Source organism: Zootoca vivipara, chromosome 7 (assembly GCF_963506605.1).
Source record: "Zootoca vivipara chromosome 7, rZooViv1.1, whole genome shotgun sequence".
Classification (NCBI taxonomy): Eukaryota; Metazoa; Chordata; class Lepidosauria; order Squamata; family Lacertidae; genus Zootoca; species Zootoca vivipara.
This window is the reverse complement of record NC_083282.1, coordinates 53,915,360-53,987,448: the sequence shown is the minus strand read 5'-3', so window position 1 is coordinate 53,987,448 and position 72,089 is coordinate 53,915,360. Positions and strand designations below refer to the sequence as shown.

The following is a 72,089-nucleotide window of genomic DNA, read 5'->3' as shown; positions in this document are numbered from 1 at the left end:
TTGGCCTTTGGAATGCAATGTCCACTGGACCAAAACCACTTCCAAGTGGTGCTCCTTCTGCCACTATGGGTTTTGCAGATGCAAAGTAACCTAGAAGATTTTTGCAAAGTCACCTAGAAGATGCACCTGTCTCTCCCTCCCTCCTCCTCCCCCTCCCCCTCCCCCTCCCCCTCCTCTCTGTGTGTCTGTTTGCAGCTGCTTCCCTCACTATGGGAAATTATGGATGTATTAGATTGCATGCTGCATCCCTCTTGACTGCATCCTTGGGGACACATCATGCTAAGGGTTGCATGAGCTATGCATGATTTGTCCATTCACCTGTGTTAGACACATGCACTGGTAAAACAAGTCTCATTCTTCTGCACAGAGTTTTACAATAGCTGAACACCCTCAAGGTTCAAACTATCACAGATAAAGGAGGTTCAAGATGGTTGCTCTAATTCTGAAGAATTTTGAGTAGCGATGGAAGGTTCTGTCAATTTCAGCTCTCTTAGTTTCTCATTTTCCCACTCTTAAGTTCGTTTCTCCACATTTCTGCAGCATTTTGTGGATTTTCTTTTTTTAAATCCTCATGAAAATTCTTCAGAGTTTTAGCATTAATTTCTTCTAATAATGCACACATTTCTGCATGCATTTTTGCCAAATATAATGCATTTTTGTGTTGTTATTTTCATGGATATATTCCTTTTTATGCATGATTTTATATAACATGCATTGGTTGGATAATTGCAAAATCTGGAAAAGTGCAAATGTTGAGGGATGGCTGCATTTTGTATTAGAATGCAAATTTGATAAATTCAACTTTAAATGTAAACCGAGCATTTTTCATAAGTGAGGCTTAAATCACTTCTGAGCCCCTTCTTGCATTATTCATTTAAAAATCATTGTAGAAGGTGAAGTGATGAGAGACATTTCTAATGCAAATGAACCTTCTGGCCAATTCTGTTCTTTACATTTGCACTAGAAAGCGACTGAATCAAGAATCAGTTTAAGCCTCGTGCATTAAATGCCCTGAATATGAACACACATAATTAGATTAAAGCATCACTTTCTTCAGAGGTAAACCAAAACCTTGTTCAGTTTACATATGCAGGTACTTACATTACTTTGCACGTGAGGCTGCACAATCGACATCAGTAATAACACTCCACACATTGGCACATAAATATGGCCATAAGCCACCAGCCAGTCAAGGCTGTAAATAAAGTTGTTAATAGTGCTTTATTCAACACACCATCAAGCAGGAAGATGGGCAGCCCTGGATTTTCTCAGCCATGGTGTTTGATTTAAAAGCACCTCATAGTCTGCAGAGCTTTACTCCTGATTTTCATTTGGTCAATATTTCTAGCTGGTTTCACCCATGCTCAGATTGGGAGAGAAAGGAGTGGATGGGGCTGATTATTGACTGCTGTGCTTTCAGATGTCTCCTTTTGGCAGAGAGCAGGTAGATGTCACCCCCCAGCCTTATCTCCATGCTCTGTTTTCTCCAGGTGTGGGGTTTTAAAAAGACGCAAGCTGGTAGAATGAGTGAATTGTCTTTATGCTACAGCATCCCATTGTTGACTCGTGCTCTGCTACCCATTAAAGCAGCCTTCTCCAGCCTGGTACCTATCAAGCCTTGGCAATTGGCCATGATGTCTGGGGCTGATAGGAGTTGTTGGGATCTAAAACACCCTGGAGGGCACTGAGTTAGAAATAGAAATCTTGAGGTCTGCCAAAGCTTTGGAAATCTGCCAGCCATCTGCATACAGTATGGGACACCCATCCACTGTCATAGGAAGCTGCCTTCTACTGAGTCATATCATTAGTCCACCTTGCTCAGGATTCTGACTGGCAGCAGCTTTCCAAATTTTCAGAGATGGATCCTTTCCCAGCATTACTTGGAGATGCCAGGGATCGAAACTGGGACCTTCTGCCTGCAAAGCAGAGGTTTTACTACTGAGCCCACAGCCCTTGGGGAAGGATGTATTAAAACAATCCAATCTCCTTTCTGTTGAAGACTGAATATGGCCTACTGTCAAATATTCCAGCCTAAAAGGATTTTGCTAACCCCCATTACTCATCAACTCTAACATAATTCCAAAACACCCAGTGGGCAAACCAAAATGTTACAAAGTGGTGTTCAAACTTTCAAGCTTTCCAGAATTCTTCTTCAGGCTATAGAGTAAGCAAAATAAATGGGTGGTGGGGTGCAGGAGAGAAAAGTCGACTGTTTGGGGAGCCAAAATAAATTAATGGTGCTCCTCCCTGGCTCCCCCAATGTTGTGGCCTTTCTGATATTTAAAGGGGGGGGAGAAAGCAGTGTGGCAGGCGGTGTGGGGCACATGAATGGAGAATGTCATTATCTCTCTGTGAGAGCAGCAGGCTGCCAAAGCTGGCGTGACCCTGGAAGCTCACTGCGATGGTGGCTGTGCGAGCCAAGCAATCAATACATGAAAATCCAGCCCAGGCACAGAAGGTGACCTTGAGAGAAAGCGAGGGAGAGGAGAGTTGCATGGAATGTGAGAGGAGGGATGGTTTATGGGCGCACAGAGAGCACCTGGGATGGAAAGAATGAGCGAGGCGGAACCTGTGTCCTCTACGCATCTGCCTCTGTGCTCGCTGCATACGCAGCAGTACAAGGGGGTGGGGGTGGGGAGGAAACTCACAGGCAGGAGGAAGGCGGCACAGGGCTGTTCAAGCAGAAAGAAGAGCAACGTCACTGGACAGAGCAAAGAAGACTCTGTGGATCTACCCAGGAGCCAGAGGTTGTGTTTGGTATTCGCAGAGGAGCTGTGTTTGTGCAGACATTTGTCAGGGAAAGCTGCTGGGATATATTGGGGTGCAGTTTTTCTTGGAATGGATGCTTTCAGCTTAGCACCAACATCACCAGCTTTCAGCATCACCAACATCACCCTCTGGCACCTGGTCAGGGGTGCCATTTGAAATGCTGGGCAAGGTGTGTTCACTGCAGAGATTCATATCAGGCCTTGATACATTCAATATCAATAAAACAGCAAGAAAGGGTATTTTAAGAACATTGATTTCTCTTTATGCCCCGTGATAATCAAAGATAAATCTGGGAATGATCAGACATGGCTGAAACACAGCAAAGATGCCTCTCACCTCCTTAAATCCACACTCTCACCTCCCGCAATACTCACAAGGCCATTATAAGTGATGCGCGTAGAATGGGTTTCTCCCCTGCTATACCATACCTGTCCCTTCCCTGCCACCCAGATAATATTTCCGAATCTCTGCTTTGGAAGTCAGCCTTTAAACCAGGAGAAAGAGCCAGACCCATGTAGAAATCCCTCTTTGTATATATAGATCTGCGCATGGGCGTTGTTTGCTTCGTCTGCATTCTGTGTCCGTTGCTTTTGAGTGCGGGAATAGATGCAGATATGTGTGCGCATGTGTGCGCGCGCATGCATATACACGGAGAGACGTGGGTGTCCTTCCTTGCAAGTCCTTCCTTCCCTCATGCAAATACACAGTGTGCCCATACATCCCTTGCTGATGCTGCATTGCTCCCCTGAGTCTTCTTCTCAGAGCTCTGTCCAGTTCAATTTGCATTTTCTCACATGAGTCAGCCTCTCTCCCTTCCCATGGGAGAGGCCATTTGATAGACTAATTGCTCTCATGGCAAGTCAGCAAATGGCTACCGTTCCCTTGCATTTGCTCAAGGCCAATTCCTTTCCTTCTCATCACCTGCTTCTTGTTTGCTCCTGGATTCTTTCTCATATCCAAGCACATATCTGCACCAGCTCAGCCAGGCCACACCCTCACCAGAAACTAGGCCAAGCTCTAGAGTTTCAGTTCTCCTATTGTTGCTCCATAAACAGAGCCCTTTAGGCACCAGACTGTAAAGTTAGGGACGGGGGAAGCTGTAAAGCTCTGGATAGCGTAGGACTCCAACTTCCACCAGCCCCAGGCACCATGGCAAGTGAATGATGGGAGTTGTAGTCCAGCAGCCAAAGTTTCTCCATCCCTGCAACAACTGCAGGAATGGAGTTGTGTGGTTGTCTGCAGAGAAAATCCAGCACAAAAGTACTTCCTTGTATGTACAGGCTCTGCACAGGTGTCCAGCATATTTGCACCATGCCAACCTCCTGCTGCCTTGCTGCTCCCCCTCTAGAAAGGGCAAACTTTGAAGGCCATTGGATCGCTATTAGGAATAGGGGACAAATTGTGGGGTGTATCATCTGGTTCATCATTTGTTCATCCTGCACTGTTCAATGTATTTCCCTGTCACTTTCCCAACCCTAAAAAGTCCATTTTTTAAAAAAGTGATATATTACACTAGGATGACAGAAACTATCAATTCACTTTAATTGGTGAATCCCTCCCACAAGAGAGTGACAGTCTGGAGGCCTCCTCGGTCATAATACCCAGTTGCCCCAACACCCAACAGAAATGGTTTTCCCAATAAGAGAGAAACCCCACGGTTTCAGAAATGCTTCTTCCTGCCAATTTTGCTTTAGGTTTCTTTGGAGGGGGCCCCTGTCTGCCCTCTTTATTTTTCCTTTAGCACAAGTTCCATTCAAACTGTGTGTTTCCCAGCAACCAGCCAGTAGGATATAGACGATGCTGTTAACTGAAGGGCAGGAGCGCACAATTCCCATTGATTTTGATAATCAGTTTAAATATTAAAACAGCAGCAGAAGGGAGATAAAAAACCCTTAACAGCAGAGATTAAGAAAGCAGTTTACAGAGGTGGGTATTTTGACAACATTCTGTTGCCCCACCTAGTGGCTCAAGGAAGAAAAGTGCATATTGATTCAGTTCTGCCTTGCATTGCACGAGCAGTACTTTCCATCCCTTTGCAGGCCCAAAATATTGCAGGGTGTGGGGGAACCCCATAAAGCTTTTTTTAACAATAATAACAGTGGTGGCTGTTGCTGTCCAAAGAATGGTGCTGAAATGTGTGTTTAAAATTATTTCACTGGAGATTAAACAAAAAATCTTGGGGAATTTGCTGCTTTCTATTGCTTTTTTTTCTAGGGGAGAGTAGAAAGAAATTTAAAGTGAGGAGTTGAGGATTTAAGGCAAGATCTCATACCCCTTGCCCTGTAAATCCATGCCAGTAACAGAATCCATGCCAGTTCTTCTAAATCCCCCCCTTAATGTTTCTATCTCTCTCCCCTCCTACAACATCCTTAACCTCCCTCTCCTCCCCAGCCCAAACGATGGGACTGTTAAATGAAGATTTCACTAATGAGGTTTGGCTGCTTCACATAAAATGGATCGTTTAGACAATCGCTGCTGACCTATGACACAGCCATGTGGACTTCTTACTTATCACTCTGCTGTGGACACTAAACAGTGTTTTGTGCGTGAGAATTGCACAGAAACCCAACAGATCTTGTGGGCTTTTGGGGCAGAGAAGTGTGTGATTTTGGTTGTGCAGAATCACTGCAGGAGAAGAAGAAAAAACAGGGTGAAATGTCCTCCCCTCCCCTTCCTTCTTTTGCTTCCTAGGGACTGTGCGCTTAAGCAAAGGGACTATGGTATATTCTCCTCCACATCATTTACATCTAATTGAATTTAGCAGAAGGTTGGTGCTGAATCAAATGTTTCTTGATGTTTCTTCAGGCTTCTGTCTATCTGAAACAGACTTTCCATGTATTTATTCAACTTTAAGAAGAAGATCTTAAGGAGGAATTTACAAAAAAACACACAAACATATGGGCAAATGTGATCTTTGAATTTATTCTTCTATTACATACAGTAATTGTAAAGAAATAGATGACTTCTCCACAGATCTATCAGGCTGGATTTTAATGTAGCTTCTGGGGCAGGATGCTATATCTCAGATCCTCTGACCTAAACCATTCAAATTGTCTTGGAGCTTCCACTTTTATTCTGTTTCATAGCAATGCAAACTTTGCAATGCAGGCTTGAAATTGAGGGATTGGACTACCTTTTTATTTTAAAGAGAGGACTTAGCCTACCTACTTATTATCTTGGGATCTCACCTCAACTGTCCCATCAGCACAAGGATTGCCTCCACCTGTGTGTGCCCTACTGCCCCAAATTTGTTCCTAGGAACCGCAAAAACAAATTTACAGGGGGAAGGGGGGGAGTTCTATTGGCCAAGCAGAAATCCTTGCACTGATGGGACCATTTACTTAGTGCTAAAACCAACCCCATGCAGAACTTGTCTGAGAACTTGTTAGAATAAAATTATAAACTCAAACAAAAAATCAGCCAGTCTCTGGTGCCCCCCCCCAGCTTAGCCTTCTGAGGTCCGGGGCAAGTGTACACAATGCCCCCCCCCGCTTTGCATGGACATGGCTACCACCCCCCTGGATATTTAACCTTTAACTTTCATTAGGTTAACAGAAATCAATCAGAAGTATTTAGAAAATTAATTTTCACTTTAGTTCGTATTTTATTTTTAATCAAACGATTGCACACGTATACCATTAATTAGAAGACTCCAGAACATATTAAAACCTCCCATAGCAACGTTGATAACATAATTAAAAACAAGCGAAGAAGCTTTCAGTCTACAAGACAGAACAAAAATGGGTAAAAGGAGGCAGAAAAGAAGCAGACTCAGGCACCCATTCTTGAAGTCCTGCAATAATCCAGCTGGAATAGAAACAGTTCAGGGAGAAGAGGAGCCAATGGACCTGGTCACTTTGCCTGACCACAATAGGACCAGATCTTAACTCTCCCTCCACTGTAGCCTGCCACAGCCACACAGTGCATCTGAGCACATGCCAAGTGTTTTCTTCTCATCACGAAGCAATTACGACCTGCTCCATTATCACACATTTAGGGCCGAATTGCATGTTATTGTTTGTTTTTTAAAGCTGGAGATGGCTTAGAGGCAGCTTTAACCTTTTAGGCTCATTGTGGTCCTGATCCAGATTGAGTATGTGTTCATGCATGCAACAGTGGTTCAAAAGCTACTAATATTTTCCTCCCACATTAAAATCTATGGCAGCAACTACTGGAGAAATAAGATGGTGTTTGTACAAATTGAATTTTGAAGCATGAATTTTGCCAGGATTACAGTGTTTGAGGGGACCCAGGTGGCGCTGTGGGTTAGACCACAGAGCCCTAGGGCTTGCTGATCAGAAGGTCAGCGGTTCGAATCCCTGTGATGGGGTGAGCTCCCGTTGCTCGGTCCCAGCTCCTGCCAACCTAGCAATTCGAAAGCACGTCAAAATGCAAGTAGATAAATAGGGACCACTACAGCGGGAAGGTAAACGGCGTTTCCGTGTGCTACTCTGGTTCGCCAGAAGTGGCTTTGTCATGCTGCCCACATGACCTGGAAGCTATACGCCGGCTCCCTCGGCCAATAATGCGAGATGAGCGCACAACCCCAGAGTCGGTCACGACTGGACCTAATGGTCAGGGGTCCCTTTACCTTTACCTTTACAGTGTTTGAAGAGGGAGCCACCTAATGGATCCCATGTGCAATAAGTATTTCTTTAGTTTTGGAATATAATAGTGATAAGGAGGCACCAATGTTTTGGGGGCCCAGGGCACTTTTGGAAACTTGAGAAACTGTTGCGAGCACCACACAAACTCACCCACATCACACAAGCACACACACTTTGCAACTGACTAATCAATGACCCACCACTGCAACCATGCAATCTTCTGATAAGACACAATTCCACACAACCCGCAATCACATCTCTTGCAATCATCCTCCCGCAGCAATCACACACACAGCCCTCAGCCACACAGCCCTGCAACCATGCAACGCAACACAACCATACAATACATGCTCTACTACCACATACCTCATGTAACCACAAAGCTCCTCCTGCTCCCACAGCCACACACACCCTTTTCAGCCATACAACAAGAACTAACAATTACATTAAAAAAAATCATTGCTGCAAAAAAGCTACTTTCGTGTTTAACAGACCCTAATATTTTAATACATTTGCTTTTCAAAAACCAGGAAAATTAAAGGATTAAAAAAATATGACTCAAACTCAACAAAACCAGGAAATTAGAAGTCAAGGTCGACACCTTAACAGCTGGCCCCCTCCATCAACCACGATGTGGTGCAATGTTACAAACTGTGCTTCTTACAATTTACCCTTCATGCATCCCCCCTTTTCCTTGGTCCTTCAGGCCCAAATCCAGAAGGGAAGGATGGCGTGCCTGGGACCAGCAAAGATATCACACATTGTCCTGATTCTATAATATCTGAGCCTTAGATGAATTGTCCTGTGCGTTGGTCCAAGCCTGCATGTGGGCATGGAAGCACACCAGCTGCATCATCCACGAGAGGCCCTGATTTGCACAGAAGGCTATGTTATTGTGCAGCACAATTAATATGCACCGGATACTCTGCCAGAATAAAGAGGGTCAAAAGGTCAGGACCCAGAGGGGGCATCTGCAAACGTGCAAAAAGTCCCCAAACTACAATAGCAGCAGGTGGTGGTGTCAGGCTGGGGGAGTTTGCTGGGGGTGGTGGGGAATCAAAAATGGAAGTTCAGCTACAGAGCAACCAGGACTGGACCAGTTGCGAATCTTGAAGAAGATGCTTTAGAATAGGATGCCAAGTCAAAAAGCTGCACAGAGCCATTGCTTCATGGAAGGAAATTGCAAGGTGGAGTCTCAGAAAAGGAACCTCAATTGATCTGTCAATCTTTTCTAGCAAGTATCTTGACAGTTGCACATTAGGATTAAAGGAGAAGGAGAAGAAGATGTACTGAGTGAATGCTTAATTTTTTTAAAATAGCACTAGAGTCATTGATTCTTCTTCCCAGCACTGGCAGATCAAGGATTAATGGTGCTTATGTAGCCCAGCACCAGATATACTCAAGTAAATGAGAAGGACTAAGGTTGAAAAAGGGAGAAAGAGGAGACAGTCCTAGGGAGCAGTCCAGCAGTATCTCTATCTGCCTGGCAGTGAAATTAATACCAGGGTCACTTTCTCTTGAAATTTGTTCCCCTTAGGCTTACGGTGCCAGCGGAGGTGAATGGTTGCTGCTCCATTCAGTAGAAGCGGCCTGTGGGCAGGCGAGGCAGGCAGAAATAAGCACTGGCGAAGAGGCTCAGGTTGATGGGGTTGCCGTCCAAGCGGATGTCCTCCAGAGCCCTGCGGATGTGGCTGTAGTCCCTGCTGTCGCAGAACGTGTCTACCTGCATAGTCTGGATGTTGTTGTTCTACGGAAGGAAATTGAGAAGGGAAGATGATCACCAGGTGGGGCTGCTGGAGGAGAGTAGGGGGGTGGGGAATCACCAAGACTCATAGTTCAAGAAGAGGCTCAAAGTTATTAGAGTTTTCCCTTGTTCTGAATTCTGAGACTCCATGGGCAAAGCAGACCAATCATGATAGCTTGGGGGGGGGGCATGATAGCGAACTGGAAAGGGCCTTCACCAGTATAGGCCAGGGTGGACTACAACCTGGACTTCAAAACACTTAGGGCCTGATTGAATGCGTCCAGGTCTCTTGTAGAGCATGGCGTTGGTCATGGAGATTGGAAAGAGACCCCGTTAGGGTTCAATCGCAATTGCAAGACAGGGAAAGAATATCAGTAGGTACAGATCACATGCAATTAGAGAAATAATGGCAAAGATAATGCATGAGCCCACATTATAACTGCTCCTTGCTTTTTAAAAGTAATCTGAAAGGAAATGAATGGCAAATGACGGAGTCTCTCAGAGGCTTGTGGTTTGGCTGTTGGTGTCCTCTCTCCCTCTCTCTCTCTCTCTCTCTCTCTCTCTCTCTCTCTCTCATTAAAAATGTTCAGTGACACTCCCTCACCTGTAGATGCAAAGACCTCAGTCTCTCAGGCAGTGGCATGGGGATGTAGTCCAGATTGTTATCAGACAGATGAAGGAACTCCAGCTTCTTCAGATCCTGAAAGAAGAAGGGACCGTCAGCCCTTTGCCTCCTTGCATGTTCAAGTGAGGTGTCCCAGGATTTACAATGGAAATGTGAGTTTTCAAAAGAAGTCAGCTTGGCTAGGCCCTAGCAGATTGAAATTCAGGACAAAGCAGCTAAGGGTTTGTGCAGGGGTAAAAATCTAACCCAACCAGAAGCTGGGCCTCCCCAGATGATAGGCGGGACCCAACATATTACATCAAATTGTGGTTCCTCATAAGGATGTCAGAGAATTCCATCCTAAGCAGCCATTGGAGTAGATATTGCTACAGTTTGCATATCTACCTGTTCAGGAGCTGTGCTCAACTGATGGTGTGTGTGTTCCAATCCTGCTTTCTCTGGCAAACCTCTAAGCACCCAGCCAATCTAATAGGATTTAACCACTGCCCCACCTCTGCCTCAATCAGCAAGTGCAGGTGTGAAATCAATAATAGTGACAATAATTATAACAGAACTTATGAAAAAAACATAGCAGACAGACATCGAAATGCTGGGAATGAAATGCAGCAGAAAAGAAACAATGCTGATTTTTATGAATAAACTTTTATGAATAAAATTATGAATAAAATTTTATGAATCCATACAGGTTGGAATCGAAATGACGGCCTGGGTGCTTAAAGGTAAGAAGGCAAAGAGACAAGCTCAACAAACAGATGGCAAAAAGTCTTGGGTGCTCTGGAGCCTGCTAAACGTGGGTTACATAGGATGTAGTACAAATGAACATTGATTTTCTACAGCTTTATATTGTGGTTTTTGGTTTGTTTCCATAAAACATAGACAAAAGGTTAAATGCAGAGACCTCAAGATAATAATAAGGGAGCCCCTATCCCCAGACCTTCCTGAATTCCACTGCTGAGTTCATCACCAATGGTGAATGTCTAAAGCAGGAGCAGCCAAAGTGATGCCCTCCAGATATTGATAGACATCACCCCCAATAATCAGCAATGCTGACTGGGGCTGATGGGAGTTGGGACGACATCTGGACGACCCCATGTTGCTTACTCCTGTTCTAAAGCAAATCAAGAAACCACAAGGAGAGGGCTCAAACCTGGTGACGATTCGCCCAAATCCCAGGTAGGGCTGTAGTGACTCAGTGACATGGCAAGCAGCTGCAATCAATGAGGTTGATCAGCCTCTGTAGCTCAGGTCCGTTAAGACAATCACTTTGTACTCTAGATCATGTGAATGCTTCACTCATGTTGTCTGTCCCCACTCCCCACCCCAAAACACTTGTGAAATGATGCAAAACATCCACCTGGAACAACCTTCTCTTACCAATACGGAATGAGAACAAGCCAAAAAGGAACAGCAAATAGTGGAAGGGGTCTTAATCTAGGCCTTGCAGCATTTGAGAGATGCTCACCTTGAAGGCTTCTGGTTGAATGCCTGCACTCTGGATTGCATTAAAGCGGGCGTCCAGCTGCACAATGGAACTGGGCAACTCTGGCAGGGAAGTCAATTTGTTTTCAGGGAGGACAAGCTCTTGCAAGGAAGGCAGCATCCTGAAAGCGTCTTCATCCACCCAGGAAATAAAGTTGCTCGTGAGGTCAATTCGTTTCAATTTTGCTGTGAAAAAAAAGAGAGTTTTGAGAGCCAAATCACAGGTGATCACTTGGAAATCAGTTAATGTGCATCATTACCATAGTGTTTCCTTTTTTAAATGAGACCACACATCCCTTCCAAGAGAGTGAGAGTAGACTGGGATGCCCTTCCGCATTGGTGATTGATGATAGCCCCTGTGCAAGCCCATTTCTGCATCACCTGCCTGTTCAACCCACCTGTTCAGCCCACCTCCCTCCCCTCACAAACTCACTTGTTGCACTGATCTCTGGTGAACTGACAAGGTTAGGGGGAAACTGTCAATTTCACAGATGCCACCAGCGGTTTGGTACTGTTAATTACAATATTATTGTGAACACCAGCACTGGAGTACATATACAGTATGCCATTTGAAGAAAAGAAAAACAGCTAAAGAAACATGCCACTGAAAGACTGCTTCAATGCATGCACAAAATGTAAGATAAAAGCAAATGTGCAGGATACACTCCTCTCTCAACATTTGGGAGCTGCAACTAGAATCTGGGATCTCTTTGGTGCAGAAGTGTAACACAGATTCAGCCCAAAATAGGATCATTTCCTCTTTTTCACATGTTTGGTTGTATTTGTCTTTCTGTAGGTCTTTGATGGGGGTGGACTGAAATATTGAGCCCTCTGGTATTGTAACAGGATTGTATCCAGTGCTGTGCCAACAAGTTTCCACTGGTGCAATGAGGTCTTCTTTTCTTCTCCTCCCCACAAACCTGCTCTATTTCTCCTAAGCTGATTTGGGGGGATAGACAAGGGGCTGGAAAAGGCAGGAGGAGAAGAGGAAGTTCTATTGTACCAGAATTGAATAAGACCTCTTCTTCTTCTTCTTTTAAAGAATCAAAATGAACATAGCTGTTCTGACACTGATGTCTCACAAAACAACTTGCTTTCAACGCACAGCCCAGGAACTGCACAAAGCTGACAGGCTTTGTGAAGTGAACAAGTTCTCTTCCACCAGTTCCCCCTGGTATTAAGCAGTGTGAGATGCTAGCAAAATGCCAGCCTTTTCTGTTGGTATTGGCTCAAAACCTTCAAAGGTGAAAACCACATTCCTCTTTAGGCTTTCCACTGGCTGAAAATAGTGCATTACAAGGTCTCAAATGTATGTGCCTGGCAGAAATTGGTCAGTCTTTTCCATCTCCAGATCCTGGCATATTTATTTGTTAAGGAAAATATATATATATTGGGCCACAGTTATTTGGGGCTAATGCTGTGCAACCACAAACACGAGGAAGCCTTTGTGCCTTACATATGCTGACCCCTGGCTGCAGAACAAGCAAAAGTCCTGAGGTTTTCTTTTGCATATACACATAATTTGTGCACTAAAGATCATATATGACAGGAGTCAAATTAACATCAGGCTGTGCAAGAGAGAATAGTTTGGTGCTCCAGATCTTTATTTGTTTTACGCATGGTCGGAACGCAAAATAGTTGCACAGTTGTTAATGGACTTGGGGATCAAAGGGTGAGTTTACCCAAATTCCACCAGGATGGGATGAATGTAACCAGGTTATGTCCAAATGAACAGTGAAACTGGCTTTGTGTGATTGCTTCATCACACACCCAGACTCAACTCACGGTTATCACTGCATTGTGATAGCACATAATAAAGGTGGATATCGTTCCAAGTAGTGCAGCAATTATGTCATGCTCATTGCAACCCAGATTTTGCCCAGATTCATCCCATTCACATTTTCCAGCACACTTTCAGCCTGTTCACACATCCATTTAGCATTTGATAGCCACAGGGAAAGCCTGTAGGAATCTAGCTTATGCTGTGCCAGCTCTATGGGTCTTTCACCACATTGCAGAATTTGTGGTGACGTGCCCCAAACCAAATTCCTTTCCCACTGCTGCTTCCATGCACCCTGTGGTCATGAAAACAGGGCCTGATTGGGTCGGATTCTTGGCTTGCAATCTGGCAAGGACCCAATCTTCTTTCAGTCTGCATTATGAAATAAGAGCCAGTGTGAAAACAGACTCTGGTATTCAGATATCCACTTCCGAGACAAACGTATGGCAAACACATTTCCCATTTCACCCTCAGGAGAGTAGAGAGGAAGAGCAGAGAGTTGCACAGGTGACCTTGCTTGTAACAGACAAGGCTGCCTAGATGGGGTGAAGCAGCTTGCAAGTGTGAGAACTGTAACCAGAAGCCCCAAGGAGCATAGCATACCAAGTCCGGTAAAGTCACTGGCCTGAATCTTGCTGATGTGGTTGAAGCGGGCATAGAAATATGTGGTCTCCAAGGGTAGAGGTGGGATGTGTTCTAGATCAGAGTCATCACAGTACACAGAGGTGCTGATGCACACACAGACCAAACAGGTGGGAAGACCTAGAGACAGGGTAGAGAGTGCTAGTTAATGTGGGCCTGATGCAGTGAAAGAGTTTAGGAATGGGCCTACACAGAGATGGAGAAATTGTTGCTGAACCCAGTAATGATATATGTGGTTGGACAAAGCCACAGAGCTGCTCTCCTAAGACCAGCAATGCTACAGCGTAACCTGGATTACACTGGGATGGGCCAGCGTGGTGGTGTGATCGTGGCTGCACAAACACACCAGCAGAGGAAATTGGGTGCTCCAGCTGGGGTATCCACATCCTGGCCACCCTGCCTCACCCCAGCACTGCCCAGGTAAGCTGAACAACACCGTTGCCAAGAGGCTGGCTCTGGAGCTCTGCCTTCCCATTTGGGCTGCTAGTGTTGAGCTACAGTTTCCACCATTCCTAACCATTGGCCATAATGGCAAGGGCTCAGAGGGAGATGGAGTTCAACAACATCTGGAAGGTCACAACTTCCCTATCGCTGCTTTAAGGAATAAGACAAACATTTAATTTTTAGAGGATTAGAGCTAATGGACACATCCATTCTTTAAGTGCTCACATCTTGGTATTACTTTTTAAAAATGCATTTTCCATGTTTCTATTTATACACCATACTTTCCCATTATGCATTGTTTCTGGTATTACTTTTTTAATTGAAATGATGTTGCATTTTACTGTGTTCCTTCATGGGATAGAAGGAATTGCCATTCTCATTTTGCTATCAGATGAGAGGACGACCAAACAGCAGGCTGAGTTTTTGTGATGTCCTGATATGGAAAATGTGGGGTGTCAGTGCTAAATTCTTTTAAAAGGCAAAAAAGAGGAACAAATGAGTCAATTCCAATTAAAGAGACAAATCACAAACCGCTAGTCCAAATAGCTGCTTAGCAATGAATCAGCCTAGGCCAAGTCCAATACAAAGGGTGCACACATTGCCTTATTAACCTTATGGTGTTACCCCAGGAATTTTGTTTGGCCTTTCATATTCAGAGAAACCCAACTGAAAGGAAATGGGAGTTATTTTTGCACTGAGAAATCATTGCTGCTGCTACGTCTGGAGCCAACAGCCCATTGCAGAGTCAAAGTGACAAGATTCCAGGCACCAATTAAAACTGCTTGAGTATTTAAAATAAAAAAAGCCTTCTATTCAGAGGACTAAACAGACTCCAGATCTATTAGTGGAGGAGTTCAAAGCAGAAAGCCAACAATTTTGTTCAGCCTACTACTTAATTTGTCCCAGTTCAGAGTGGCAGAAAATGAATAAAGATATTTATCCCTCGCTACAGGATTTTAATTGTCACTAATCTAATTGCTACTCTGTCCGATTGTTGCTGCGTCACTGCTCATTAAAGTGTTGGTGCTTTGCTGGCGTTTTTGTTTGTTTCTGAGCTGCTCCTTTATCAAGCTTCTCTCCTGTCTCAAACAAGGAGCCCAAGCTTACTTGCTTTTTGAATGTACAAGCAGAGCAAATTTTGCTTTCTTTCCATCTGTTAGATGGATGAGCATAGGGCAGAGAGGGGATGAGGTGAAAAAAAATCAGGTGCCTCTTTTAAATGTTCAACAGTGTGTGTTTGTTTATCAAAAGGAACGGGAGCTGCTTTTCCCATCAATTAAAATACTCAAAACTGGCATGCAGTTTGAAAAAAACAACATAAGGACAACAAAGGAATACAAAAATAAACCAGGCAAGATATAAAAGCTGGCAGCTGAGATAAATACAACACTAGCAGCACCATTCCCTTAAAAAAAAAAAAAACAACAGCAGGCTTTACTTGAAGAGAATTTTTTTGTTTTATGGTGGAAGAAGGATGCTTATAGAATATTAATCAGCCAAAGATTTGGTTATAGAGAAAAGTTTTCTCCTAGTACCCACAGTTATGTAATGAAGGCACCAGGTGAGCCTCATTGGGGAGACCATTTCACAAACGGGGAGCCACCACAGAAAAGATCCATTCTTATGTCCATTTGTGTGCCTCCTCCAGACCTCTCATGCCCTGTCATTTGATAGGGTGCCCACTTGCCCTCCTTCTTGACATGGAATGCTCTCTATTGGAGTCTCCAGGTCCAATACAAAGAGCATAAGAAGGGAGAGCAGGGACCTTGAAGTTCCCAACAGCTGTTAGGCAAGCAAGCAAGCAAGCACATAGGTCACCTTTGTCACAGTCAGGACGTCTATGTCCTGGCCAGGCCTGCCCCCAATCTTGTTTTTGTACAATCTTGTTTGTCCTCAGTAACCAAAATTATATTATCAACATATACAAGCAGAAAAGTTGTTTTCCTTCATTTGCAAGGAATCGTACAAAACAAAGTGGCACTAATAAAGAAAAGTTCCAGGCAACAGAAAGCAAACTAAAAATGCTTTTGCAGTTCATCAGAACTATCCAGCTATATCAAGTTATAATAGAACTGGTGCTATTAACAGTAATCCTTCTAGCTGGTTAATTGGTTCGGCAACTTCCATGCACATGACGTGTGATGCTAATTATTTCCCCCAAGAGTTAAATGATAACTAATCAGAGGCAGCTACAGTTGCAAATGGCAACAAAATATATGTGAAAGGAAGAGGAGCACATTTGCTCAAGTGTGTTGCAGGTAGAAATACTGTGTGTAATGAAGTGAGAGCAATAGTTTACTTGCTCAAATTAACAAATAAGAAAGTTTTGAGAATTTAAATTCTAGATTATAATTGATTACTTAATTGAGAAGGGGATTGCAACAAAAACACTGGGGCCTAATTTGAATAGTAGAGTGCCTGGTATCTGGTGGGCAGACCAAAGCACTCGTCAGGAGAGCTATGAGATTCAGGTGAGGGTCAGATGCCTTGTCAATCCCAGCAGGTAAATAACAGGAAGACCTGGCCTGCCCAGGCCTCAAAAGGTTTACAAAGTTCAGTTATTGCAAAAGTTTTTCAGTGTTAATTTTATGCATTTTTAAAAAAATCACCATGGTATTTAACAATAATAATAAAGGAGAAATTGTGAATTGCAGAATTTTAAATACCCGTCATCATCCTTGGCTTCACCCAGTTTTGTTTATACTGTAACACTCTTCCATTTTCTTCTAGTTGTGAGGGGCCTCACAAATGGCCTATCTTCATCTAAATCTGACCCTGTGAGGAACCCATCCTGTATGGATATGAAGAAACACACAGCTGCTTCACATTCCTCAAGAGACCCCAGCAGTACAACTGGGGCAATATTTCACCAGCTGCTTCACACTGAAATTTCCTGCGCAGCATATGCCACCCTTATCCTTAGTTTTTGTTTCATGCAGAAAGACTAATGGTTTTGAGTCCCGGTGTTTTACTTACCCTGATCTGTTATGGACCCAAACAGGCCTGGTCCCTGAGGCCTGGCAGCTGTGGATGTTGGTGGGCTCTTTTGTAGAATTTCAGTTGCCCCAGTTGTTGTGCTCAGAGGCCCCGCCAAGCTCTTGGTAGGAGGAGGCAGGGTGCCAACCTCAATCTGAAAGTAAAGCAAGGGCCTTGTGATTGCATTAGTTATGATGCTCAGAGTCCATTTTACAGAGGGGGAAACCAAGTCATATGTAGGGCAGACATTTCCAGGTTGGTCTTCATACATACTGTTGTTTTTCTTCTGCACACAAACACTTCAGGTGTCCCTTGCTGGGGTAATGTTACATAAACTAATGTTCCCAGCAACTGAAAGGAAATGTATCCCTTCTTGTGGATATTGCAGTTCACCATATTAGAGGCCAGTTGATTGTCGCAATACATTTCTTTATGTATGGATGCAGGGGTCTTGATCTGGATCAGGACCCTGGTAGCATTGGGTAGGCAGAGAGGGAGGCTTTAATGATTTGCCACCTGCTGCAGTTCTGACCAAGATTTGTGTCTGCTACTTGCATTGGGAAGAAAAGCTCTCGTTTGTATGACTGGACATTTTTCTTCCAATGCAAATAGCAGTTGTTGTTGTTTTTTTGGGGGGGGGATCCAGACTAAGGTTGCACTGGTGGACAAAGGGTTAAAACCTCCTACCTGCATATACGGGGGCCTCAATCTGGATTGAGTACCTTTTTATATGAAAAAATTGAATCATTCAATTAATTGCAGAAACAGCATCTCATTTAGTTTGGTTTTGAGGGCTAAATCATAAGTTACATTAAAATGTTGCTCTAACTAGTAAATGTAGGTGGTTATGAGAGGGGGAGAGGGGGACAGATCCAGAACAGAACAGAACAGTGGCATGTGGAGAATTTGAGATCTTAACCCTCCTCTCCTGCAGTCTCCGAATCCCCCTCTTGTCTGCAATTGGAGGGAATCTCCCTTTGGTGTCATTTTTGTTGGAGCCATGGCAGGGGAGGAGAAGGTCCCCCTCCCAGCACACTATGGTCCTGATCTGGATCTCCCCACTCCTATTGCAGTGGCATGAAGTTGCTCTTTAATACTTCAGTCTCCTTTAGCATATTTATGGCTGCCTATGAGCTGCCCCGACAATAGCGTTGGTGAAGGGTTTATAGAGAGTATAATGTATTGCACCTTACAATGTAAGTGTGGGAGAAGGAAACCATTTCTGACTGGGTAGACAGTGGAAGAGATGTGCACAGCTAATTGAAATTGCTGCCAACAGTTGAGCTCCTGGGGTAAGGTGGTAAAACCTGAGAAGCTGATGCCTCTGCACAGGGTGACGATGTCTACATATAAGTGTGGACACACTGCACACCCAGAATTGTGATTTGGCCCAAGGGTAATCCAAATTTTGCAAGTGGAATAGACCAGTTTGCATGCATACACTATATGCACAACCATCTGGCAAGAGTTAGTGGGTTGTTAGAAAGGCAGAGTATGAATATTGGGGACAGCTAAATTATTGGGAGGCACTTAAAGCTGCGATTCTGAGCAGGACAAACAATCTGCTGAATAACAGATCTCACATTTCAGTGGCAATTCTATAGTACCTTTGATGCCAGGTCCCCGTAATCGTAGTTCTCTTCATAGTTACTAAGATCGATGACCTCTCCATAGTTGTCCAGGTTGAGGTCATAGTTGCCTAAATCCAGGCTGTCGTAAGTGGCAGATCTGTGCTTCTCCCTCTTCTTTCCATCTTCCTTCAGTGGAACAGCCAGAGCCAGAGCCAGGGCGGATATTATGCCCACCAAGGCTACAGTCTGCATTCTGTGCCTAAGTGTCAGGTGGGGAGCAACAAAAGCAGGAGCACCGTAAGAAAGCCAGCACGAAGCGAGTACCATTCCTTGTTCCGACACAGACTCTTTGCCATGCCCTTTGGCATGTTGGTCTACCTGGGCATTAATTTTGCATCCATAAAATGAAAATGATCTTGCCTCACTGAGTATGTTGTAAGAGACTCCAGTAGGATGGTGATGGGCAGAACCTTTCAAAACCTGACATCAGAGCATGGTCTAGAACCTGCTCTCAGTACCGTGTAGAGGAAAGAAAGGAGCTGGCTTTTGAACGTAAACTGGGTGCTTTCCTTCCACCACTGAGAAAACACCACCAAGACCCTGGTTCCCCATGAATCCAGAATTCAGGTTTGCAGTGAAACCCTCACACTGGATTCCCCTTACAGACTCCCTTTTTGGGAATGGAGGGTGTCAGGGGATTGTTGTGGCTACTCTCGGGTAAAGACGCTCCAGTCTGCTCTGTCTTTAAGAGCTTTACTGTGCATACTATTCACAGTGCAGAGACATCAGAAAACATGCCTAGTCTGATTCAGAACCCAGCAATGGCGCTTGTCTGCTTTTGCGCCAGCATAATAGTCTGGGAACCCCAAAACGCCGCCCCCTTGCCCTACGTCTGGGTGCATGACCCAACGTGGGTGCCGGAAGGGGCTGCATTCCTTCTCCTGTCCTTTGGCTGGAGTGTTGCTGAGGCTCCAACATCTCGCTGCGCTGTCCTTCCTCCTCTGATATGTCTTGGAGCCCCCTCTCCATTCCGCTCCATTCCTCATTCCCTCCTCCTGACCCGCTGCTTGCGTTGTCACTGGGCGAAGTGCTGGTCAGGATGACTGGGGGAGGGTCCCTGTAGGGAGTCCCCCTGACAGAGGGCAAAGTTGACTGGGTGACCTTGGGCTAGTTGCTGCCTCTCAGCCTAACCTCCCTCACAGGGCTGTTGTGGGGATAAAATGGAGAGTGAGGGAGCCACGTACACCGCACTGAGCTCCTTGGAGAAAAATATGGAGATACGTAATAAAATAAAATAAGATAAAGAAATAAAACCATGGGTCATTCACCTGATCTAGTAGTAGGCTCTTCTTACATTGGCTGAGGGCAGACTGAGGTTGGTTTGCCCTTCTGGAGCAGCCTCCACTGTCTGCAGCAGAGCCAGATCCTAAGGAGCCTTGACATTGTTTTCTGCTCACAAGGCCTTTCTTCCTAGCACCACACTTCCAACTCTGCCTTCTCAGTAATCTGGCTGCTGCTTTTTCCTGCTCCAACTCCTCATCAAAGCCTCCACTTTAGCTCCTTATTACTATACCTTCCAGTGCTTTCAGAGACCGCCTGACCTTGCCCTGCGGCACTTTCAAAAGGAGCTCCACTACAAGTTTCATAAAGAGCTTGCAGGCGGTGGGGAGTGGGGGGGGGACAAGCAGTGGAGGTTCACAGCGCCAGGGAACAAATGGCTGAAGCTTCCAGCCCTGAAGGGATTATTAATCTCCTTTCCCTTTCAGTCATTTTCATGCCTGACTGCTTTGCCGTGCAGGAGAGGCCCAGAGCAACTTCACCTCTTACTCACAAGCCAGATTTGACTGCAACAGAAAAGGACGTTCAGACCCAGGGTGGCAAAGCTTCAGAAATGGGGAGTTAAAGCTTCCGCTGCCACCAGTGGGAATGCTGAGGCATCATTAGCAACTTGGTGAGTTGCAGACAATAAAGAGGATGCTTCTTGCTTAGGTCTTAACCTGCATTTTTGCTCCCAGATTGCCAAGTGCAAGAACCCTGCCGAAAGCTATTTTTGGTTCAGTTCACAGCCGAGGGAATGCAGGCATGACTAGGAGATGCAATAACTTATCAATCATTATTATTATTATTATTGTTGTTGTTGTTGTTGTTTCCCCAACCACTCTGGGCAGCTTCCAACAGAATATTAAAATACAATAGTCCCTCAAACATTAAAAGCTTCCCTAAACAGGGCTGCCTTCAGATGTCTTCTAAAAGTCTGGTAGTTGTTTTTCTCTTTGACATCTGGTGGGAGGGTGTTCCACAGGGTGGATGCCACTACCAAGAAGGCCTCTGCCTGGTTCCCTGTAACTTGGCTTCTCGCAGCAATGGAACTACCAGAAGGCCCTCGGCACTGGACCTCAGTGTCCGGGCAGAACAATGGGGGTAGGGAAGCTCCTTCAGGTATACTGGACTGAGGCCGTTTAGGGCTTTAAAGGTCAGCACCAACACTTTGAATTGTGCTGGGGCCGTTCACAGTCACGCAGCAAACTGGGAGCCAATGTAGGTCTTTCAAGACCGGTGTTATGTGGTCTCGGTGGCTGCTCCCAGTCACCAGTATAGCTGCCGCATTCTGGATTAGTTGTAGTTTCCAGGTCACCTTCAAAGCTAGCCCCACATAGAGCGCATTGCAGTAGTCCAAGCGAGAGATAACTAATCATGCACCACTCTGGCAAGACAGTCCGCGGGCAGATAGGGTCTCAGCCTGTGTATCAGATGGAGCAAGTAAACAGCTGCCCTGGACACAGCATTGACCTGCGCCTCCATGGACAGCTGCGAGTCCAAAATGACTCCCATTCAGGACCAGGGTACCAGGCCACCACCTTCCTTCCCAATTGGAAAAACAAAACAAAAAGGATCCAAAACCTTTAAGGGAACAGGAAGAGAACCCACAGCCTTGGCCACCTACAAGGAAGAGGTCCACAGTGGTTGAGGCACTCTGAGTCTGGTACGAAGTTTCCCCTCTGAACAATGTGAGGAAGAGACAGAGACTGAGCGACAGAATTTGAAACTGATTAACTTCTCTTGGAATAAGAATCTGTTTTGTACGGAAGATGCCAGTGCTTGGACAGCAGCCATTTTTCGATCGTAATGTGTTTGCCAACGCATTGATTCCATCTGTTTGTGTATTTATGATTAATAATAATAATAATTATATATATAGAACCATCAATGTACATGGTGTTTACACAAGCCTAGGTGCATGCACACATACACACAAATTCACATATGTTCCCACAGCAATGCACCACATATGCCCAATACTTATAAACAGACACAGAAACTCGCCCACGGAAGCATACAAGAAGCCTACATTACATTTACTTAAGCTTCCTTCAGGGACAATTATAAATGCTGGTTTTAACCTTCAGATCCCTAAATGGCTTGGGACCCAGATATTTGAATCTAACCTTTAGGACCTGGAAGAGCTAACTTGTTTTTTAGGCACCCTTGACTTTGGAGATTTGACTGATAGCAACAGGGGAAAGGTCCTTCTTCGTGATCATGCTCCCAACCTTATGGAATGCCCCCCCCCTTTCGATTTGTCAGATATGAATGACATTTATGTCATTCAAATGCCACAGCTTTTGATGTTTTTGTTTAAGGTATGGTTTTTATATGCTGTGGTTATACATTTGTTATACAGTTTCTTTTTTATTGGTTTATTGCTGCTGTCTTTCTTACATTCTATCACCTTTGCGGTTGAGTGGATAGTGGTTCTTTAGACTTTTGCAATTCAGTGTTTACTTCCTTGTAGACCACCAGGCAGGAAAGTGGTACATAAATATTTAAATTTATTTATAGGCACACACATGACTATTCTACAGGAATGCATATGTGTAGGTAAAAAAAGAAGATAAAGGACCCCTGGACAGTTAAGTCCAGTCAAAGGTGACTTTGGGGTTGCGGTGCTCATCTCATTTTTAAGCTGAGGGAGCCAGCGTTTGTCCACAGACAGCTTTCCAGGTCATGTGGCCAGCAAGAGTAAACCACTTCTGGCGCAATGGAACACCATGACGGAAACCAGAGCACATGGAAATGCCGCTTACCTGCCTGCTGCAGCGGTACCTATTTATCTACTCGCACTGGCATGCTTTCGAACTGCTAGGTTGGCAGGAGCTGGGACAGAGCAACGGGAGCTCACCCCATTATGGGGATTTGAACCACCAAATGTCTAATCGGCAAGCCCAAGAGGCTCAGTGGTTTAGACCAGAGTGCCACCTGCGTCCTAGCATAGGTGTACTCACACATCTGTGTGCACACACGGCAATGCACACAATTCATACAGAAGAACACTTGCAAGCATATAAAAGCATTATCAGAGGCTCTCTCTCTAACACACACACACACACAGTGTCTTTCATTGATGGATGGATGTACATATCTCAGTAGAAATCTGTTTGTAACATCCATTTCTGCCCCCCCCCATGCGTACATACGGACACATGTAAATTTAACCCTAAAAGAGAACATTCTAGTAAGGTGCCTTTAAGTGAGGACTGTGGTCATTACTCTCCACAGATCTTCCATTGATCAAATCCAGCATTGGGAATATCATGGCCAGCTTTTGAGCCTCACACTGCAGGAAGATCTCATGCTTTGGGTAATAGTCCCAGTCCCTGGGTAGTTTTCATGCCTGTAACGTTTCTGAACCAAGCCTGAAAGCTCTTGAGCCCTGCTTGTTAGCAATGAAGAGGGAAGGGTGGGGGGAAGAGGAGCAAATTCTTGACATACATACCTCTTTCGCTGCTTGCCTGCCTTGAGCGAAGAGGCTCGGTGTTCCTGTAGCACCAAGTGTGATGGGACTGAAAAGCTTTTAATGAGAGGGGTGGCGGCAAGGCGGGAACACAAGTGTGCAGATGTGAGGGGTGGGCAGGGGCAGGCATAAAGGGCAGCCAATCAGGGTGATGATTATTCAGCCCATCTGTCACCAGGCTACCCCTCCTATTTTACCCCCTATGGCTACCTTAACAAAGTCCACCAGAATGCAAACATGCTCAGTTAAACCTTTTCTCCAAGAAGCTAGTCTTCTTGTTGGGATGAAATGCTGCAGGCCTGGGAATGACATCTCAGACTTTGTTGCAATTTTGTGTAGGTTTGGAAAGTTGGTGGGTGGGCTGTAGTGTGGGGATGATTTCAACTGACCCGGAACCCCCTGGGGACATACACTGCTTCTGGGAACCTTCCTAAATATTTCAAATGATATTAGTGCCTGGCTAAAGCATACTCATACCACTACTGCTACTACTACTACTACTACTATAGCTCTTACTTGCCATAATGGCTTCTTAGGGTTATTTTTAGGGTCATGGTGACCTCCAAATGCTAGTATTGTATGTCTGTTTGGTGGTGGGGAGGGATTCAAGCACGTAATTTTGGCTTGCTCAATTAAAGTGGATGAAATTGCTCTGTCGCCCAAGCAAGGCAGGCGATATATAGATAGATAGATGATAGATAAATTCTTACATGCACAGGGCTCCTGGGAGTAATTTGAAGCCAATCAGATCCATCTTTGAGAGATGGGTATATAACTCGTGTCATTTCACACGATGAGCCTGGAACTGATATATCCTCAGAAACTAGGCATTAAAACCTTTCAGAAATAGTACTTCAGAACTGTTTTGGTCTTCTATGGCAGCTGTAGTCATTTTTCTTATGTGGAGGGGGGGGCAGAAACATAACATAATAATAACTGAAATCAGTTTGACAGCATTATTAGGAATTTTCTTTTAGTTTTAATTAAATTTAATTTGTTTGTTTTGTGACGAATATTCTGTGCTCTGTCTGGGCCAAACAATTGGAAATAGCTGTCAAAGAGAGCAAAGAAGAATCTGAATGTAATTAATAGATGGATTGATTAATTTCAATGTATATAGCCTGCCCAGTCCAGGAAGTGCATGGATGATTGTACAAGCTTTCCAAGCAATTAAAAGGAAATTATATGACATTGTTGTAGTAGCTTTAAAAAAGAAATCAACCCTGCGTCTTTAATAGCATGCCAAGATGTAAAAATCAAGGAAGTGAAGCTTCTCTGCTTATATGGAGGCCGGTGGAGGGTGGGGGGAGCTTCCGTTACCAGTTTATTGCTGAATCCATCCATTGGGGACACTTCCAGATTGTGGCCATTTTCAGGTGTGATTCAGTCAGATACCAGCTTCAGGTTGAAGTTAATTGGGAGATCTTGCAAACAGGCCCACTTCCCCAAAATATGAGACTTTTTATGAGAATGAAAATGATGGGGAAATATGCTGAAAAGTGTGGATAACCCTTGCTTTGATGCAACATCATCTAGCCTCCCCCAAAACAAATCAGAACGGATACTCATTACATACCCAACACCATCTAACCCCTGAAAACGAATCAGTGTATATACAGTGGTACCTCGGTTTATGAACACAATTGGTTCCGGAAGTCTGTTCATAAACTGAAACGTTCATAAACTGAAGCGAACTTTCCTATTGAAAGTAATGGAAAGTGAATTAATCCATTCCAGAGGGTCCACGGAGTACTTAAACTGAAGCGTTCATAAACTGAAGCGAACCTTCCCATTGAAAGTAATGGAAAGTGGATTAATCCGTTCCAGACGGGTCCGCGGAGTACTCAACCTGAAGCGTACTTAACCCGAAGCATGGGTGTAATTGGTTCCAGAAGTTTGTTCATAAACTGAAGCATTCATAAACTGAAGCGAACTTTCCCATTGAAAGTAATGGAAAGTGAATTAATCCGTTCCAGATGGGTCCGCAGTGTTCATAAACCGAAAATTCATAAACCGAGGTGTTCATAAACCGATGTTCCACTGTATATATCTATTCATTGTAGCTGATATCATATGAAATAGTATTACCAATTGATCAGGGGGAAATGGCCTGATCCCCTTTTGTACCTTTAACAGAAATTAGCAGGTGAAGCTTACCACAGCATAGAGATGGATATTGTCACCTGCTAATGGCTTTGGCAGAAATGGAAAACAGAATGTGGCAAATATTTTGGTGGCAATTCCCACCCCGCCTCACCCACCTCAAACCAACAAAGTTGAAACTTACACAACATATTTAATATGATATAAAAAGAAACCAGCAGATCATGTCCCAAATGTTACAAGCATAAATCCAGAGTAACTCAACAAATATCAACGGGGTTACGCTAGCTTACACCGGTGTAACAAAAGGCCAAGTACAGCCCCAAAGATAGATAGAAAGATAGATTAAATTAAAAGCAAGTTTCATGCCTGCATTTCCATTAAAATAAATGACCCCAAGCATGCCCAACCCCAACATGGGTACCAGTGGGATATGCTGAGTTTTATCCGGAGGGATGTCCAGTGGACTGAGGTTGTTTGGTCATTAGGGACAAAATCCAGAGTCCTCTGTTTTCAAGGTTTTGGATTAAGGCTCCACCCAAGCAGTGGTTTGGAAAGAGCAGAGATTGATTAGATAGATAGATAGATAGATAGATAGATAGATAGATAGATAGATAGATAGATGGTAGAAAGAAAGAAGAGGCTAGGTTGTGTATATTGCTGATTGCAGAGCTTCATTTACATTTAGCATGGTTGACTTCATACTGGTTTGTGGAGTATAGCAGAAGTGATGAAGGGGCTGCAGGAAAAATCATGACAGGAGATATTTCTCAGTATTCAAGTCTTTCAGTCTGAATTGTAAGAGAGAATCAGGAAGGCAGTGGAAGAATCTGGAGCTGTTTGATGGTTGAAGGTGAAGCACCTTAGGGTGTAGGGCCTTCTCTAGAAGTCTCTATTTCTATTATGCTCTGCTGCATATTTATACTTCGATTATTATAAAAACACTATATGTCTCCAGTGCTCTCTCATCCAAAGAAAGCAAGACCCCGTGTCATTGCCTTTCAGCTCAGGTAAGTGGGAAGCACATAACAAAATCTTCAAATCCAATGTGAAAGGAGAAGAGAACATGAGAATGGCCAGTGAACTAAATCATCAGCTTTTCTGAGTCACCAGAGAGTTATTAGAGCTCTTGGAACTGAGGGTTGAAATATGAAAATGTACTGAAGAATCTCAACCGGAGAAGTTATGCACAGGTCCAAAGCCTAATTTTCTTTCAAGAAACCCCCACTGAGTTTCATTTCACTAAGCTGTAAAAAAGACTTGATTGGCTATAAAGAAGGATTTAGAGAGCATGCAGAGTGGAACCTGGCTCTTGGGGCAGAGCAAATCATGAGGATCAAAAGGGGCCTGAGTCATGGAAGTGAGTTGAGCAAACATAGCTCAGTCGGTGTCAAGTGATTAGGAGAAGGGAACTGCTCCATGTGTTGGAAGTGACTCATATAGGTCAGCAGAATAGGAAAGTCTTGCGCCCTGTTTATCCACTGGGGTCCCCTTCTGATGTAATGTTTATGTTCACCAATTGACATTTTAAAATTATTACACAAGCACCTCTGCATGGGAATATTACCTGGGGACTGTGACATTTCTTGAATGGATCTCTGAACAGAATCCCAGGGTTTTCAAGTAAACCTGTGTTTGTGGATACAGCTCTGGAAAAGTCACATAGATGTCTAATCCTCATGTAATGTTTCCAGGGGTGCTGACATTGAGGGGGGGCTGGGGTCACATGATGCATCCCACCCCCACCTAGCATGCCAGTGCAGTGCTCTCCCAGCAGCAGGGGCATATGGGGAGCGCAGAGGGTGATCTTCCCCCTCTGCCTGTGCTGCCCCTGCCTGGCATGCGAGCGCTCTCCCATCATCAGCGAGGGATGGTTCCCCCCCCTCAATATTGGAGGACTTGGCCCCCTGTGCACAAATATTGAGGGGGCCAAACCCCCTTCCACCACCTATAGTTGGTGCCCATGAATGCTTCCATGTGGCAGAGGTTTTCAATGTTATTGAGTCCATGCATGGTTCCCTTGACCAAATACATTCTTTATGTGGCACCCCTGTGGGGCTCAGGAGCCTAGTTATGTCACCCCTTGCCTGCAGAGCTGGCAACCTTTCACCCTTTTTTGAACACCCTCCCTTGTTCCCTCAGCCTCCTCTTCCCTCTCCTTGGGAGTCCTTTGGGCAACCACTTGGACTACAAGAAGATCAAACCTATCCATTCTTAAGGAAATCAGCCCTGAGTGCTCATTGGAAGGACAGATCCTGAAGCTGAGGCTCCAATACTTTGGCCACCTCATGAGAAGAGAAGACTCCCTGGAAAAGACCCTGATGTTGGGAAAGATTGAGGGCACAAGGAGAAGGGGACGATAGAGGATGAGATGGTTGGACAGGGTTCTCAAAGCCTCCAACATGAGTTTGACTAAACTGCAGGAGGCAGTGGAAGACAGGAGTGCCTGGTGTGCTCTGGTCCATGGGTTCATGAAGAGTTGGACACAACTAAACTACTAAACAACAACATGACTGGTTTGGCCCCACTGGGCCCCACACTGTAGGGGGCACCACAATAATGCTGTATAACAAAGTGCAAGAGGTGGGGGCACCAAATATTAGCACCTCACAGGGTGCCGCTGGAATTTGAGAGCCTAATGTTCGCCACTGGTACCCTGCTGCACCCCCACACACACACACAATGGAGGGATATCTACTCATCTATATGGGACTCTATTGATATCTGTTAGTTGTTTCTAACATAACAATATATGTTTATTGTTCCTATTCCAAGAGAATAGTCCATGCCAGCTCAGTTCCACATGCCCATGGCTTCTCTCAACTGTATTTTGGCATGCTGTTGCTCCTCCTCTTTGAGTAATTTTACTGAAAGGGAAAGCAACATTATGCTTAGGAGCTTCAAGGGGGCATCGGCTGAAAGATGGGGAGGTGCAATTTCCTTTGTGACATCTGTCCTGTATAGACATTGCAAAGGGAAATTGTGTGAAAGTTAGTGAGGCGACAGAGCGTTCTGATAAGCAGCCTCGTATGCAAAAAGACTCCCACATACAAACACATACACACGACCCAGAACGTATGGCTATATCCTTCAAATCATCATGGCAATGGGATTGTCCTTTCAAGGTACACCGTTCTATCTTTTGGCAATTTCTTTCTAGTACCACTTGTGTCACAGTAGCGAACTGAAGTGGAATTATACTGTGGGGAAGAGAATGAGTAATTAATCAAGCAATTATTCTCATTTTAAAATGGTGCTGTTAAAGTAAAGGTAAAGGTAAAGGGACCCCTGACAATTAGGTCCAGTTGTGACCGACTCTGGGGTTGCGCGCTCATCTCGCATTATTGGCCGAGGGAGCCGGCGTATAGCTTCCAGGTCATGTGGCCAGCATGACAAAGCCGCTTCTGGCAAACCAGAGCAGCACATGGAAACGCTGTTTACCTTCCCGCTGTAGCGGTTCCTATTTATCTACTTGCATTTTGACGTGCTTTCAAACTGCTAGGTTGGCAGGAGCTGGGACCAAACAACGGGAGCTCACCCCGTCACAGGGATTCAAACCGCCAACCTTCTGATCAGCAAGCCCTAGGCTCAGTGGTTTAACCACAGCGCCACCTGGGTCCCTCGCTGTTAAAGTACCACCATCCAAATCCCGGTGATCACATTATGTTTGGCAACTCAGGTACATTCTGACCGTATGTTGCTACCATCACCCGTATCATCCCATAAGAGCATAAACGGGGGGGGGGGGATATCTGTTCTCTGTCACTCTTCATTGTACACACAATGCACTTCACATGGCTCCACAGAATACAATCTGCTATGCACTTTTATCTATTCATTAGCACATGCCACAGTATGGTGTTCCTATTATCATGGTATTTATGAGTGCCCGTCATCTATAAATAAATTTGAATATTCCTTTCCTTTTGATCCAGCATCCTTATTACACAAATGGCACTTTGAAATTTTACCTATTTAAATGAAATTGCTTCCTCTTCTTCTTCTTTTTGGTCTTGATCATAATAACAAATCCAACTTCCTTTATAAGCTTGATGTTGTTGGCTAGGGGTGGGTGGGTGCAAATAACTCAATCTGAAGTGTTAGACAGCAAGAGTACAACAGAAATGCTGCTTCTGGGTGTGTTCCCTACTCTAATTTTGAGACAAATTAAGGGGTTGGTATTTAAGAAGCCAGTATTACTGTAACTTCTAGCTCTTCTGTGGATAATACACATATCAAAGAGGAATCTGTGGAACTCTCCTAGGAGACTCTGTAAGATGCTGTGTAAAACAAGACCTGCAGAGTTTCCTGCAACAGAAGGAGGAGGCAGCAGCAGCAGAATGGAGCAGTTAAGAGAAGGCAATGGGGCAGCAAGGTCAGGGTAGGGATGATAACATATATTCCCCATGTCTAACATAGACTGAAATCAAGTCACTGTGCAAAGCCAAAGTCCCAGAGGAGTGGCGATTGCTGCGAGGCTTAGAACACGACAGATTGCAAGAGTCGGAAGCACATCATCAGGTCCAAGGGGATTGGTGGCTTCAGATGGTTGCCATCCAGGCGCAGATAGCGGAGACGGGGCACGTTTTCGAAATCTGAGGATGGTTCATGGAAAGCGACCATAGAATTGGGGCAAATCTGGGTCCCGTTGATTTCTAAACAGAGAAAAGAAAGCACAGCGGTAAGTTAGGAGAGTCAAGATACCGTAATTGATTCTGCACTTCTCTTTTCACCCCCTGGGCTTCCACCAATCGTCAGTTCAAAATCCAAGGTTATTAGACTGCAGTGGTTCCTTTTGGCCTTATGTTTCCATTCATCATTGTGAAATATCTGGAGAAATCCTCCTTGTCTGCTTTGAACAAGGGCTTTCCCGGCTCATATCTCAAGTCCCATATCACCCCCCCACCACCCTCATTTCATAGACCTGTATAATCTAGTTTATAAATGATACAGACATCTTTCAAAAGAGGTTGGCAACAATGCTGTTGTGTGTACCCACACCACAAAAGTGAACATAGCACATAGATGTAAAATGTTAGAAAAGGGTGAATGTCGCATTCCAAGGCTGCTTAGAAAAGGGATTAATGTAGCACAGCTTGGTGTTTATCATATTGGATATCCATGCCTTCCCTGTACTATTCAGACTAGTACAGAATATTGCAATCTGTGCATTCCAATCTTAAAGCAGTTCCGATGTAAAGATGTAACTAAATGCTTGGTGGTTGGAATGTGAAATGCTTGGTACAGATATGTGACTTCATTCATGTACTGTATAGCTATTGATTGCTAAAGTGATGGGATGCATTTAGGTAAGCAATACAAGTTTTGCCCGTTGTGAACCACATTAGAAAACTGAGAAACTTGCACTCAGTTTCCCATATGGAAGACAAATTGGCCACTGGGTCTCTCTGCAGGTTAAGCCTTGGAATCAGTCTGCATTTGTCATTGAGCAGCTCTGATTCCGGGCAAAAAGCGGGGGGGGGGGGGGAGAGAAGGAAGAGGCTTAGGAAGACCCAGAACTCTGCTCCGAGGCCCCCACTGCCCTCCTATGCACCTCTGCCATCTGAGTCCTACCATACCAACAACACAGACATGCATTTCTACAGGGGGTCTTGCATACCCTTCATGTTAGTTTTGGTAAGAGGCATTCAGTGCCACTCAGATGGTGATGATAAGCAGCTGCAGCATTATATCAACAGAACAGGGTTGTTCCACTTCTAGGTTCCAAAGACCTGCTCAAACATAACACTAGATGGCCTCAGGTTAATAAAGACTCTCATCCGTATTATTATTGTAAAATGAAACTATTCAAATGGCTCCCTCGCTGGAGATGTTATGAAGATAAAATAAATAAGTTACTGGGCCTTTGCTGATTGTGATTTATAAATACTGGCTAACATTATTTAAAGGGGGGAAACAGTTGCTTTAAAAAACACACACCTAACCAACAAAGTAGGCCATTATTTAAGCAGGAAAACATCCAACCTCTTCCTTTGATCTATTCTTCAAAGAACCTTAAGTATTCTGTAATTCAGGGATCGCTAACCTATGCTCCTCCAGATGTTCCCAGACTCCATCAGCCTCAGCCAGTGTGACAATCAAGACTAATGGAAATTCTAATCTAGCAATATCTGGAGGCCCAGAGTGTTATCAAGTAGCCAACTACTACACCCTTTCTAAAAAGGCTCAGTTTTTAGGTGTTAATTAATCTGTTGCTTAGCAGACATTTACTCATATTTAGATTACAATATCATTCATCCCTAGCCCTGATTGGCTCTGCCCCTACCCTCCTTATATCACTTCCCTGAAGTCTGATCAGTTACCCAAAGGCACACATCACTGGTGGAAGTACTGAGTAAGAGTAAAGTCTAATACTCTTTTGTACCATGTTTAGGCAAAGCCAGCCTGGAGTAGTGGTAGTGGTGGTTGGTAAAATTATGTTTACATATGCTTCTTTCCTCCTCTCTGTCAATGGCATGGGATTTACATATCAACAAACCACCTTTGACTCTACTTGGGGATTTCAACAAGCCTGTTAGACAAAGGATCAGAGGATTGTTGGCATTGCAAGCATCAGACTCATGGTGTGTGTGTGTTTGAGACAGGGGGTCCACTTCTCATTGGGACTATGGCCAATGAAGCCACAGTCCCCATCCAACTCCCACCCTGAGCCAGCTTTATTTATTTAATTATTATTATTATTATTATTATTATTATTAAGCTTTGCAACATGAACAATATGGCAAACCTTGCATCAGATTTGGAACTTGTTCATAGCACAACAAAGCCTTCATTTGATCAATTGCTTTCCTGTGCTTATGCTTCTGAAAGCTAGATACCTGGGCTTTAAAAATATATAACAGAAGCAAGCTGATATATTTCCTAGAGAAGCCAGCGTAGGGGTGGCAGCTATTATTAAGAGAGAGAGAGAGAGAGAGAGAGAGAGAGAGAGAGAGAGAGAGAGAGAGAGAGAGAGAGAGAGAGAGAGAGACCCTTTTAAAGGAACCAGCTGAGGATGTAAGGCAAAGAGGTTGGTAAAAAGCCATGCTTGGCTCCAAGGCATTGCACATTATAAGCACTGCAATTATGATTAACAGCAATCTTAATTAAAAGAGTTCATGAATCAGAATTTGCTTCCTGTTGCTGAATCATGAACCATACGTGCACTTGAATCTCAGTGCAAACAGTTTCTATTTCATGCCATGGCACCAGCTAAGGATTATATCCATGCCATTTCTTCTCTTATTGTTTCAGTCATCTTGAGAATATCAGGGGGCAGGGCTAGGATGGGGTCACCAACTTGGTGCCCATGGTCACCAGTGTGCCCACCAGTATCTCCTATGTCAGGGGTCAGCAACCTTTTTCAGCCGTGGGCCAGTCCACTGTCCCTCAGACCATGTGGTGGGCCGGACTATATATATATTTTTGGGGTGGGGGGATGAACAAATTCCTATGCCCCACAAATAACCCAGAGATGCATTTTAAATAAAAGCACACATTCTACTCATGTAAAAACATGCTGATTCCCAGACCGTCTGCGGGCCAGATTGAGAAGGCGATTGGGCCACATCCGGCCCACGGGCCTTAGGTTGCCTACCCCTGCTCTATGGTGTCTGCAAAAGGCCTTGGTACCTAACCCATTTTAAAAAACCCACAACATAAGAGAGATGTTGGTTCTTCCTAATCAGTTCCTGTCTGCACTGGCTTACCCTCTCTTACATTGCCAATTAAACATGGCAACATTTCATTATCTGTCATGCTTGGACACCCACCTCCCTATCCAATTTGAGCAGAGGAGAGGTGCAAAGTGCTTCTCTCTGGGGGTGAGCATGCTAGTGGCTGAAATAGGAGGGCACCATTTTGTGGCCTTGTCTCTTTTTCTGCTCTTTGAGGAGAGGCAGCCATTTCTTGTTATGCCACATCCTGACGGCAGCCATTTTTGTGATTGGCACCCATGGCCCTTCCTTAAAGTTCAAAATATACCCACTGGGTGGTAGAAAATAACATTTTAGTCACAGTAGACCCATTTAAACTTAGTTCCTGTCATTAATTTCTGTGGTTCTACTCTGAGTAAACTTAGTTGAATACCACCTACACAGTCCCCCAAAGGCTGATGCTCCTTATATTATATTTTCCCTCATGTAGCTTCTAGCAACCTAGGCAGAGCAAAGGGCAAGGTTTGGTGATGCCCTTTGCTGGAGTGCATCTCTAACTGAAAGCAACTAATGAAGTAATTAGTACCCTCAAACTGAAGCACTAATGAGACCCCATTACCATTTAGTAAAATATCTGCACCCACAAGTATCACATCCCTGCTGTGCAAAAGTCCTTTTATCCTTACTGCACAGATGGAACAACTGATGCTGTGAAAAAAACATGCTTATCTGTTCAAAAGAAGTTTTAAAATCCTTTATGTCTTAATCCTGACAAAACTCCCCAAGGGGTTAAGAAGTTTGGGGGTGCCCCCTGAAATGGGGCAAGTCCTGTTGCATTATTCTGGGTGATATCCAAGCTAAGTGTCAACTTCAATGCTGTGGGCTTAAGAAGAAAAAGCCCCAAATAAATCTGAGCTCCACATTTCCCTGCTTCTAAAAGTAGGTCTCTAGCCTTTGTACTTGCTAATAAAAGATGTAAAGTGTGACCTTAGGATAACCTTAGACTAGAGACTCCAAGGCGAGTGAATCTAAGTTATGAATTTAAAACAAAAACTTGTAATTTTAACACAAGAATAATTAGTCCTAGATCCTGCCTGTGTTCTGCTGAGCACGGGAGTCATAAATGTTGCATCAATGAGCTAGCCTGGTTCAAATGAAATGTTTTTGCCTTGAGCTGCCAGATGTGAATAAAGTTACTCAGAATTTAACTACATTTTCTCTCTTTGGAGCCCATTGTATAAATTGGCTTTATTGGCCTAACCCACTGCTCTTCCAGAGTGCCAAAAGTTTAAAGCAATGTGTGTGTGTGTGTGTGTGTGTGTGTGTTTTGGGGGGGAAATAGCACTTGGGCCAGTTGTGTCATGGCTTATTGTTTCCTTTGCTTGCTAAGAATTTCTGGAAAGGATTCTGCATTCTTGCTCTCCTGCAGATGTTTTCAATCAAGCTAGCAGGTGGTGGGAGCTCCAGCAGCACAAACATCTGGGGGTGGTAAGGGCTTTGTTATTCCCATGACTGTGCTTGCGCACTCTGTGGGATGACACCTGTCCTATGAAATGACATGGGCTTTGCCCGAAAGTGTATGGCCCAAAAGCATTGGCTAGATTTTCTGCCTCAGAAGAAAAGTATGGGCACTATATATCTTGACTTGGGCACCATTTGCTGCTTCACCTCAGGAAGCAAAATGTCTTGGACTGGCCTTGATGACCATTCTTAGGTGGCTTGGTTCTGCCACATGTTCTCCTGTAGGCCTAGCCATCTCTGCTGACTTACTTTCAATGGAATTGTTATTCAAGTAGAGGTGCTCCAGCCTGGAGTTGATGTAGGGGATGTTAGTGAGGTTGTTGTATGCCAAGTGCAACACCAGCAAGTTAGTGAGGTTGAAGGAATTCTTGGGCAGTCCTTTGTCGGAGAGCTTATTGTAGTTAAGCCTAATGAAAGCCAAGTTGGGGAAATCTTTGAAGTAGTTGTTGGGGATGTCTTCGATTTGATTCTCGTCTAGGAAGAGCTGGTGGATTGCATTGGGAACCGAAGGTGGCATCTTGTGTAGCCTGTTGTGAGCTAAGTTGAGCTGCATGAGGTTCTTGAGCCCCTTGAAAGTATTTTTGTTGAAGTTTCCATCATTCAGCTCATTGTGATGAAGGTCTAAGAGGATGAGGTGATTCAGGTTGTTGAATACACCAGCAGGGATCTTGGAGATCCGGTTCCTGCTCAGCCGAAGTTGTTCCAGATTGGGAGGCAAATTGTTGGGTACTTCCCTAAGATGATTCTTCTCCATGTACAGGAACATAAGGCTTTCCAACCTATCCAGCACCTTCTTGTTCACCTTCGCGATGCGGTTGTTATCCAGATTAATCCACCTCAGCTCTGTGGCATTCTTGAAGGACTCTTCAGGAAGCTCATCAATGAAGTTATTCTGCAGGTAGATATAATGGGCCCTGGGTGGGAAGATAGGCACTTTTCTCAGGTTGCGGCTATCACAGTAAATGGCTGAAGGGAAATCTGGAGGGCAGAAACATTCTCTAGGGCAGTCTGGGAAAACTGAGGGAGGTCCAGGTGGCAGAGGCGGAGGCAATTCTGTCGGTTCAACTGGTTCAGAGGGTGGAGGAGTAGCACGCTTTCTTCCAGGCTTGCGCCTCTGTCCATTCACCTCACAAATCAGCACAAGAATGAGTGGGAAAATCAGTCTGGCAAGCCCCTTCATGGTCTAGACAGTTGCCTGTTAGAAGACAAGAAGAAACCATTGAAAATTGGACCATGACACATACATATTGGAAATTAACTTAGTGTTGCTGTCCTTTTCTCCAGGACTGGATTTCCCTGACCAGAGTACCTTTAGGTGCAAAAGTGAAGTGTGTGTGTGTGTGTGTGTGTGTGTGTGTTTTAATGGCCAGTAGTACATAGCTTATTTGGTACACAACTTTCTGTGGTCAGGCAGTGGGCATAGATAGCTGCTAAGCTGCCCGGAGCAGCATGCGCACCCTAGGGGTGGGGCAAGCTGTCCACAGAGTGGGGCGTGACGGGACAGGGCATGCTGCGGAGCCTCCAAGGAGTTCGCCTGCCACCTCCCCTTCAGCTGTAGGGTGGTTGAAGGGGAGGCGGCGGGCAGACACAAGTCCCATACTGCTGTTTCAGGCAGTGTGGAGCCTGCAGGCACCCGAACCACCACATCACACCCAGGAGGGACGCATGGCTTGAGCATGCTGCAGGCCCCATGGTAAGCGCCGCCCCCCACGATGTGGGGCCGAGTGCACAATGCCCCCCCAGCTACACCTCTGCAATCCTGTATACCGGGGGGGGGGAGTAGAGAAAGTTCTTCAGCTCAAAGGCCACATCCTCTTCTGGCCAACCTTATGGGGGCCAGTGGCATCCAGGGCCAGAGGCAAAAGTGGGCAAAGCAATGCATGTAGATCTTATATTTGTGCTGGAGGCTGGTTTCCACACACACTCATACACCCTGCTCTGTCCTCCAGCCAGGCAATGAGAGGCACTCCAGCCAGGGACAAAGATTTAAGAAAGGTATGACTGGTAAGGAGTTGGCTGTTAGTGGTAAAGAAAAAGGCCAAGGGTCATCACTAAATGAGTTCTGCTCAGAGTAGACCTAGTGAAATTAATGGACCTATCTATATTCCACCTTTTTAGGACAAGGTCATGGCAAACTGGCTTTCAAAAATTAGTATTACAGTACAACAGTACAATAAATGCACATCAGTTATAGACAGATTCAGCCAATACTGTATAAAATAATTCAATATTTTTTTCCTAGTCTTAAAGATCTTAAAAGAGAGGATTGGTGGTTCATGCCCACTCCAGATGGCTGTGGGCCGGATTCTTGCATTGTAGGAGGTTGGACTAGATGACCCTCGTTGTACCTTCCAACTCTGCAATTCTATGATCCTATGATAGTTAAACTCTGTATAGAACTAGAATTGGATACAACCCTAGGCTTTGAGCTCAGGTACTTTCTACTAGAGCTCATACTAGATTTAGGTAAAATCTGCTTAATTTTCAAATTTCAACAGTGAAATATTGATGTTGAAATTTGTTATTTTTTACATTAATTTGTTTTTATTAATTTAATGATTTTAATTAATTAATAAATAAATTAACTAAAATGTGTTGTTGCAAATTAACTATTGAAATTACTTCCAAATACTAATTGCTACTGCATGTCTGTTGTCAGATACTGTCAGCTGCTGAAAGCTACTGTACATGTCTGCTACTGCATGTAAGATGCCATCAAATGTGAATGAAAGTCATCCGATCAGAGGCTGTTAAAATAAAGGATCAAGATCGGAATTGTCGTATTTGGACTAAAAGTATTGGAGCAGGATGAAATAAGAACATCATTTCCTGAAATCCAGAACACGGGAAGTCCTTCAAAATTGTTTAATTTGGTATTGGATCATTGGCTTTTTTAATCGTATTATAATTTGGTGTTGTATTAATGTGGCTTTTATTGGATTGTTATAAATGAAAACTAATAAAAATTATTAATAAAAAAAGATGCTATCAAATGCTGATCACATCAGCCAACAGAGAACTGTCAAACCTCGCAAATACTTGTACATCAAATGTGGATGCCTAAGATATTCAGTAAATGTTTGGAGAACATGCATACAGCCAATAAACAAACAAGGAATATTTGCCACAGAAACTAGAAGAGGAGAATGCTAAGGTGTGGGGTTCTTTTGCTCCATTTTCTGGTTCCTTGACTCATACTTTAGGGAATTAGATGTACTGCTTTATGGTGGTAGTCAACTAAGTTGCACTCAGAGCAGACCTAGTGAAATCTGTAGTCCTAACACAGTCATGTTCATTAAGTTAAATCGGTCAACTTAGTTGAATACTGCACTCAATATCTTCAATTTTCATAGCTTTCTTTTCATAGCTGTGGATTTGTGAACGAGATAAATGTGATCCCCGTCTTGCAGCCTGGCAACCCAGCCTGCTGCCTTGGATCAGTGCCACTTGTGCCACCAGCACAGCTGGCTTCCAGCCTTAAGTACAGGAGGGTTCCCTGGAAAAGGGAGAGCACCTGCCTTTACCAAGGGCATTTCCTAAGCTCATGAATACGTATTGCAGTGCATATATTTGGTTTTTGGTTTTTCATAAATCATGTGCTTACAGCTTGCCATCTCGTCTCCTTTTTACGATACCAAAAGGAAGTGATTTGCACAACAAACCCTGCAGTTGAAAACCGTTTAGGCCTGTTATCTTATTTATATACCTCTTTTAAAGAATTATGTGGATGGACAGCTAATGCTGTAAAACATACAAAGTTCTCCATTGTATCTTTTCCTCCCAATCCCACAGCATTCTGTACATTTTAAAAATGGCTGTTTTATTGATGATGGTGATGATTACACTCGGACAGCTTTTTAAGTACTGTATATGTTTTTGAAAATCTGAGGAGCACCTGCTAGCCAGTTCCATTTTCAGAATACCTCATTTTTCAGCACCATCCTTTCAATTGTGTGCGTTTCCTTCATCTTGAAAACAAAGAGCACATCTACCTTGTTTGCAAGCATAAGCATAGCTAACCTCTGCAACAGGACTGCCCTTCCCTTTATTGCTTGGAAGCTGGGATACCACACTGCCACTGCTAGAGTAGGTCTACCGTAGGATAAATATCTCACTGAAGAATAGAATCCTCTTTTTAAACAACCATCTGGCCCTTATTCTCAAGAGTGTCGGAGGAATAAGAGGGCTTCTCATGGTCACAGCTGTGAAGGAAATGTGAGCAAATTGTAGCCTGTACAACAATGTCCTTGTTGAAAGCTGTAAAGAACCTGTAGGTGTAATAGCAGCTGAGAAAGGTGCAGAGAACTGCTGTCTTCTTACTGAAAAGCTAATGCCTACCATTTCTTCATTTTTCATGTCAGGAAGGGAAAGGAGACTCATGCACCTATACCTATGTATTTGGACTGTGGCTCCTTTAAAAAAAAATTGCTTGCAGGATTTGATGGGAGGCATTTTAACCTCCCATCCTGCCCTGTCTGAATCCTGTGCAAAATAACACAACAGCTTTTGATCCACCCAAACGTGCATCTTGCACAAAGCCAATTGTTTGCATGGGAAAGCTGAACTAGAGAAAAGAGTGCCAATATACACAATGATTCTTTTTTTAAAAAAAAAAATCTTATGATGACTTCATTTACTCGCTCCTGTTCTCGGCTTGTGATAAATCCTAATAAGTATTTGGGGATCTATCTAATTCTGGGTCCAAATTGTTTTGCATGGTAGCACTGAAGATTGGAATTCAATTGCACACCCGCCACTATCCTACTTTTATTAGTGTATCCTTTAAATTTTTAAGGACTTATTCATGCTTAATTGTGTTGCTAAATCTCTGCTGTGCTGTGTCTCAAACGGCAATTGTGATTCATTTTATTTTTCATGTTGTATCCTAGCCATATTTAGCTGTGCCACCCAGAGAACATAGGAATGTCATCAATAAAAAGAAAATAATACTCAAATTATGAAATTAAGTTTTCCCCTGCATTCCGTCACTCCATCCATCGGGCTTCCTAAGGACTTGGTTCTCATTAGGCATCAAAGCAAGAGGCAGATTTTTCAGTATACCAAACACAGCTCCAATTATGGCCAGATTTTTAAAAGAATGTGACACACAGAGAGAAGGGAGAAATGCTTTGGACATCTGGTCTTTAAAACCCCGAAGCACAAGGCAGCTAGATCCAAACAGGCACAGTGGTTGTCATCATTAAAGCCATGCAAGGGAAATGGCTGGGTCCAAGTGATTTTGCAACCGTCAACTTATTAAATCCTTAGCAAGGCAGAAGCAATGCCGAGGTTCCAAGGTTGCAAATATTCCAACACAATGTATGTATCTGGCAAATGTGAATGCAAATTGTCAGAACATATGGAGAGGAAAGGGAAAGTTGCTTAGCTGGGGTGTGATGAGGTGGGTGAGGTTACTTTCTTGGTTTCCTGGCATCCTCCTACTGAGCGTGGAAAAATCCTGACAGCTTTGAACCACAGTGTTTCACTTCAGCACACATGGATATTTTAACAGCACTGCCACCAAGCGCCTCCACTGAAATCTGCACCACACTTTTTCTCTCAGTTGTAAAAATGCACAAGCAGAGCCTAATTAACTTAGGAGCCTCAAATGGTGCCAAGGGGCACTGGAGCCATTAGAAGTTCTGCCAAAATGGTTTATTGCAGCTTTGGAACACATTCAATGGAAATATCGCCTTAGTGATCTATGCTTAATATGGAAGCTGACTCACAAGACAATGAATCAGTACCAAATAGTCTTAAGGGTGCTGTCAGGCTCTCGACTACAGCAACCAGCAAAATAGGAGCAAGCTTCTCCCTTGGGCAGAAAAGAAATGGTTTCAGGCCCATACGCTGTCAGAAACTTCCTTTGCAACCATAGACAAGTCACTGTGCTTGCTTTGGAAACTTGTCGAGAGTCCCTTTGCAGAATTGTATTGTAACTTGTTCCAGGGGACCCGTGGCCCTTCAGTTGTTGGCTTTTGAAAACAAATCCAATCACAAGATTTAAAGTCAAGGGACCATGTTGCATTTTGCAGCTCCTTCTGCTTATTTCACCTAAGAACAGCTCCGAATTGTGGTCTATTAGAATGTATTCTGCAATTGATCACACTGGAAACACTGAGTCAAGCTGGTGTAACTCTAGTCTAGGAACTGAAAAGTCTCCAATAAAATGCACAGGTAGTGCTCTCTCTCTCTCTCTCTCTCTCTCTCTCTCTCTCTCTCTCTCTCTCTCTCTCTCTCTGCCCCCATGCAGCTCTTTTGGATCAACTGACAAATCCCAAACCAGGGCCAGACTCTGATAATATGGTGCCCTAAGCAAGAAAAAAACTGGATACCCCCCAATATTCATCATTTTCACAATAATTATTTTTGGTACAGCTGCTTTTTATGGACCCTCTCAGTATGTACCTGTACAAATATAGGTGACTAGGTGGCCCTGCCACGTGTTGCTGTGGGTTATTTGTGTGATTTCCCCTACCCTGTGCCGATCTATGACGTATCCCTGTGATTCCCCCACTCCTCCCCTCACCCCCCGGCTTATCCCTGTGATTCCCCCCTCATCCCCCTCCTTCATCCCTGTGAATCCCCCAATTCTGTCCTGATCCATGACCTATTATGCCCCCTCTCCCCCCCACCCCCGGCTTACCCCTGTGATTCCCCTCCTCTCCTCCGTCCAACCCCCCTCCCCCGGTTATCTCTGTGACCCATTCATTTTACACACAATCATTCCCCCAATGCGCTTGTTCTGTAAAATTTTGCCCTGTCCCAACCCTGTCTCCCCTACCCACGTGTGTTATGTGAAATAACATTTATTCTACCCAAAGGCACGGCCCTGTAAAAGGGCCACCTCATTCAATTGATTCTATGCTGCAGCCTATTCGCCCACCCCAACCCCCCAACCCCCACCCAGGCAGGCCCCTAAATCCACTCAGCCTAGTCTGCCCACACACCACACACACATATCATCATCATCATCATCATAATTTTGTGCCCCCTAAGCTCAGCACCTAAATGTGGCGCTGCCCAAACCCAACTGAACACACACAGAGAGAGATTTCTAGTTTTTAAAGTATACACCTTTCATTCCATTAAAAGGGCCTATTCAGAGCCTATTCCAGTCATGGCAATGGGCCCAAATTGTCCTGCTCTGACCCATATGCCACACTCCCCCTCCTATTTGTACCAAGACCCGCACACAATGAGCAACCCCAGAGATAAACAGAGTTGTGCACCTCTGTGCCACACAGGCAGGCAGACTTACTCTGTCCTATTCATTTCACTGTGGCAGAGCAGTGCACATATTGGTTGCTCTGCTTGCTGTGCTGTGCAGCCTACCAAAACCAATATGTTCAATTTCCCCACATCTGGGAACACGGCCTTTGTAATTGAAGCAAGATAAGAGAAATGTTCTGAGCTGTAGGGGATTTCTGAAGAATCAGATATATGAAGCCTGTGTGGCTTAACTCTATCTTATAATAGTGCTCGCAAGAGTCCATTTTTGCTGACGCCGGGCAGTAGTGTTTTATCGGGTGTACTAAAGAAATGCTTACAAGCTGACCATTTTCAGTTCTCTAGCCTCATGCTGTATAACCAAGTTCCTTATTGCTTAAGATGCTGCTAGTGAACTTGGATATCATTAGCCTCTTTTCCATGTATGTGGAATTACAGCTCATATATGGCCCACTGGATGACACTTGCTACCAAAAGAGCAACCTTCCAGGTATAAAAGGGCACAGAAGTGGCAACAAGTCAGATGTTAAGTCCAGAGATGATAACACTAGTAGTGAAAGAAAGGGCTCATTGATGCTTCCACTTGTCCCATGCTTGGAAAACATGAGTCCAAGGGTTTCCCGCTTGCTCCCTGCTTTCTAGGTACAGGTCTGAGCAATTTTGCCTTTGCTCTGACATTTTCACAAGGAAAATCTGGTCTTTAGTGTTAAACTGGAACAATTAGCAATCAGCGGAAACCTAATTGCCGTTTGTTCCAATTCAGTGCTAAACTGCAGCTTTTCCCAAGGGAAAGCATTGGGGCAAACAGAAGTGTGGATGACGAAAGAAAGAAAGAAAGAAAGAAAGAAAGAAAGAAAGAAAGAAAGAAAGAAAGAAAGAAAGAAAGAAAGAAAGAAAGATAAAACCCCTGAAAAACATAGGCCATGCTTATTTGAGAGCTATATGGCTTAAAACAGCAAGGAGAGACAAGAGGGTCTTCTTAAATGAGCAATGCAAAGAAATAGAGGAAAACAATAGAATGGGGAAAACCAGAGATCTGTTCAAGAAAATTGGAGATATGAAAGGAACATTTCGTACAAAGATTACCATAATCAAGGACAAAAGTGGTAAGGACCTAACAGAAGCCGAAGACATCAAGAAGAGGTGGCAAGAATACACAGAGGAATTATACCAGAAAGATATGGAGGTCTCGTACACCTCAGGTAGTGTGGTTGCTGACCTTGAGCCAGACATCTTGGAGAGTGAAGTCAAATGGGCCTTAGAAAGCATTGCTAATAACAAGGCCAGTGGAAGTGATGATATTCCAGCTGAACTGTTTAAAATTTTAAAAGATGATGCTGTTAAGGTGCTACACCCAATATGCCAGCAAGTTTGGAAAACTCAGCAATGGCCAGAGGATTGGAGAAGATCAGTCTACATCCCAATTCCAAAGAAGGGCAGTGCCAAAGAATGCTGCAACTACCGCACAATTGCGCTCATTTCACACGCTAGCAAGGTTATGCTTAAAATTCTACAAGGCAGGCTTAGGCAGTATGTGGACCGAGAACTCCCAGAAGTGCAAGCTGGATTTCGAAAGGGCAGAGGAACCAGAGACCAAATAGCAAACATGCACTGGATTATGGAGAAAGCTAGAGAGTTCCAGAAAAACGTCTACTTCTGCTTCATTGACTATGCAAAAGCCTTTGACTGTGTCGACCACAGCAAACTATGGCAAGTTCTTAAAGAAATGGGAGTGCCTGATCACCTCATCTGTCTCCTGAGAAATCTCTATGTGGGACAAGAAGCTACAGTTAGAACTGGATATGGAACAACTGATTGGTTCAAAATTGGGAAAGGAGTACGACAAGGTTGTATATTGTCTCCCTGCTTATTTAACTTATATGCAGAATTCATCATGCGAAAGGCTGGACTAGATGAATCCCAAGCCGGAATTAAGATTGCTGGAAGAAATATCAACAACCTCAGATATGCAGATGACACAACCTTGATGGCAGAAAGCGAGGAGGAATTAAAGAACCTTTTAATGAGGGTGAAAGAGGAGAGCGCAAAATATGGTCTGAAGCTCAACATCAAAAAAACCAAGATCATGGCCACTGGTCCCATCACCTCCTGGCAAATAGAAGGGGAAGAAATGGAGGCAGTGAGAGATTTTACTTTCTTGGGCTCCTTGATCACTGCAGATGGTGACAGCAGTCACGAAATTAAAAGACGCCTGCTTCTTGGGAGAAAAGCAATGACAAACCTAGACAGCATCTTAAAAAGCAGAGACATCACCTTGCCGACAAAGGTCCGTATAGTTAAAGCTATGGTTTTCCCAGTAGTGATGTATGGAAGTGAGAGTTGGACCATAAAGAAGGCTGATCGCCGAAGAATTGATGCTTTTGAATTATGGTGCTGGAGGAGACTCTTGAGAGTCCCATGGACTGCAAGAAGATCAAACCTATCCATTCTTAAGGAAATCAGCCCTGAGTGCTCCCTGGAAGGACAGATCGTGAAGCTGAGGCTCCAATACTTTGGCCACCTCATGAGAAGAGAAGAATCCTTGGGAAAGACCCTGATGTTGGGAAAGATTGAGGGCACTAGGAGAAAGGGAAGACAGAGGACAAGATGGTTGGACAGTGTTCTCGAAGCTACGAACATGAGTTTGACCAAACTGCGGGAGGCAGTGCAAGACAGGAGTGCCTGGCGTGCTCTGGTCCATGGGGTCACGAAGAGTCGGACACGACTAAACGACTAAACAACAACATGGCTTAAAAATGAAATCATAGTCCCACTCTATTCTACCTTGGCCAGACCACATCTGGAGTGCTGGGTCCAGTTCTGGAGCCCCAAATTTAAGAAGGATATGAACAAGCTGGAACATGTGCAGAGTAGAGCAACCAAGATGATCAAGGTTCTGGAAACCAAGCCTTATGAGGAATGGTTGAAGGAGTTGGGTATATTTAGCCTGGAAAAAAGGAGACTGAGAGGAGATAGGATAGCCATCTTCAAATATCTAAAGGGCTGTCTCATGGAAGATGGAGCAAGCTTATTTTCTCCTGCTCTGAAGGCTAGGACCCAATAGATTCAAGTTGCAAAAGGAGACCACGACTCATCATCGGGAAGAACTTTTGGCAGTAAGAACTATTCGACAGTGGAACGGACTCCATTTGAAGATGGCGAGCTCTCCTTCATTGGAGCTTTTTAAGCAGAGGTAAGCCCTGAAAATTAACAATATAACTTAGCTAAAGTGGGTTAGAGGCCTGTAATCACAAGCCACATTTTTTTATAATACCCAGACATGGTACTGTGACAATGGATTTTTGAAATTTTGACAGCATTTGGCCCGCCTTTGAACAGACTTGCTAGAAGGAAGATTAGCAGTCAAAGCTAATCTAAAGTCAATTCAGCGGAGAGACACTTCCATAAGATTACAGGATGGTGTGTGAAAATGTGTACAAAGCATCTTGCTACTCTCTTAGACAAGTCATTAGACTGACACAGAACTTGTAGTCTTGATTACATTGGCTTAAAAAAAAGTAGTAGTACACAGCCTCGCCCTGTGTTTTCTTACTTGCTCGAGTGACATGGGTCAAAATGATTTACAGAGCAACCTGGAACTGTAGCCCTGGAAGCCTCTCACATACCACTGTTCCAAGCGTGTTAGTTAATTTCCCACAGCTGTTGTTGCAAATGTAATGCGATGGTGCAGAAATGTTCCATGCAATACATCGGAAGTTGGGGATAGCGCTGGAAATATTCAGTGCAATACACAAAGGGGGCCCGGAGTTTGTGTGTGTATGAATCATGTGCTTAACATACTGTGGGACAAATTTACAGATAAAGCTACGAATAGCCATGCCTGGACAATGCTTTCTCCTTTTCAAAGAATAGGATAAGGAATAAAAGGGAAGGGAGAGGTTAGAAATATTCGCTTGACAGTTGCTTCTCTCCCCCCCCCCCAAAAAAAGAAGTTCATCTCAGACAGCTGGATTTACACACCTGGTGGTGTGTTAGCCATCACCACCTTTTTATGGCATTTTTGCAAGACAAATGAGGCCACTGGAGCTTTGTTATAGGTCCCTGCAGTGGGTTGCAAACAAGCAATCAGTGCAGAACACAGTCACAGCCTCCATTTGACTCCATTGCTGTTCCATCTGCACCGGCTACCAGTTCATTTCTGAGCCCAATTCAAAGTGCTTGTTAGTAACTTTAAATCAATAAACCAAATAGCCTGGGATTAGGTAGCTAGAAGGACCATCTCCTCCTGCATCAGGGGTGGGGAAACGGTGGTCCTCCAGCTATGGTTGAACTTCTACTGCCATCATTTCTGACTATTGGCCATGTATGGCTGGGGATGATGGGAATTGGTGGCCAGCAGCATCAGGAGGGCCACAGCTTCCCCATACCTAGTGTAGAGAAACTATTACACGACAAAGGTCACAGGCTGATGCCACAGAAGAGTTCATAACAATGTGCTGCTTTCTCTTTCAGGGGGCAATCACACATAGTGCAAGATTATTTTTTCAAGTGCACTTGTGAAAGAATCCCTGCTTAGCAGAATCAATATTAACAATTTCTATTACATGGCAGCAGCTTCTGTTGATTCCTCAGAGAATTCAGTGTTGCCTCCACTTCCCTTCCCATGAGAATTCTGGTACTTCACATTCTTTCTCTCCCAGATCTTTTTTCTTTGCCTTTCTCAACTACAGTGGTACCTCTACTTACGAATTTAATGCGTTCTGAACGCACATTTGTAAGTCGAATCCCATAGGAATGCATTGGGAGAAAAAAATTGTAAGTCAAAGCAACCCTATCTAAAAATCCGTAAGTAGAAAAAATCCTATCTAAACTGCATCCAAGATGGCGGACGGAGCTCCATTCGTAAGTACAAACATTCGTAAGTAGAGTTATTCGTAAGTAGAGGTACCACTGTAGTCAACTTTTCCCTCCCTTGTGATTCCAATGATTACTGACCCTATGCTGCTATTCAACTTTTCCCTAAGCTTAATAGCAGCATAGGGGAGCAATTTCTATCAATATGGTGGAAGGGGCAGGGAAGATATTAAGCTTTCCTCTCCCAGCAATTCCATCCCTGTTTCGCTGCTCAACTGACTGGAGAACTGCTGAGAATGGTGAAAAGTAGACTGGACTGAGGCTATGTTGAGGACCATATAAGATTAGTCTGAGGGGCAGAAACAGCCCAGATAATAGCTAATTGGGGATTATGCATAATGACCAGAAAATGTACATAATTAAATCAATATATGCACATTTTCTAAAGCGAGTTGGCGACATGTGCACACTTCCTTCTTCATGGACAGATTATGTGCACACTCTCCATGAAACCTTGGGAAGTATGTACAAGGGCCAGTTGTTGTGCACCTTAATTGCTCATTTTACAGTCATATACAGGACTGGCTCGAGACATTTTGGCACCCGAGGCAGACCACAAAATGTCCAGCCTCCATGCCAGGGAAGAAGGAGTGAGTGAAGATCTACATCAGGGGGAATAAAGATTTACATCTTGAACAGGTGTGGGAGAAGGAGACTAGCAGTGTCTCCTATCCACCATGTGGCTGCTGTAGATGCGACATTAAGAGGAGGCATGGTATTAGGAAGGTGAGGAGGTGGCCGATTCAACCTCCAAGGACCATGCTGCAGCAGCTGCTGTTGTCGCCACCACAGTAGCAGCAAGCGATACATTCCTTGGAGGCCATATCAGCTGCCCCTGTGGATCCTGCTGTCTGAGGCGGTCATGACACCTTGTCTCATGGGCTGCTCCTATACATTCAAATATACATATTCATTCATTCATTCATACACACACACACACACACACACACACACCATTAAAACAAAAACACATTTTAAAATCACCACAATGCCAGAACCAAGTGAAATAAGACACATAACATAGTTACAGAGTCTAAAATATAGCTTCATTTCCCTTCAGTGCTGATAAATTCATCTCATTTTAAACGCCCGAGGGACTAAAAAATGTTTTAACCTGGCATCTTAAAGCAGTGGTGGAGCTACCTGCTCTGGCACTGGGAGTAGCGTACATCTGGAGGCATGGCAAACGGGGGGGGTGCATGGCAAACGGCACCCGTTCCAGGGCGTGCATGGCAAGTGGTGAGCATCCCAGTAGTGCACGGAAAGTGCTGAGCGTCCCAGGGGGTGGGGGCGGGGGAACCCCCCCCCCGATGACACCCAGGGTGGACCGCTCCCCTGCCCCCACTTTCATCTGCCAGTGTCTTAAAGACAGCCAGGTGGACTCCTCCGTGAGGGAATTATACACTCTGGGCACTCACCCCCTTTGTTGCCAATAGCGGTGGCACTCTGAGAAGGGACTTGGTGGAGGATCTTAACTTCCATATAGCTTGGTACTCATAAAGCAGTCCTTAAGGTACCTGGTTCCAAAGCCATGATAGACTCATAGCTTAATACCAATGGCTTGAATTGTCTTTGGAAACAACATACCCAGCAAAAATAAATAAATAAATAGATAAAAATCTTGGTGAAGACACAGGAGAATTATGAAAGCCAGGCTGTACAACTCCCTAGTCTACAAGATCACATTGTTCCCTTTCTTTGTGGGCTTCAGGCCAACACATTTTTTATTCTGGCATGCTTATAGTTTGGCTCATTCCTAAATTTCACTGCTGAAAAGTATACTGCTGGTTACCAGCTGCTGTACTGTTTTTGTTGCTTTTTAAGGTCACAGTGTGATTGTTCTTCAATTATGGCGCTGCTTTCTTTGTGAGTTGGAAAGTCAGGATATAAATAGTTCAATTAATAAATGAAACAATAAAACATGGAGTCCATTAGTGGTCCATTCCCACAACAGTTGTTTTTTTGTTTTGTTTTTTGCAGCATGTTCATCAAAGAAACGGATTGCCTCTCCTCGCTCCTCCACATGCAGCTGCTGGGTGACCTTGGGCTAGTCACACTTCTTTGAAGTCTCTCAGCCCCACTCACCTCACAGAGTGTTTGTCGTGGAGGAGGAAGGGAAAGGAGAATGTTAGCCGCTTTGAGACTCCTTTGGGTAGTGATAAAGCAGGATATCAAATCCAAACTCTTCTTCTGACCCCCATGTCCCAGTCTTGAAATGTACTGTCCAAACAGCCAAACTGCTTTCCTTTTGGGGCTGCTTATGGCTTTGCTGCAGCTGAATTAGTATTTATTGTCACTTTAGTGTGGTTAATAGTATGTTAAGTTTTAATTGGGTTTTTCCCACTTGCCTTTTACTGATTTGTAAGCTGCCTGAAGAATTGGGAAAGTGGGGTAATCTTAAAATACATAAAATATATTTTTATATATTTTTCCGGTATGCTCTACTAATACCATACCAGCACTATAATGTTCAAAACTTCACTGATGTTAGCAAAGTTTTCAGGTCTTAAATTAAAGCAAAGGAGGTGACATTAAACCACATGCCGTCATTCAGAGGCCATATACGGACAAATCTGGTAGTCAATGCTGACATAGTAAGAAAACAATACTGTACCTATGATTAATTGGTAGACATAATAATAACAATAGTGTATCAAGTCAAATTCCCTCTGTGGTTCCACATTAAAAATAATTAGCTTACAGGGCATCTGAGATCTGTGTATATTCTGAATCAGCTGCCACCAAGCCCTGGCAAATGGCTAAAATAGTTTATATTCCATCATAAACTAGTTAGATGTTGCCTCAAATGCATGGAGGCTGGGCAGATTTGGCATGTCCAATACTGCTGCCCCACCATGGAATGAGTTTCTCTTGAATATGCTTTAATAATGGGATCTTCCTGGGTATTTTTAAAAGATACTTCAAATTCAAAAATCTCTGCAAGCATATCCCCATATTGTCAACAGGACTGATAGAACTCTAATGTGGGTGGTCAAGAAATGTCTTCTAAACTCATTTCCTAACCATGCTGAGCTTCCACATAGAGATTTGGTCCACATAAGGACTTCTGCCTATATCCAGTGAACATAGGCTCTGAACACAGGATTCCTACCCTTTATTTGTCAAGGGTAAAAATCACGCAAACATAGTCATGGTTTATTGGACTGTCTGTGTAAGGCCGCTGTGCAGATGTGAGTTCCAACACGTGACGGTCAGATACAACAAGGACATTGGGCAATTGGTACAATTCTCCCCTTCCCATGTGTGCAGCTTTATAAATGCTTTGACTGCCCATGCAAAGTAAGATAGAGCTACTATATATATTTACGGGAAAACTGTGGCCCTCCATATGGTGTTGGACTCCAATTCCCCTAAAAGCCTCTCGTAGGCTACTTAATATTGCAGAGCATGGAGGTTCTTTTCATTATGTTTTAAATTAATTTTTATTAATTTTTGCATATTAACCAGACAAAAACACATACACAATTAAGTACATAATTTCCATCTTCTTCTAACCCACCCTCCACGAGGCACCTCCTGCCACAAGGTGTTCCCATGAACAGTGCGCAGTCGAAGATGGTGCAATTTATAATTGGGCTTATCTCCACCCCTCCCTCCTCCCCCCGGGAACCCTCCCTGCCACCGAGGGGTCCCAGAGTGGTGAGAAGAGAATAGGTGAGTGTCCACCCAACCGTTTAGACTTTACCAAAAATCCTCAAAAAGAAAAAGAAAAAAGAAAAAAGGAAGAAAGAAAAAATTAAGAAAAAACAAAAATAATAATAATAGAATAAATCTTTTTTCCAAAACCTTGTATTATGGGCTTCCCCTACCTCCCCCCTTACTGATTTTCATTTTCAACACCATTTGAGCAGTTTTCTTGTCATATTCCCCAATCTATTTTCAAAATTCTCCAATCTTATATCAATACCATCCTTATTTTCTGTTAAGTTTTCTTCTATCATCATTTCTCATTCTCTCCCCCCCCATCCCCCCAGCACTCCCCCTGCCACAGAGAGTTCCTAGGGGGAAGAAGGGGGGGAGACAATGGTTCTTTTTCCAATTGAGTCTTCTCTCCCCCCCCGCCCTTCCCGCCCCAAGAGCCCCCCCTGCCACCAAGAGCTCCCCGCGCGCAGAGGGCCGACAGGAGGAGTGGAACCCCCAATCGTCCCCTGGATTATTCCTCAATCTCTTATATAAAACTTCTAAATAACTCTTAAATCATGTTTCTGTCTCATCATCATATTTTTTCTTCCCATGCCCCAATTTCCCCCCAAAAAACTTCTAAATTCTTAACACCTTTTTACATTTCCAATTCTAAATTTTCTCCTTATCCCCAATTCTCCCCCCCCTCCCCTGGTCTCGGCCTTCCCCTTTCAGTCCAGCAAGTACCAAAGTCCGTAATCCAGTTTTCAGTCCTTATTTTATCTAACCTATTAAACAAAATACTTTCCTACTTCATCCCACCCCCTTCCTGTCAAATTTTTCAGTCCAGGCTTGTCTGATCTCTTCCCCCCAGAAGGCCCTTGTTCTTTGCAGAGTGCTTTTCTTGTGGATTTTCTGTCTCATCAAAAATTCTTGCTTCTCCCCCTCAAAAGGAGGGGTTTTCCAACTCTCAGCTATTTCTTTGCTCTTTGGCGGATCCTGTGTCCCATCCCCATTTTCTTCGGTTCTGTTGTAGTTCGAGTCATCAGTCTTTTTATCCTCTTGGACCATTTCTTGAGAAATCTCGCCTTTCTGTACATCTTGATTTATTCCTTCAGATTGTTGTAGAGTCTTATGCATGCTAATTTTTATTTCCCACAAGAGTGAGGACTTTCTCCTGGAAGCCGGATGTATAATCTCTTGTTGACATTTTTCTAGCTTTCAAGGTCAGAGCAAAGCTTGGGGAACAGGAGGTGGTTACAAGTTATAGTTATTCCATATAGTCCAAACTGGATGCATTATATCCCGTATATTTCTTCAACTTTTTAGAAATTTCCAAAAGGCTGCGTTCAGCCCTCAAATGTCCAAACAAAATCTTTAAAAAAATAATTTCTTCCTTTCACTCACCCCATTATTTTCCACTCGCTGTTCTGTTCGGGGTGCCGATTTCCAGGGTAAGGAGGGGTCTATTCTTCAATTACCTATACGTGCAGGGTTCTTACAGTCAACGACCTTTCTCCCCCTTTACCCTGCCTCCGGGGGAGAATCTTAAATCCGCTTTTTGGGTATCTTCAAGCAATGAAATTCTATGCCCCGGCACCGGGAATCTTCTTTAAGCTGCTTCCTCTTAAATCAGTAGGGGGGAGATCGGCTTCCGTTTTTTAAATCTCACCCCCATTCCGAATGCTAAATTTTTAAATCTTTTAAATCTTTATTCACAGTCTCTCAATTTGCCAAATCCTTCTTCGGAAAAATCCAGCGCTCTCCGCCTCTGGCACGGAGCTTCTCCCTGCAAGGGTAGCGATGGCGCTCCAAAATGGCCCCCGCGACTTCGACCCTTCTCGCTCCGGAGCTCTTATTAGAGTCTACCGGAGAGTTGGGGAGTCGGGATTGGGGCGCTGCTGGGCTAAATCCGCCCCCAAAACGCTCGATTTGGGGTTCTATGGGGTGCAGCGGCGCTCCCGCTGCTTCCCCCCCCCTTGCAGAGTCGGGTCGCCTCGCAGCTCGAGACGAACCCCGCCGGACGGCACTGGCGCTGAACCGGAAGCCCGAGGTTCTTTTCATTATGAAAGTGACTTTTTGAACCTGCATTGTAGCTTCTTGTAAGCTCCTACACCTGGGAGTTTTATTCATCTCAAAAGGCCTCCATTTCTAGAGGGGGGGAATTTAAGCCTCTTCAAGTGAGATGCCTTCAAAATCTGAGTCCCAGATGACGTCTTTAGCATAGACTCCAACTCCCATCAGCCCCCGCCAGGATGGCCCAATGGTCAGACATGATGTGAGTTATAGTCCAGCAACATTGGGTGTGTGTGCACTGCACAGGCTTCCCATCCCTGCTTTGAAGGTTGCACAGAACAGCAAAAAGGGTGAGAAAAACTGTCCCTGCAGGAATGGCCATTCTAACATAACAATCAGAGGTTCAGGAGCCCCCATCCTCTTATGCAGCAGGTTATCCTAATCTCCACCCTATTTAAGGTGCTTTACCAACTTAGTGTTAGCATCATTAACAATTGGTGGACAATAGTTTTAGATTGTTAAAAGCATTTGGAAGCTTCTAAAAATTAGACTTTCCACGTTCAAATATGGCTTGCGGTTTTAAAAAAATGGAATATTTTGCACCAGTGCCGTGATTCTCTACAGTCTACTAACCTCAGCATGTTTCATTTCATCAACTGTCCAGCATACAGCTAGGAGTCCAGCTGCCACTGACATCATGTATGCAGCCAGCCAACCAGCCAGGCTCCATCAGACAGCTCTTGCCCCATTAACAAACAGCGCTGTATGACTGTCAAGTTCCCAATTGGTCTGCGTTGAGGAAATGTCAACAGCATTACGCTAACAAGAAAACACTGAGGACCAACAGTAGACAGAGTCAGAAGTCAAAAAGATCGGTCTGAAAATATTTGGGGAAATGGCGAGATCTGCCGGTAAGCAGGCCGGCATACGCTTTCCCCAGCGATTGCAGATGCTTTCCTAGAAACCTCTCTTACATACATATGATGGCCTGGCAGTGTCTTCATTTGGAGAGTGGACATGTCTCCTACTTTACAAATGTCCTCTATTTGAAGGTCTGTCAATCCTCTGTTTGGAAGGATCTTCTCTTTGCTGTCCAGTTCAATGATAAACAGATGTAGGAAGGGAGAGCAAAGACGTCTATTTCTAAATTTGCATCTACAAAATATAAATCAGCAAATTGAAAGTTTGTGCAAATCTGTGTCCTCTTTTGCCTTCTTTCTCAGAGATGCATTTCTTCCTTTTTGGTGGCACATAAGTGGCCACCCTAGTTGCATCCTCAAATAATATACTGCCACCTGACACCCCCTCCCCAAATCCACACAACACCGCAAGATCTGTCTGAGGCTGAGGAAGATACTTGGGCAAAGGGAAGGAACATGCACCACAGGGCTGTTGGCATACCGGGTTAGTGGAAAGCTTGGCCGCCTTTGACATATTTTGGCTGAGCTGTCTCAAAACATTCCTGGGCATCTAAGTTACAGGCTCTTTCCATAAAGAGATTCTGTGCCTCCCCCTGTGTTTGCTGCCATCTGTCTCATCTTAACCCTAGAATTCTTTGGTTCCTGCTTTTTCCCATCATCATAATGGGGCTGGGGCTTGGAGTCATTAGCTTCAACACAAAACAGTGGACTCAGCAGGGACATAGCATGTGAATTATGGGGAGGAGGAAGAAAGTGAATGTCTCAGAAAACTATTTCAGCAAAATGATATTTTCTAGAAGTCTAGTTCCCTCTAGTAAGAACACAGCCTTTTCACTCTAATGCCCCCCCTTTGCTCCTCTGGATTTTATCCCAAAAGTTTCTTTTTTATGTGATACAAGAACTAATGTGAGGTTCTTGTAAGGAGAACTAAAAATGAATTCCGATCTGGAGGCACTGGAGACGAACAAACCTCCATGCATGCAAAATGCAAACGCTGCATTTCAGGAGCTTCCTATGAAGTCGTAAAAGAAGTGCCAATCTGCTTTGAATTAGCATAGAACTTTTTAGTTTCTGCTGATGCAATCTGTAAGTGTGTCATTTATTTCTATATTTATGTAGCTGGGCTTTCAACAATACAATACACATTTATTTACTAGCTCAACCCTGAAATAACATTTGTGAGCTGAGCTCACAAATTATAAAGGACGGATGGCAAGATTAAGAATGAGCTGGCAGCAAATAAACAAACTATGTACACTACAAACCAAATTTTAAGCAAAATCCAGCAAAAATCATACTTAAATCCCACTGTTTAAATCGTAATCCATCCCCCAAGGCAACTTTATTTGGCCTTGTTGATTGTACTGTGCAATGGAGGTGTAACAAGAACTCTGGCCACAGCTTTGAGCCTAAAAAGAGAGAATGTCTCACACTGAATGTAACTGACCTGTAGGAAGGACTCTATGATTTGAAAACAGAGATGTTGTATGTACTTTTGTTACCCAAGAAAATCTTTTAATAAAAGAATGCTGTAAGAAACAGATAATCTACCTTTAATATGCTTTTTTTGGGGGGAGGGGGTTGTATGTAACATGTATGTGGTTGAACCTGAGGTCTGTTTGTGCAGCAACATACTTTTCCAGCCCCCTGTCGGGAAAACAGTGACCCTTCAGTACACATAGAAGGGGGCACTTTTTGGCCTAATTCTGCGGGATATAATTTCAATTGAAAATTATATAGCTAGCTTGATGGATTTGTCTGTTATGAAAAGTAGCTAACTTCTAAAGATTCTCAGAAGTTGCTGTTGTGTATGACCTGGACATGTCTGATTTGTTCAAATTCTGAAAGTAGCCTAAATATTGAAATAGGTTCTTAAATCATTTTAGTTAGATTCTGCACTCAGCATCACCCTAAGTCCCCATTTTTAAAAAACATGCAAGAAGAAGCCAGCTGTGTAGGAAAAATGTGAACAACCCTTTGACCTATTTTGTGTGTTTCTTGAGTGAGTCAGGACGTGACCCCAGCGTGTCTTCCAACCAATGTACATGGGTCACTGTGAAAATCAAAGATACAAGCTATCTTCTTCTTGTGGCAGTTTTCGACAAGTTCTTAGATCATAGGGGGGAATATGTAGTGAGGCACTTAATGAAATCCACAAGACTCCCTCCCTGGCTTCCAAAAATTTAATTAATTATTGGCTTCCACATAGATTTCTAAAAGCAATAGCTTAGGAGGCTGTAGAAAATCTGCCCTGCCTTTGACCTTTGACCCAAGTCCTGATCCCAACAGGACTTTTCTCTCCAATTAACTGGAATATATTTTTCAATGGTTGAGTGGACATAGGTGTGCTATAGGGCAATGCAGGGGCCGCCAACATGTTGCCAACTCCCACCAACCTAAGGCAGCATGGCCTATGGTCAGGGTTGAGGGAACCATGCTGGCTAATGAGTAACAGCTAGAAAGACAGGGCTTGCAAGAGGCAGTTGTTCAAATACTTTTTCTCTTGAACCAAGCAGGTAAGACATGCAAGGGGCAAATCTCCAGAGCTGATTCATTCAGCAGACTCCAGAATATCTGATTGAAAAATGTTTTATTTTAGATAAGATACCAGATGTGAATTGAAGTGAGCAACACTGATTGAGGCAAAAGTGCACAACACAAGAGAAAGGAAAATAGTAATTTCTCTTGCCATACATATAGCAATCTGGCAGATGAACTCACAATGTTAGATTTGAGGTAGGGTTGCCATATTTCAAAAAGTAAAAATCCTGAAACCTGCCATTTCAAGCTTTCGGAGCTGTTTTCGCTGCTTTTTCCATCGCGTTGCCATGCACCCAGTTTTTCCTGACATTTTGCCATTTCGGCAAAATTCCCTCCTGACACCATTTTTACACCCAAAAACCAGGACATGCCAGAAATTTTCCTGATGCATGGCAAGCCTAGTGTGAGGAAAAGCTCCTTGGAAGTCCAAGATTGACAGTTTGTAGGCAGAGAAGGGCTAAGAGAGATGAGTGAATTTACCACAATTGAGGAGGCAGAGACTGGGCTTTCCCCTCCAGCCAATGGGTGTAGCTATTTCCCAAGGTTTGGCCTATAGAAACTGTCTCATACGTGTAGTGTAGGATGAAGAACACTAACATGTTTTGCATGTCAACTTTTAGCACTGTGGTTTGAGCAACTGACAGATTCTCAAACATCAAAAGAACAGATAGTGAGAAGGTGAATTGGCAGAAACTCCTTTCTTTCTTGCCAGACAAGACACTCAAGCAGATTTGCTGAGGCAAGTGAATTTAGGACACTTGCAACGTGCCAGAGAAGCTGTCGTTTGATTACTCCAAAAACAATTCAATATGGAGCGATCAATATTTAAAAACAAGGGCTTTCCTTCACAGGGCTGTCACAAAAGACAAGGAGGCTGTTGTTGTCTACCAGGCTCTCCCCTGCCTTCCTTATAATTCAAGTATGGTTGCTGCTCTTGACTTTCCAGGGGGCATTCTTGTGTCATAATAGACTATGATGGCCCTTTATTCTAATATGTGCACACCTTTGCCTGTGAGGAGTGAGCAAAAGCCTCCTGCTGCATTTTCTTCAATTTAATGGAGGTTGTGTATACATAAAAGGCTCATCCATACAGTACTTTGCTTTGCTTTGTTCTGATTTAGCCCTGAAGAGTGGGTTTTCCCAGAGAAGCCACAGGCCAAAAGCCAAACCACTCGGACTGGAAAACTGCTTGAACCCATGCTTTCTAGGCACAGGGCAAGCAGAAGTGTGGACCTAAATCCTTAAAGCACATTCCCCTCTTAAAGAATTCTGCATAGTTTACCCCTCACAGAGTTACAAATACCAGCAACGCTTAACAAAATACAGTGCCCATTTTCCTGAGAGGGAAAATGTGCTTAGGATGTCCTTTAAATGTATAGTGCTTACACAGCCTGAGGCCTACCTACTCCAAAGGCATTTTGCTGTCTGAGGCAAAGGGTAGGATGGCACACATGCACCCCACCTAAAGAAGCCAACCAGACTGGCAGCTGAATCTTAACTTCAGCACTGGCGGCAGGACAGCGTCCTCCGCCACACCTGAGGGCAGCGAGCCGTGTGACACACACTCTTCTGTCTTCCAACACTGTGTTGCCACTTCCTGCCCACTCAGATATACACTGCCGTGAAGCAGCAGTGGTGGGCCAGCATGTGTCACCTGAACAGAGCTATGCATCTGCACACACAATAGCTGCTAGAATATGGGCTGCACACACTGACTCAGTCAAGGGCCTTTCCCAGTTGTGTCTGTGCTACATCGGAAGAAGGGAAGAGACAGCCAAAGCCAGCATCCAATAATGTAAATGAGCCTAGCTGGCAGAAAAGTGGCTGTGGAACAGGCTTCATGGTAAAAGACATGGGGCAGGTCAACACAAACACATAAAACTGCTTCACTTCTCCTTATCCAAAAACCGGAATATTTTGGTGCCAGAGCATCAGCTCTAAGTAATTACTTGCCACAGGTAAGAGCCACCAGTTCGAACTGTAGAGTTGGAAGGGTCATCTCGACCAACCCCCTGCAGGAAGCTCAACTGAAGCATCCGTGGCAGATGGCCAACCCACCGCTGCTTAAAAACCTCCAAGGAAGGAGGGTCCATAACCTCCCAAAGGAATACATTCCACTGTCAAACAGCTCTTACTGACAGAAAGTTCTTCCTGATGTTTAGTCGGAATCTCCTCTCTTGTAACTTGAAGCCATTGGTTTGCGTCCTGCCCTCCAGAGCAGGAGAAAACAAGCTTGCTCCATCTTCCATGTGATAGCCCTTTAGATATTTGAAGTTGGCTATCATACCTCCTATAACTCTCTTCTTTTCCAGACTAAGCATACCCAACTCCCTCAACCATTCCTCATAAGGTTTGGTTTCCAGACCCTTGATCATCTTGGTCATCCTCCTCTGCAAATGTTCCAACTTGTCCATATACTTTTTAAACTGTGGCACCCAGAACTGGACACAGTACTCCAGGTGTGGTCTGACCAAGGGAGAATAGAGCAGTACTATGACTTCCCTTGAACGGGACGCTTTAAACAGTCATGGCTTCCCCCAAAGAATCCTGGGGATTGCAAAATAAAAAAATTCCTTCAGTAGCACCTTAAAGACCAACTAAGTTTATATTTTGGTATGAGCTTTCGTGTGCATGCACACTTCTTCAGATACACTAGAAACAGAAGTGTCAGACCCTATATATATATGCAGAGGGTGGTGGGGGTGGGTGGGAATGGGTGGTGGGCTGATGGGAGTGGTAAACCTGGAGATGGCTGTTAATGGCTGCTGATGGCTGCAATTAGTCTTGGGCTGATGTGCTAAAGAGAGCTTGATCATGCATAATGAGATAAGAATCCGATGTCTCTATTCATCCCAGGTGCTTCCATGGTTTTAAGCTTGGTAATGATTTCCAATTCAGCAACTTCTCTTTCCAGTCTGTTCCTGAAATTTCTCTGTAATAAAACAGCTGCTTTGAGATCTTGTATAGAATGTCTTGGGAGATTGAAGTGTTCTCCTACTGGTTTTTCAGTCTTATGGTTCCTGATGTCAGATTTATGTCCATTTATCAAGACTAATTGCAGCCATCAGCAGCCATTAACAGCCATCTCCAGGTTTACCACTCCCATCAGCCCACCACCCATTCCCACCCACCCCCACCACCCTCTGCATATATATATAGGGTCTGACACTTCTGTTTCTAGTGTATCTGAAGAAGTGTGCATGCACACGAAAGCTCATACTAAAATATAAACTCAGTTGGTCTTTAAGGTGCTACTGAAGGAATTTTTTTATTTTGCTTCGACTCAGACCAACACGGCTACCTACCTGTAACTGGGGATTGCAGTTTGTTAATGATGCTAAGAGTCATTAGGAGCCCCCTATTCCCCACCACCACACATGCATGGCTACATTTTTTGAGTGGATTATCAGTCAATCCATTTTCCCAGAGGACTCTGGGAATTGTAGCTCTGTGAGGGGAATAGGGATTTCCTAACACCTCTCAGGAGCCATAACAAGCTACACTTCCCAGAATTCTTTGGAGAAAGCCGTGACTGTTTAAAGTGGCATGATACTGCTTTAAATGTATAATGCAGAATGGACTAGCGAGTCAGGCCATTATTCCTCAGTACTGTCTACTCTGAGAGTTTCACACTCAGTCCTTCCTAGTCCTATCTGAAGAAAGCAGGGATTGAACATGAGACTTTGTGAATACACAGTATGGGGGTGCACCACTGAGCTACTGGCCCTCTGAGCCTCAGCATCTACCCACTCCCTATATTGCTAGCCTAAACCCCACTTTATATATACAGTCGGTTTGCGAACATTCAACCCAGACGTCCGTTGCAGCTTCTGGAGCTTCTGATTGGCTGCAGAAGCTTCCTGCAGCCAATTGGAAGCCACACCTTGGTTTCTGAATGTTTTGCAAGTTGAACAGACTTCTGGAATGGATTCCATTCAACTTCTGAGGTACCACTGTAACTGGAAAAGATACAAATAGAAGCACATGGATCTGTTGCTTTCACGTGTACTTTGGTCCTTAGAAGTCAGAGTGCAGTCTGGCTAGGATTTCCAGTGGTCAGGAACTGGAGCTCTTCACTCAGACAGCATGGATTCTGAACTCTTGCCATAACATTCAGGCCTTGACTCTCTGTTCATACCTCTTTCTCTTTCCAGTGTTTATATGAGTCATTATCCTTCTTTTCCAGTCCGTGACAAAAACATTCAAACTGTATGAAAAAAATAAACCCAAGCACAAACCAAGCATGCTGCAAAACCTAAGTAAAGCATGAAGATTCACATATGCTTGTCAAATGTGTATAATCAATTTCCATTCCATTGAGACAACTGTGGATATTTTGGGTGGCTTTCCTACCCCTCTGCCTATCAGAATGAGATGTTGGTTCTCTCTGCCTCTTGGAAGCTGCAATGAAGTCCAAGCTGGGTGTACATGAACTTAAAACAGAAGCAGGAAACTTTACCCTCGGTAAAATAGTCTTTTCTTCTGCTGTCTCCAAAAGACATTGAAGACCAGAGAGGTGATGCTGCAGACCATCTCTCTCCACAGACTCTGGAACGACTGAAAAGCCAGGCAAGAGAGTGTTTGCATTGGGCTGGAGCCATCATACCATTAACCATTCCAAATTATTTGTGGGCTGGTTAAAGGAGGGAGCCTCGACCACCCCAGCCTTTTGTCTGCAGGGAAGGCTTTCTGCGCCTGCATGCAGATGGGGTGTGCCTCATACAGAAAGCATCTGGAATCAACTGGCTGGATAATTCCTGTGATATTGCAACACAGAAAAAGAAAAAAACCCATTGCTAAATGCCTGCACTCTTTTACATCCCTTAGGGCTCATTTTATGTTTCCATCTGCCCGAGTCCACATTTCAAAAGCAGCACAATAAAATGCAAACATCATGCATTTATTTGGTATATATACAATTCCCAGCCGGAGTGCAAAAATACGGTGAAATGCCTCTCCTTTGTCTTTTCCCCCATTCAACTGCACAGCATAAAATGAGAAAAAATTCAAGCGAACAGCACAGGCTGTGCCTCCCAGTCTTTGCAATAGGCCTGCCCAGAGGACATGTCTTAGGATGGGAATTTCCTGCTCATGTGGGCTGGCCACTGCAGCACACACAATTTGGGAGTGCACCCCTGCCTCATACACACATCCTCATACACCCAATCGGCCTCCCAATCCGGCCCGCGACGACCCCCGCCGCCCGCTGCCGCCGCCCGCTCTTATGGCGCGCGGCGCGGCGACGATCTTAAAAATCAGCAAAAAATCGCCGAAAATCCTTTGTGCACATGCGTATGGGCCTCTCCCGACCCGGAAGAGGTCATTTCCGATGCACTTCCGGGTCGGGGGAGGCCCATACGCATGCGCACAAGCGATTTTCGGTGATTTTTCCCCGCCCGTGTGCGTGTGCGCATGCGCACAGGCGCGCACTCCCCCACCCTCCGGCCCGCTGCGCGCGCACTCCCCTGCCCTCCGGCCCGCCGCGCGGTCGGTGCGGCGGGCACCGGCCCACTGCGCGGTAAGTCTGGGGACCCCTGATCTACACCAAGGGTAGTCATTATTGGACTACAGCTCCCACCATTCCTAACCACTGACCATGCTGGCTGGGGCTGATGGGAGTTGGAGTTCAACAACATCCAGAGGGCATTATGTTGACCTGATTCACACTGACTGGCAGTGGTTCTCCAGGGATCTCTCCCAGCCCTACTGGGATGCTGGGAACTGAACCGCCTGCATACAAAGCAGATCCTCTTAACATGCGCCTGCATTCCAGGGGGTTGGACTAGATGATCCTCAGGGTCCCTTCCAACTCTATAATGATCCTCTATTTATTCATTTCAGGCACTGGTAGTGCTGGAACTTGTTGCCCAGCCCCCTAAATAAAAGCTGCCTGACGTAGCTGAGATGATCTGAAACATGGGCATCCCAGACCACAGTTCACACCCTTAACCATTATTGTTGGTAACACCAGCTACTGGCGATACTTTTGCCATCCCTGTATTGTGCCTTGTGCTTGCCGTTGATGTTTGCAACCTCAGATCTCCTTGGAACCTCCAGTTCTTGCCAGTTGCTCTTTGCCAGTCACAAGGAACAGGGAAGACTTTCCAAAGCACTAACAAAAGTGCAGTCCAAATCCTGCACTTCTGATTTGCTTGCACTGATGGTAATTCAGCCCAGCTGTTTGAAAGCTCCCTTCTCCCCCAAAGGCGAAGTGCCTGTTCAATTCCAAGCCCCCTTCCTGATTGCTTAAGTTCTGCTCCTGTATCAGCCTCTTCTATTCCCACCCCCCTTTCTTCTGAACATCTAACAAAAAATCACATGAGTTGGATTCTGTTCCAAGAGGGAAAGACTGTGTGTGTGTGTGTGTGTGTGTGTGTGTGTGTGTGTGTGCATGAAAATAGCCCTTCCCCCAGCAGGCACATGACTTCCTAAACCCACCAGGAATGGAGGTGCTACTGGCTAAGAAAGGGGCACTGCAAAGAGTACCCTCCAAGCCTGCCTTAGTGGGCTTTTCTTCTGTGGGTAAATGCTGGATAAATGTGGACTGGCTGCTGAAGTTCCTAAGCAGATCTCTGAGGCTCAGCAAGTTGGATTGCATACACACAACACATTTAAAGCACCCCTGCCTCATACACACATCCTGGAAACTGTAGTTTGTTGAGGGTGTTGGGAATTGCAGCACTCTGAAGGGTAAACTACAGTTCTGAATATTCTTTACAGGTAGGAGCTATGTGTTTTAAATGTGTGGGATGTATGCAGCCCATGTCCCAGTTACCTGCAAACCTATTTATTCAAAGAATGGTTCTAACTTATATATTCAATAAGCCAGGAGTAGCTATTCTCTCTCCTGGCTGCCACATCCCCATGAGAAGAGATAGTTATGAATCTGTCTCAAAATCTATGGAAGCATAAGCAACTGAAATGGGCTTCCAGATAGATTTATTTGACTGAAAGACAAGAACTAACCATCTTTTTAAAAAATGTATCTGTGTTTGGGAACCAGGGGTGTGTGTTGCTTCCTAGGAAAACATTAATGCAGTATATAAATATATATATAAAACTGAATAATCTTACACTCATGCTGCAATCCTATACCTGGGAGAAAGTTCCGTTTAACTTAGTGGGACTTACTTGTGAGTAGACAAATAGAGGATGGTGCTGCAAGTAACCTTATTAGAGATTACATACAACTACTTGGAAGAAAAACCTATTGAAATCTAAGTAAATGAGGTATGTAAATACTAGTGTGTACCAGAGCAAACCTATCGATGCTTGCTCAGAAGAAGACCCACTCTGCCAAAGGGGCTTACTCTCTCACAAGTGTATATCTAGGACTAAAGCCTTATGGCACAATCCTATACAGTATATGCCTACTCAGCATAAATCCCATTGAGTTCAATGGGACTTGCTCCTAAATCAGTGTCTATGGGATTGCAGTTAGTGTCTTTTAAATCACATCAGTCACTTTAAAGTGTTCTCCTCTTTAGGTATAGAAACTTTTGGGGAATTGAATCAAAGAATTCTAGAGTTGGAAGGGACCCTGAGGGTCATCTAGTCCAACCCCCTGCAATGCAGGAATTCTGCCCACAGTTGTTCCTGAGTGGGCTCAAACCACCAACCTTCTGCTTAACAGCCAGATGCACTGACCCATTATGCATCTGGGTCAGGAGTCTCTGAGTGTGGGAGAATGATTCTGTCTTCTGAAATTCACCTCTTTGTGACAAAACAGGAAGCAGCCCTGAACTAGAGCCCTAAATTCTCAGAAATGCAAAGAATTTGTATTCCTTCCCTCAAGGAAAAAATAAACATCATGCGACTTTCTCAGCTATCAGAGTGCGAAGAGGAATTGAATCTGCTTTATTAAACTAATTAGAGGCTCTTAACTCCTTTCTATCCAAAACCGTTTACAAATTGCACATGCAGTGCAAGCAGAATTAACGGAAGCCACTTAGAAGGAAAAACAAAACCACAACCTAATATTCCTCTCTGAAAATAAAACTCACCTCCTTCAAAGCTATCTCCCCATACCTTGCAAAATTCTGATTGTGTCCCTTCAAGCTTACAGATAGTGAGACTTCTGAAACACTCAACTTGCTTTGGCAAAGGCTATAAACATACAGGATGTATGTGGATGAGTGCAGCATATGAGAAAAAAGGGGGGTTCCCCAAGTTTTGCTGCCATGGAAACAGTCTCAGCATTTTTAACCACCTCTTTACTTTTCTTTTCCTTTGTTTGTTTGACAGAACTTTTTCGTGACCAACCGAAACAAAAAGCAGCCTTTGAAGACCCAGACAGAAAATACCTGTTGATCCATAAAACAAGGGAAAGTCCCACCTGACTACTGGTTAAGAAAGAAGCCCCTCCTTTCTCTTGTTTAGGGTAGGCCATCCCCAGATAGAGGACACCAGCCCAGGGCTTACCTGTTTCCACCTGACCTTCCTCCTGCCTGTGTGTGTTTTAACTTCCAGGACTCTTCCTCCCCCTCTTCCTCTCCCTCCTCACTGCAGCCCGGTTCGGATGCAAATGACCCTCCTCCAAGCCGTGTGTGTTTTCTCCGGTTCCGTTCCTCAGAGATTCTCTCGGAGAGGGGTGGGTGGGAGCGAGGGGCGGAGGAGAAAGTCACAACAATAACGTCTTTCTCTGGCAGCCAAACTCCTGGCATCTAATCCACACGCATGTCCTTCTGCCTGGCTTGCTGAAAGGTTCATGTGTAATAACATTTCCTTCTGCTGGGGCAAGAAAACTCCCCGCGAGTGTTGTTCAACAAATCACATTAAAGAAAAGAAAAGAAAAGAAAAGAAACTTGGAGCTTTCACTCTCTATAAGCATGTTGTCCTCGCCTAACTTTATAGTAAATCTGTGTGTCTAGGTTTGCGTTTCAAAGCAGCAGGACTCGGATGACAGCCAGGCTCAATGGGCAGTAAATGGCATTCCTGTGTTTTAAAGCAGTGGCAGTCCTGTGCATATTCCCCCATCCTTTCTAAATGCAATTGTTTTTCTATGCTAATCTTCCTTTGTTGCTACCATTGTTAAAGTTGACTATGTCAGGTTATTGCTGGCTGGGCTGTTAAAGCTGCCTTAGGGTAAGGGTCAAAGGCTGCCCTGGGAGGTCTGTAGTGTGGCAATTTAATGCTCCTAGAAGACCAGGATAAAACCACAGAAGGTGCAGGAAGTACAAAATGCCACAGTAAAAATAAAGTCTAATACAGTTGGAGTGGAGGGGGTATCACATTGCTCTTTCTGCTCATAGGGATCAGTTCAGACAACTTGTCACCCATCATGTGCAAAGTGAAATCCAGACAAGCTAAAAAAAGGGGGGGGGAGCAGGCTGTTAGTTTGAACCAGTTTTTAAAACAGTTGGCACACATTTATTTATTACTCAATTTATATCCCACTTTTCCTCCTGAAGGAGCCTAAGGCAGCAAACAGAAAATACGCAATTTGAAAATTAAAAGACCAAAGCAAAAACATTCTAAAATAGTTACAATGTTCAATAAACAATTACAATTGAAACCATCTGAAAGCAGCTACAGTTAAAAATGTTCTAGAAGCAGTTCAAAACATTATTCCATCCAATGATCTGAGGGTTGCCAGGATACGTATGCTTCAGCCACCAAATGCCTGGGTAAACAGGAATGTTTTCAAATCCTCCTGAAAGTTAATAATTATGGAGACAGGTGTGTCTCCCTAGGGAGGGCATTCCACAACTGGGGAACCACCACTGAAAAGGCCCTGCAATGGGTAAGCGCCACTGGGCAGCCCCAGTAGCAGCACTGCCAGCAAGACCACACCTGCCAGTCACAGGGACTGAGACAGCTGGTACTGGGGATTGCACTCTTTCAGGTAATTGGGTCCCAAGCCAATCAGAGCTTTCTATAGAATCATACAATTGTAGAGTTGGAAGGGACCCTGATGCGAATACTAACACCTTAAATTGGGGCCTTTCCTGCTGAATTCAATCCTGTGCATAGTAACTCAGCTGGTAGAGCCTGAGACTCTTAATATCAGGGTCATGGGTTCGAGCCCCACATCGGGCAAAATATTCCTGCATTGCAGGGGGTCAATTCTAATGGTCCCTTCCAACTCTGCAATTCTACAATTCTATAAAATCAAATGGCCATACTTCTGAACAAACCTCTGTAGGGTTGCAAAGCACAGACCTGGAAAGTGTGGTGCAAAAGGAAGTCTGGATGAGCCTAGAGTTACCTGCCCCCCCCCTTAATGAAAAGCTGTGTCGGAAGGATGCTACTGGGAGTAGAAGTGTCATGGAGGAGGGCTAACCCCTTTTTCTTCCTGCCAATTGTTGCTCAGTATTGCCTCACTCCAGCTGCTTCTTCACCAATGGGGGGAAAGATCCAAGGGAGAAAAATGAGTCGGGGGTTCATTTTTAGCAGATGAATAGCAGTAGGAGAAAGGATTAAGAAACAACTCCCTGCCACTTTTTCACTCAAGGCTGCTTTTCTTTTACAGGAAAAAGAGGAAAGGGCCACAGACCATGGTGTCACAAAGCTATTTTGGTCCTAAAGCCTAGCTGTCTTATTGTTCCCAGCACACGGGGTTCTAAATAAAGAGGTATCAGTAGCAGTAGAAGTTTCTGATCAAAGCGATGTATCTATCTTTTTCGGGAAGTGAGAGGGATGGAAAAGCCAAAGGGATCTTGTTGCACTGCCAGAGAAGTAAACACTTGTCAAGCCTAGAAACACAGTCAATTATTGATCTTGGCTTCTGCCAAATGGAAAAATGCAAAACCAGTAGGAAACTAAGATCCCATTTTGCAAGATGAATCTTTTAATTGATCCAAATACATCAGTGTCAGAGCACCAAAAGAAACTGTAATGAGGGTGAATCACCCACTAGCTTGCTCACTGAATCTCTGTGCATGATGCTGTCCATAGAAAGGTAATGTAACATAAAACCGGGAACCAAAACTGCTTTTGCTTTTACCTGACTGCAGATGATGATTTTTGTGTTAAAGCTCAGTCCAGAGTTTCCAGTAACTCTGGACACCTTGATACATTCAACTAATGTATCAAGACAGGAAGTGCATGTAGGCCATGCGCTGCTCTGCCCACAACACCCTCACTTGACTCAACAGTCCACAGTAGGAAGATTTAGAGGGGGCTTTCAAGCATGTTTGACTGAATGCATTTTGAAGTCTCCCCACAATCTGGAACCCTTATAATGTGATGTTGCCCGTCACAGGAAGCCTTCTGAGCACATTCAGCTGAACATGCTTAGAAATCCCCTTCATGTAGTGGAACAGGCACAGACAAGGACACCGGCGGTCCAGGGGTGAAGTATGTGCCCCAGCTTCCCTACATATGTTGAATGCCCATTTTGTCCATTGCAAAAGACCTCCAAGACCATAACACTCCACAAAATGGGCATCCTGCATTCCAAAATTAGTTTTGAAATTGTGATACATCAGTCCAGGATCACATCTAAGAATGTGGTGTACTTATGTTAGCCTATTAGAAACAGAAGAAGGAGAAATTAATCTAACAAAGATTAGGACGATCCAGAGCTTTGTGTCCCAGGATATGGTTTCAGATCTTACTACATAGAACATACCTTGGCAAACACACAAACTGATAGCTTAGCAAATATTTCTTCCCCTTGATTAACCAGAAATATTAATAATATCCAGGTCCTAAAATATAGATCCTGGTGGTGCATGATTCAATTGAAGTTCAATATTTTGGGGTTCCGTTGATTTCAGTAGGAAAGCACCCATGGCTTTATTAAGTCAGGAAAATGCAGCAGTAATTGCAGTTGTTTATTTACAAGGATGAGTTGCTCTTGAGGCATCCATTTTGTACACACAGAGAACTTCTCTGCCAAAAGTGAATCATTCTCTGGACTCAAAAACGTAGAAGGAACAGTTGTTGGGACACCCTGAACTCAGATGGAACAACGTACTGGCGCCTTTTGCCATTTTCGCACAATTCAGCATTTCTCTGGGGATTTCAATGGGTCTTATAAATATGAAGGGAAGACTGAGAACAGGGAATGCTAGCTGGAGAGCAGGTATCAATATTTATCCTCTTCTCTCACACTGTGATCCTTCTCTTTAGCAATCCCATAGCAAATAGTCCTTTGTAGTGCAAATAGCCTTAAATAATTGGAATGGGAGAACATGGACTGGCTGGTAGTGAAAAGCAGCTGGCTCCCTAAGAAAAGTGATTGCTTTGTCAATGAGCATTTTCTCCCTTTCTTTTATGCATCATGTTCAAATCTAGTTCCCTGCCCCTAATGAGTTCTTTGGCACCTTGTCCTCCAGGAAACTGAAATACATTCCTGTGGGATTGTCCTTGCAGCTTTATATAACTTGCATCCCATTGGCTTTGATCATTTCCCCAAAGAACTGGCATGATCTCCTTCTGTCGGCAACTTTCCCTTCCTCTCCTTTGGAACTAAGGCTGTCATCTAAATCCCACATATGTGGGAGTAAGCCCAATTGAATTCAACAGGACTTACTTCTGAGTAGACATGCTTAGGATTGTGCTGTAAGCATGTTGCTGTAGCAGACAGTTCAAACCAACCATTGGATCAAATTCTCCCTCTGAGCTTCTGCTAGCCAATGAAGTCTCTAGTCCAGAGTTGGGCAGGCTGCAGGCTTGTTGGTTCTACTGCTTTGTTTTATATTTGAACCCTAATATCTCCTAACCAGAGCCAGGGGCAAAAGACAGACAGTAGAACGCCATGCATGCATGCATGCATAATTTCATTTGTATGCTACCTTTCCACAGTTCAAACTTCAAACCATGCTCAAGGAAGCTTACAAAATGAAAAAATACAAAACTGCAACATAACAAAAGCAGTCGTAAACAACAAATAAAACATTTAAAGAACACACAACCAAACTGAACAATTTCCACAAAAGTCACAACAAGATCTAAAACCAAGATATAAAATACTAACAGCAAGAACATCAATCTCCTCAACCAAACAAAGAAACCCCAAATACGCCAGCTCATTCAGCAGCCTTAGCTTTCGTAGCTGGAGTCAGTCAGGGCCGGCTCTAGGGGTAGGCTGGGTGGTGTGGGGCGCCAGCCACGACAAGAAACAGGGTGGAGCAGGGGCGCCGGAGCGATCTCCGTGCCAGGGCACCCGACATGGTTGAGACGGCCCTGGAGTCAGTCAGGGCTTTGCACTCCCAGGCCAGGGGGAGAAAGGCTGTAAGGCAGAGAGCAGGTCTTCCAGGACTCACAGTCAAAATGGAATTAAAAACAGTGTGCCTTTAAGCACCTTCTGACTGACTGACTGACTGACTGAGCTAAGGAATTTGTTTTTAGTACCAGAACTGAAGTGAACTCACAGAAAAATTCTTCTCCTGGCTAGCATTCTTCAGTTCAGCAGCCAAGCTGAGGTGGGAAAAGTTGGGAGCCAGAAACCCTGCAAATTATCAAGAGATCTACTAGTAGATCCTAATCCACCCTCTGCTTACCAGTGATGTAGCCCAACTCATATAATCCCTTCCGATTACTGTAATTAGTACACGTGTCTTGTTTGGTACATCTATTTCAAGTGTCCGCTTCTGAGTGTCAGTGAACTGAAAATGCCTTACACACAATGGAGAAATGGAGCTGTGCAGCTATAATGCGTATGATATAATATAATATATGAAAAAGGGGCTTGTACATTGATCTGATCTGAAGTGGAAGGTCTTCTGGCATCTCCATCATGGACATGGCATTTCCATTTCTTGACTCTGTGATCTGTGAAACTTGAGCTAGAATGGACATTTTGTTCATCCGCTGACTATTGGCTGAATATCTGGCCCATACCTAGATCTCATTTCTCTCTCAATAAGCTGCTGGAGGAAACATGAAGTGCAAAAAGCCACCAAGAAAACTCTGAAGTTTTTTTGTGTTTGTATAAATTATTTTCTGATTGCTTAGTCTACTGATAAATGTTAGGTGCTGATGCCCCAAAATCTGGGTCACATACAAGTTCCTCCATTAGCTTCACCTACAAACTTCTCAGGAAATAACATTTTGTTTGCAAACTGTCTTTGCCTTTTCAAAAAGCAATGCTTTCTCCAAAAACTTTGGGACTGTAGTGAACAACTACTATTCAGAAGAAATTAATTCCAAGTGAAAAGATCAAATGTATAACTACCAAATTATTTATTTATAGTCTGTAACTGCTACTGCTACAACTTCTACAGCAACTACCACTACTACTGTCAACTAAGATCTGAAATAAAACCAATCACATATATAACACGAATCACAATATATAACAGGTTAAAACCTCACTTGCCTGTTAACTAGTTACAGGTAGGTAGCCGTGTTGGTCTGACACAGTCAAAATAAAAATAAAAAATCCTTCCAGTAGCACCTTAGAGACCAACTAAGTTTGTCATAGATGTGAGCTTTCTCTGAAGAAGTGTGCATGCACACGAAAGCTCATACCTATGACAAACTTAGTTGGTCTCTAAGGTGCTACTGGAAGGGTTTTTTATTTTTATCTTGCCTGTGAACTATCTGTCTTTGAACTTCCAGCTTCTTTCACCCAAAGAAGCACTTAAATGACTATTTGTATTTAGAAAATAAACAATCTGAAAGCAGAATAATGCAGCACAGAGTTTAATATACATTTGTTATGTGCAGACAGGATTGGTTGAGCTACTAAGTGGGGAAACAATAAACCTCCTACTGTTTGTATTATTCTTTTTTGGAGGGGGAAATATGGAGAGTAGTTGAGAGAATGAAGAGACCTAATTATATCAGAATTAGAGAAGGTTAACAACAAACAGATTTGTAGGGAAATGAGTGTTAGTTAGTTATTCAATATTGGAGTGAGAAGCATAAAGATAATATCCTTTCCCTATGTGATTCTGACTTGTATCTAAATAATAGTCACAGATATGCATCACTTCATAAATTATATTCTGCCAGCATTTCCTGATTAATAAAGCAAATCACCTACCTTCCCTTGAGACATCTAAAAATAAAGCATTGCATCTCAAGGCTCCACTAATTTAACATGGATTTCAAGAGAGTTCGGGTGTCACATACTGTAGGGGCCAATCTCTCACCAGGGCCAAGTCTTCTTAGGGAGAGAATGATAGACCTAGAGCAGCCTTTGCCAACCTGGTGCCTTGTAGATGTTTTAGACCACAAGTCCCGACCTGGTGAGCTGAACTGGGGCTGATGGGAGTTGTAGCCCTGAACATCTGTAGGGCAAGGTTGACCTGGACCTTTTTCAGGAATGGGCTTCCCCAAGAAAATCATGTGTTCAGATTGTCTGATGGAAAAGATGAAAATATAGGTTGGAGGGGTATGCGGAGGTCACTTCCTGAAAGGCAGTTCAGGCCGAGCAATTGGGTGCAGGAAGAGGAGCTGATATTCAGCCTGACTGACGGGAACAAAAAAATCAGGGTGAGGCTTGTAGGGATAGAGAGCAAGGAAGGAATATGCAAGTGGCAAAGCAAGGCAAGGAGTGGAGCCTGTGATCCAGAGGTACCACTGCTGTAAAGACTAAGGTCTGCTAAAAATGAAGGGGAAGTAAGTTTATACAGTGACAGGGAAGGGCAGTGATCAATTATAGTGGAGAGTAGTGGAGAAATCAGCCCTGAGTGCTCCCTGGAAGGACAGATCGTGAAGCTGAGGCTCCAATACTTTGGCCACCTCATGAGAAGAGAAGACTCCCTGGAAAAGACCCTGATGTTGGGAAAGATTGAGGGCACTAGGAGAAGGGGACGAAAGAGGACGAGATGGTTGGACAGTGTTCTCGAAGCTACGAACATGAGTTTGACCAAACTGCGGGAGGCAGTGGAAGACAGGAGTGCCTGGCGTGCTCTGGTCCATGGGGTCACGAAGAGTCGGACACGACTAAATGACTAAACAACAACAAGTGGAGAAAAGCAGAGGCTGGCAAAGTTACTTGGACGCCAGGTGATCTATGGTTTTCTGCAGCAGCTCAGGGAGTAGATCTCCAGCTTAGCTCAAAAAAAGAGAACTTTGGGACTACAAGGGGCTGGTGACCCTGCTAGAGGATCCCCATCTCAGTACACAACACAATGACCTTTGACTGATGCTCTTCCTAGAAGGACAGCCACCTGACTTGGTTGAAACACTTATAGCTATAGAGCATGTGCAGTGCAGAAGTAATCCACTATCAGATGGATCATTATGAAGCAGGAAACAGC

General features: G+C 44.1%; 2 protein-coding genes across 2 annotated transcripts; both read right to left on the bottom strand.

Moving 5' to 3' along the window:
- Positions 1-8,952: 8,952 nt before the first annotated feature.
- On the bottom strand, positions 8,953-18,901 carry OPTC (opticin). Its single transcript, XM_035123892.2, has 6 exons — positions 18,674-18,901; positions 17,067-17,220; positions 13,608-13,766; positions 11,208-11,410; positions 9,725-9,820; positions 8,953-9,123 (listed from the first exon to the last, which is right to left on the bottom strand). The coding sequence occupies exons 1-6, from the start codon at positions 18,887-18,889 to the stop codon at positions 8,953-8,955; spliced, it is 999 nt and encodes a 332-aa protein (XP_034979783.2). The 5' UTR covers positions 18,890-18,901.
- Positions 18,902-28,297: 9,396 nt separating this feature from the next.
- Positions 28,298-64,620, bottom strand: PRELP (proline and arginine rich end leucine rich repeat protein). Its single transcript, XM_035123464.2, has 3 exons — positions 64,354-64,620; positions 34,958-35,903; positions 28,298-30,187 (listed from the first exon to the last, which is right to left on the bottom strand). The coding sequence occupies exons 2-3, from the start codon at positions 35,886-35,888 to the stop codon at positions 30,012-30,014; spliced, it is 1,107 nt and encodes a 368-aa protein (XP_034979355.2). The 5' UTR covers positions 35,889-35,903; positions 64,354-64,620; the 3' UTR covers positions 28,298-30,011.
- Positions 64,621-72,089: the final 7,469 nt, after the last annotated feature.

Bases quoted from the DNA above. Each gene is read 5' to 3' on its own strand.
- PRELP (XM_035123464.2), bottom strand. From the start codon at position 35,888: ATGAAGGGGCTTGCCAGACTGATTTTCCCACTCATTCTTGTGCTGATT. The intron at 30,188-34,957 runs GTAAGTCAGCAG...TTCTCTGTTTAG, and splicing joins GAATAACAATTCCATTGAAA to AAATCAACGGGACCCAGATT.
- OPTC (XM_035123892.2), bottom strand. From the start codon at position 18,889: ATGCAGACTGTAGCCTTGGTGGGCATAATATCCGCCCTGGCTCTGGCT. The intron at 13,767-17,066 runs GTAAGTAAAACA...CCCTGTCTCTAG, and splicing joins TGGGTCCATAACAGATCAGG to GTCTTCCCACCTGTTTGGTC. The intron at 9,124-9,724 runs GTGAGGGAGTGT...TTCCTTCCGTAG, and splicing joins TGAGGTCTTTGCATCTACAG to AACAACAACATCCAGACTAT.